We start from the raw sequence: 55,095 nt of genomic DNA, 5'->3' as shown, positions 1-55,095 counted from the left end.
TTAATTATTAAGCTAAGGTTATGTTTGTTTGGGAAAACTAATTACGGAATTAATTTTTCTGAATTCTGTGTTTGTTTCACGTAAAATATTTTTCGAAAATATTTTTCAATGTTTGGTTGGAAAAAAACTGGGTTAATCAATGAAACATTTTCATAGTCGACAGAATTCCTTTGTGTTTTTTGGAAAATGATTTACGATATGATTTTTACGTAGTCATTTTCCGAATTTTTTTCACTTCAAAATAATAAATACTCAAAATATTTATTTTATGATTTATATTATAAAATATTATAATATCATTTTAAATCAAATATTAATTATTAAAATTTAAATATATTTATTAATATTTCTAATAATAATATAATATTTTAAAATTATAATAAATCGTTTTATAATAATATATTATATTTTTTATTTTTAATAATATATAGATTATTAATATTATATTATTTATTATTTCATAGAAATACTATTAATTATATTAATTATCATTTATTAATATTAATCTAATAATCTAATATTTTAATAAATATATTAAAATATACTAATTAATATTTTTAAAATATAATAACACTATTACTTTATAAATAATTAATATAATTTATATATTTTTATTTCAATAAAATATATCAATATTAATATTTTTATTAATAAAATTATAAAAAATTATTTAATAATAAATTATTTTTCTTTTTGAAAATAATATTAAGTTTTATGTAAATAATATTTTTATTGTCAATATTTGTAAAAATATTTTTTTAAACTCATCATAGTGGAAAAAAATTTAAAACGTTTTTTAGAAAATGTTTTTCAGAAAAATATAATTCATTTTACGGAAAACATTTTCCGGAAAACGTTTTTCAGAAATGTAATTCATATTCTAGAATTCAATTTCCAGAAAATTAATAACAGCCAAACAAATAGGCCTTAAGTCTCGGGGATATTTAATATGTTGCCCAATTATGCTTCTACCTGTAGCGTATTTAAAAATTTCAAATTGGAGGTCTAAAAATTTTAATGCTCATTTTTTCAATTAAACGGATGTGCAAAATTTTTAATTTTTTCTTATTTCATTTACATATTTGTTTGGAAATGTTTCTCCAAACGAGTTTTTTAAATACAAAAATATTATTTATTCAACTTCTTAATTTAGGTCAATAATCACTTTTTAAATGTGAATTTTTTTATTAAAAAAATGTGTTTGATATTACTTTTGTGTTTCAAACAGATTTTTAAGCCAAAATAATTTCTATAAATATTCCTTAACGACCCCTTGATCACTTATCGAACTCGTAAGGGACCAAGTGCATCCGCTTCTAGCCATTGTACTTTTACAAATTTAAACTTTAATATTTGTACTTTTAATTTCAGTAACTTAGTTTCCCCTATTTCTTTAATATAAAAAATTAAATTTAATAGATAATGTTGTTCAATGATTTATGATTGTGAGCGTATATTAATATCTAGTTTGATGGTCCAATACATGAAGAGATCAATAAATTAATTAAATAAGCATAGTATGAATATGGACATGCAACATTAAATTCAACCTTTAGAAATAAAATAAATATTATAACGGCATATAAAATCATTTATTATTTTTATATAGAATAAAATAGGCTGATTGAATTAAAAATAATGTAGAGGTGGAAGGAAAAGAAAAAACAAATTGTGCATAATAATTTTTCACTACCAACATGCACATAAGAGACATGACATGATAGATAGGTGCGTATTATTGTAGATCAAAAGTAGTGGCCACCATTTTAATTATGAATCATAAGAAGATCTAACCGCTACATTAAGAATAACGTGTCTTCTTCTTCTTCACTGTGGATTATATACTTTTCTTTTTTTGAATTCTCTCTTTCTTCCACAGTAGGCCATAACCTGTAGCCATTACTTCCCCCTCTTTTCCCATATATAATTATATAAATACGACCCCCATTCTCCCCTTCGTTTTAAAACACCACCATCACTTTCCTTCTTCCTCTTCCTTTTGAAACCGTACATGGCTGCTCTCTGCAGATTTCTCAACTTTCTCTTCTTTCTTCACTTCATCGTTTCTCAAGCAAAACCAACGCAAAAGGAAAACGACACCGTTTCCCTCTCTTTCCCTCTGACTTCCCTCCGTTTCTCTGCTGATGTGAAGTTTCAGTCTTTAGTTTCAGTGTCCAAGCATGCTTCGATGAGAAGGCCGACGTCGTATAATTACAAGACGACGTTCAAGTATTCGATGGTTTTGATCGTGGCTTTGCCGATTGGCACTCCGCCGCAGACTCAGGAGATGGTGTTGGACACCGGAAGCCAACTCTCGTGGATTCAGTGTCACAAGAAGGCTCCCAAAAAGCCGCCACCCGCGGCGTCGTTTGATCCTTCTCTCTCTTCTTCTTTCTCGGTGTTGCCGTGTAATCATCCTCTCTGTAAGCCTCGGGTTCCGGATTTTACCCTCCCGACGTCGTGCGACCAGAACCGTCTGTGCCACTATTCTTACTTCTACGCCGACGGAACACTCGCCGAGGGCAACTTGGTCAGAGAAAAGTTCACCTTTTCACGTTCCCAGAGTACCCCTCCTTTGATCCTCGGTTGCGCCACCGATACCAGTGAGGACAAGGGAATTTTGGGGATGAACCTCGGGAGGTTCTCCTTCGCTTCCCAGACCAAAATCTCAAAATTCTCCTACTGTGTCCCGACTCGTCGGACCCAACCCGGAGTTTCACCGACCGGGTCATTTTATCTGGGCCAAAACCCGAATTCCCACGGGTTTCAGTATATTAACCTTCTGGTTTTTCCTCATAGCCGAACCATGCCGAATATGGATCCTTCGGCTTACACACTCCCAATGCAAGGGATAAGAATCGGAGCCAAGAAGCTAGCAATCCCCGTTCATTTTTTCCGACCCGACACCGGTGGGTCGGGTCAAACCATGATCGACTCAGGCTCCGAGTTCACTTACTTGGTGGACGAGGCCTACAACAATGTGAGAGAAGAAGTGGTACGACTGGTAGGTCCGAGGCTTAAAAAGGGTTACGTGTACGGTGAAGTGGCCGACATGTGTTTCGACGGCAACCCAATCGAGATCGGACGGTTGATAGGCGATATGTCGTTCTTGTTCGAGAAAGGGGTGGAGATCGCGGTGGATAAACATCGGATTCTAGCCGACGTCGGTGGCGGGGTCCACTGCTTGGGGATCGGACGATCGAATGTGCTAGGAGTCGCGAGCAACATAATCGGGAACTTCCATCAACAAAATCTATGGGTGGAATTCGATCTGGCGAACAGGAGAGTGGGATTCGGTAAGGCTGATTGTAGCGGAGCCGTATGAAGAGGAGAGAGGGCCCCATCTGTACGAGATGATCGGGAAAAGGAAATATCTAATCGGACGGTGTAGATGAAAAGGTGAAAAAGAGAAGTGTCATGTGAAGAACATGGGTTTTGTTTGGGAGAATTATCGAACAGCTGTTTGAGTTTATAGCAATCGCATGTACTTCATCTTCCGGTTGCAGTTGGAGCGTTGTCTGATACTGGTAGTGGATGTTTGAATGGGGCACACTGTCGAAAGAGACTTAAGTTATATTTGTATATACGAGGACATAAAATTAATTACGTTATAAAAATATAAATCATGAATATTATTATCGATATCAAGTTATTTAAGTACTTTAATAATTTATTTTTTAATAAATTATACTAAGACTGTACGTATAGATTGATTAATTCAAAACAAGTATTATAAACTTATTATTGGGATAACCTCCTCAATCCAATTATTCCATCTATAACATTTATGATTTGAACTTTATTTAAAAGTCCTAATATTTCATCTCAATTGACCAATTAATGGTTGGTTCTTTAATAATTATATTTGATAAATGATATGTAAGTTTAACTTTAAAATTTATTTATCATTTTATTTGATAAACGAAACGTGAGTCACCTTTAAATTTTAAATTTTATCGATGAAATATATGTTATCATTTATGAGATCAATCTCATATAGAGATAGGCATAAGACTCAGATCTTACATTTTTGAGTTTAATCTAATTTCATAGGATTGAGTTTCTTTTTAATTGATTTAGGATTAAGTTAGCCATTTTTTAAAGAATAAAATCGAACTGAGTCGAAATTCAATTAAATTCCTATATTACTTGATAAAAATGTATGTAATCTAATTGGATTTTAAAACGGAGTAGAATCTCTTTAAATCTGAATCATATCGAGTGATATGATAGTGAAATTCAAACGGATTAAAACCTTAACCCAACCAATACTCTCTAATTGCAAGTTATGATCTTGACCTAGGTAAGAAGTAAGGTGAAAAGATCACAAGGAAAATGATTGATTGAATAAACACAAGAGCGATAACAATACAATACAATATAATACAATTAAATAAGGGTAGATGGATCATAACAAAACAAAGGCTTTGCGTTTGGTTTGGATCGACTGTGTTGATCACGAAATTCAACTACTATCAATTAATTAATTTTCAACTTTTATTTTAGATTACCTAAGAGTTGGGGTCGGGGGTTTAGTTGGATGCATGCCAAGTGGACGACAGCTTAATTAACTCTTTCGTATACTCTCTTATTCCCGACATTCACAGGATTAGTTAATGCTAAACGTATCAATAAACATATTTACCTTAAAGAAATAATATCTTTAAAAGATGGGTCTATATATAAAAAGGAAAAGAAGAAAGGAAGGTGAGACATGATTGAGTGTAGAAGCTAAGAAAGAAGGAATTACGAAGGCAACACAGCTGTGAAAGTGATAAAGTCTCACTTTTTCCCTAATTTTCTCGAGAAACTAACACGCACGCCCACTTTCTATTCAGCCTTCTTAAAAGGAAAATCAGAGGGGAAAATGATTGCTTCGGGGTGAAAATGGAAACAATCACCGTCATTGTTGACGAAAAAGGGCAGCAAGATAAAAACAAAACGACACGTACAGACAAACCAACAATACGCAATTTGCTATTTCATTGCTAATTTAATTATTATTTTTATATTGTTATTTTAGAGAAAATCTCTTGAGATGAAGTTGATACTTGCTATATTTAACAGTAATATAATCATTCCAAGGTCAATGTAGGATCATTTCTCATTCAATGGCCATTACTATTTTCTTTGTTAAATCAAATATATGGATGGGAGTCTTAAAATTTAAAATTATCTTATATTTTAAGTTTTTATGTATTTTTTATTAAAAAATTATTTTTATTCCCTTGTAGAACTTTATAAGTTAAAGATGAAATTTTAAAAATTCAAGTTTGTCACTTAACGTAAATTTCTACATCCATTCTTAATCAAGTAGGTAATTTATTTTAACAGATAAGTTCGTATAAAGTAATTTTATTCATAATTTAATAAGATTATTTATCCATCAACAATATTATACATTTAAATAAAATTTTATAGAAATTTATCGAGTGATTTATATAATAAAAAAGGGTGTTGTTATTTTTTAAAATTTTAAATTCGAACAATTATGTCTACAAAATATATGTACACCAATAAAAAATTCTAAAAAGACATTACTATTTAATTACCCTAATTTGTCCTTTTCTTTTTTGCTCGCATCTTTCTATCTTCATCTCCTTCGTTTTTCTTGTATAAAATTTTCGGCTCTCTTTCTTCGTCGTCCCATCTCCCTTTCTTCGATTCTCAAACATCTCTCCTTTTTAGGTTTTTTATGCTTAATTCAGTGGATGTTGCTTTGATTAAAAAAAAGTAACATTTATAAATAAAAAGAAAAAAAATCAAACCAAATCATATAAGCCTATGTATTTTTTTTATAGAAGCTAATATTCTTTTAAATTGGTGAGAAAGGAAAATGTGAGGTTTAAGCCGCGTTGTACGTATAAAAGGAAAAGGAGGAGGAGAAAACACAAGCACTTGTTTATAAAACAAAGCATCATTGCAATTATAAGCCTTGAGAAATTAAATATAATCGTTTTCTTTATAAAAAAAAGAAGAAAAAGGAAGGCATTAGATTAAGTTGTAGGTCAGGGAAAGCAGCCATTGGGACGGAATATATGATGGCAGAAGGCAGAAGGAACCCACAGAAACTTTGGGGGTTTATCTAATACTAAATTGCTAACTAATCATCACAATGTCTTTTGCTTGACTCACTGCCTTTGCTTTATGCTTATCCTCCTAAGCCATTCATGAGCTAATTAGTGGCTTTGGATGTTTAAGTACGGTTGAAGAACTTGGTGATAGAGTTTGGAGACCAATTTAAAATTTTAAAAACTTTAGAGGTTAAAATTAAATATTTCAAAAGGATTGAATGATTCAATATATATATATATATATATTAAAAATGGGGTCTAACTAAAATTTTTGAAATTTTGAGAGGCTTATTGAGAATTTTTAAAAAATATTGGGGGGATTTAATTAAGAACATTCAAAAATTAAAAGCTTAATCTGAATTCCTAAAATTTTGTAGGGCCAAATTAAATTTTTAAAAAGTTTTAAGAGTCAAAATTATAATTTTTCAAATTTTGAGGGAGCCATGACCCCCACTAGTTTATTCCATATAATATAAGTATATAATTAACTAGAGTGACTACCATGATCTCTTATGGACCAACTTTGTACCATTAATTAATGAACTATGTACCAAAGGAAAATTGGAACAAAGAATGAAATTAATGAAATATGAGTTTTATATTATCTACTCTGTAAAAGGTTTAGGATTTAGGGTTACATATTTTAAAATTTATGATTAAATTTTAAGAGATGATAATTTGAACAATGCTATACGATATGTTATAACGCCTCCATCCAACTTTCGGAATATTTTAGCGTTAGAGTTTCTTTTGGTGCTTGATCAATATTTCGGTTCGAGTTATTTTCGGCCTTTTGTTCGATCCTTGGATTTGGTTGGTTATCTTACTAAAATTTGGGCTTCAAATGTTTTGGGTTTGAGTTTGATATGGGTTAGAGTCCTACACTTTTTTTTTGGGTTTCTTAGGCTATATAATCCATTCCTTCTTTAATGAAAGTTTCAAACTATATAAAGAAAGGGTAAATTATGTGTTAGTACTTAAACTATTAGTTTTGATCTATTTTAATACTTAAATTTTTTAATTTTTCAAAACCATACATAAAGTTTAATTTTTATTTCATTTTAGTACCCCATTAAAATTTTGCTTTAATTTGAAAAAAATGAAACTTTAGGTCTAAAATTGATTAAAACTGGTAGTTTAGGTACTAAACGTGTTACGTTTTTAACGGCAAGGTACTAAAATGAAATAAAAACTAAACGTTAGGTATGGTCTTGAAAAAAATTAGAAGTTTAGGTACTAAAACGGACCAAAACTGATAGTTTAAGTACTAAATACATAGTTTACCCATAAAGAAAAATTACAGCCATTAACTATTAGTAAGATTACATTTTCGTCATTCAATTCTAAAAAAAATATGCTTTCATCACTAGATTAATCATTTTCTATCATTTTACGTAGTGAGTTTGAAAATGAGAAGATTTAGAAGTTATTTTTAGTTTTGAATTTTACTTGGTTTTAAGGAAAATAAGATGAGAAAATTGAAGATTTGATCCAAGGAATTTGTCGATAATGTAAATATTGTGGGCTACATTTCTTACTATTTAAAGGTCATTTTATCCTCCCATTAGAAGTATGAATCAACCATTCGTGTAGACTACCTTTAAAATGTTATTAAGTATAATCATGTTGATTAGTTCGGCCATGGAATTTGTCGTTGAAGTCTATATTCGTCCGTTTAACGGTCTAAGTAAAGATTAATCTCGTTGAATCGGGTATGACTATAAAATGACAAAGTTCTTTGTTCAAGTAATCATAGATAGAAGAGACAAGAACAGAAAGGAAGTTTTGAGTTTCTGATGCCAAAAAGTAAACTTCAATCCGTCTTTATTCGACACTACACGATGAACCCTAGGCGAAGGATTTTCTGGCTACATATATCACGATGTTTAAACAGACAAAACACAGGCAACGACAAAAAGAGAAGTGACAAATGTGACATAAAACGGAACATCCTACGTTGATATTGTACATTGATCATGCATGCATGCACGTAGTCCATCAATCCCATTGGCGTTCACTGTCAATTAGGTTCAAACAGTGATTCATTTGATGGGGTTCCAAGCGTGAGCATGCTGGAAATAGTAGAGCTCATTCTCGGAGATGCAGCTCCAGCATTTCGAGCTCACCGACCGGAAACTCGGCTCTCTCGGAATCGTTAAAGGCCGGTTCGATCTGCATTTCCAAATTATTATTTACTATACATTTCATGCATCATCTTATTATTATGCTTTGCTATTTATACCTCTGAGGGAAGAAGGGCCTGTCGAAAAAAGGCATGAGCTGAGCTTTTGGAACCATCTCCTTCCTTAGCGAACGGATCTCTTCGTCTTCAATCATCTATCACACCACTCGTTAATGTCATTAGTGTATTTAATCAATCAATTAATTTTTCATTATAAATTAATATCACATTTTAAATAAGTAAGAGACATTAAAATCCCATATCAGAAAAAAATAAAACTTTGACATTAAAAAACGATGACGCCCCACATTCTATTACCTTATGCAGTTTCACTACTTGTCTCTTCTGTATCTTCGATAGATAGAATTTGGTGGCCACCTGATTAATTGAACATACGATAAATTATAAACCGTTAATATTAACTCGGGAAAATCCGATCCGAGTCAAATTACATACGGAATAATTGAACATGGCACGCTTAACAGCTCTTTGTCCAGTGTGAAGCTTGAGTTCTTGTGGCCTTGTATTTTCCTTGGCTGGAGGCTTTGGTGTAACCTATTCATACAATTTTACCTTATTTTATTTCTAAACCCCAAGACCAGTGTAACGAAACAAACTATGTACCGACTTAGAATTTAACTTAAACGAAAACGAACGAGAAAGAAGACAAAACGAAATAAGAGAAATCGGGGTATCGAAAGACATGAAACGGTGGGGATGACCTTGAATGCGGATTTGGGGTTTGATCTCTCCATGTTGGCTTTAGCTTCCATGAACCAAATATGCATCCAAGTGAAGAGCAGAAGTGGAATTTAAACTCATGCTGGGAAAGAAGAAGGAATCAATGTTTGGAGATTTGTAACCATCTTTCGGTGCTTTATCTGTTAAAATGACCATCCAGCTCAGTTGGTAGAGCTCTTAACCTTGAGGTCGTGGGATCAAGTCTCATGGAGGGCATTTCATAATTCGGAGGTCTCCTACGGAAACTGTTCTCAACCTAGTGTGGGGACGCAGTCTACTATCTTACCTTCCCCTTACCCCATTACATATGAGAACAAGGGACAACTATAATTTCGGTGCTTTATCTGTTGCAACATCAGCAGCGCGCATTTTCCAATGGGAAATCAAATTCTCTTCCACCAAACTTTCTGATTAAATCTCCCTCTCATCCACACACATTTGATTGCCATTCTCCACTAAACTCCTTTCCCCTTCTCCCTACTAACTGATAAAATCTCTGACTTCAAATCAGATCTTGATTATGTCTTTAATTAAGTCATTAATTTAAGTGCTTAACCCCACTAACTGTCACCTTAAACTATCACTTCAGTTAGTTGCTTGGTGATTTAGAAATGATTACAGCACTTTAATTAGGTCATTAACCCCTACATACTAGCGATTATTTGAGAAATGTGTGTTGTTTACTTTTCTTTTTTGAGAAGAAAAACGAGAGCATATGGTCCAACGTTATCCAGCCATTTGAAAAAAAAAGGGTTCCAAGGTCACATGTGGTCGAGTATAACTTTAGTTTACTAATGAGTAATGCCAATAAGTAATCATAGTTTTCGAGATTCGAATTTCAAACTTTTTGAATATTATCTTTTTTAGAAGATTTTTTTTTACATAAACATGTTCGATACGTAAAAAGTGTGGTCGTCGACTGCCGATAGGAGTTGTGATTTCGATGAAAGTATTCGATATTAGAAGGGTTAAGATTAAATTAAAATTATTGAGATAAAAGAATAACTAAATCAAGAGGTCAAGGCTCTGCCTGTCTGTGGTACTATCGTTAAATGTTTAATTTAATTTCGTGTCTAATACCAATCGAAGAGGATGACAATAGAAGGAACTCAGTGAGTCAAGCAACTCGATCGGCTCTCTAGTTCAGGTATCAATCAGACAATAGTGATGTTTTCTGGTTCTGGTCACGTCCTTACATAACAATAACAAACTGAGTTTTGATATAAAAGGGAAAACAAAAAGGCTAAAAAGGGGCAGATCGAACAGAAGGTTGTTAGGACGACAGTTTTCAAGCATTTGTAATTATATAACCTGCAGTGGCAGTAACATGTACTTAGGTAGGCGGATGGAAGTGGTTGTCCCGTCTAAAAATATAAAATTATCATATATTTATATTATATATATATATTTATTAAAAATTTATTTTCGTCCCTTATAATTTTATAAATTTAAGTTAATCCCTTTAAAATTTTATAAATTTAAATTCACCCTTAACTTAAAATCGTACGTAGGTCATGGTAATACATGAAAAAAAAGCACAAATTAATTAGCATAAGATGGATTCGGTCACATCACAACATCACAAGTTAAAACCAACGTCAAACAGTTTAGTTAGGCGCTGATTCGAAAATTAACCTAACTAAATTGCTTTTCTTTGCATTGAAGTTTCTCTAACACATTTCACTATCATTATTTTATTTAATTTGTCCACAAACATCACCTATTAATTATAGATTTTATCCCTTTGCAAACATAAATATATTGATAAAAAAAAGTAATTGTTCATGTCTCTTCGGTAAATGTTTGAAGTATTTTACTGGCGTTACGAATGAAAAAAAATTAAATTTAAAACATTTTTTTATAAAATTTAATATGAATTAACCGATTAATATATCAAATGCGAAAAATTATTTGCCTGCACAAATCCTTTTTTATTCACAACAATGGTGTTTACAAGTAGCTCCCCGAAGAAACTGCTCAACTTCTGGGAATTAGTTATGTCGGCTGCTTTGGAACCCATCACGAAAAAATGGATTTAATATTTTATTATTTTAATCAAGGGTAAATTACACTATTCTTCATTGTACTATTCTCTCTCTTTTATTTTACTCACCGTACTTTCAATTTTTCTAATTTACTCACTAAACTTTCGAACTGCTCCTGTTTTGATCATTCTGAATTATTTTGTTATTATTTTTTATGACGTGACATTTTATTATTATTATTTAATATAAAATAATTTAAAATATAAAATCAAAATAGAAGGTGGTCCGACACTACCGCCGGTCTCCGTTAACTGCCGTAGATGGTGATCGTTCATTTCCAATTTTCATGGGTGGCTTTGCCTCGACACCGTGAGTCCGAATCCAACATCCATTTTATGGAACTTGCTCCGAAATCCATGAATTGAAGATTTAAAGAGAGGAAGCCTAAACATTTCAGTCAAGATTCATAGCTTTTGGAACATTTTCTTATGAAACAACGACCATATTCAGACTAAGAGGGTTGAGACGAAACGATCCATGAAATTTGAGATCGAACGACCACCTTTTATGGCAATTTATGGTCGTTGGCGATGGCATCCGACCACCTTCTATTTTTATTTTATATTTTCGATTATTTTATGTGAAATAATAAAAAATGTGAGGTCATACCAAAATAATAATAAAATAATTTAGAGTGATCAAAACAAGAGTAATTTGAAAGTTTAGTGAGTAAATTAAAAATATTGAAAGTACAATGAGTAAAATAGGAGAGAAGTATAGTTCAGTGAGGAATCGTGTAATTTACCCTTTAATCAAATATGATACATATAATCTTCAAATTAACGGTTGGGATCGAATATGTTTTGATCTAATGGCTGAAATTCGTTGGAAAAACTAATATAATTCTCCCCTTAGCTGTTCGGTCAACCCCTTTCTTCAAATTCGTTTTCAAGAGGTATAGAAGGGGAGAGAGAGCCAGAGGTTTAGGTTTTCGAGCTCAACGATGGCGGCAGCTCATATTGATTTAGTAGACAGTAGACACAGCAGTAACCGACGAAACGTCGTGGAATTCCCTATTACGAAACACTCGTTGCTGCTTCTGTTCCCCTTGCTTCAGCTCCCGCCGTACTCCCTCCGTCGGCATAGCCTTTTGGCAGCGGATAAGTAGTACGTCGTCCCAGTTCCAGTCCGGTACCGGATTATTGACTCGAAGCGTTTCAGCGTTCCAAAAGGCCCGGGAATGGTCCGAGATCGTCGCCGCTCCCCGGTGGAAGACTTTTATAAGGAGATTCAACCGGAACAAAAGCGGTAGCAGCGGTAGGCACGGACGATTCCGTTACGATCCTTTGAGTTACGCTTTGAATTTCGATAAAGGTCAGATCGGGGATTCGGAAGACGCCAATTACGGGTACGGAGGGTTTCGGGCTTTCTCGGTCCGGTACGCTTCGGTTTCCCCCGGTTCGGTTGGCTTACCGGTCTCAAACCGACTGAATCATTGAGAGCGTGAACCGGACTTTCTCTATTGATGACGTTATTTTCCCGGCATATACGTTAGTTTTATTTATTTATAATAATGTTTTATATGATTGCACTATGAGTTGTGTGGGATTAAGATGAGTACAAGATTTGATTTTGTTTGCATTTTTTTCATCTTGTAAATATAGAAGGCATCATTAATAATAATTATAATAAATCTATTTGTCAAAAAATATGATAGATATATTATAATACATAAATAAATCAACTAATAATATGTAATCTGAATATACTTCAATTAAAATAACCCTAAAACGATCTAAATAAAATAATATTTTGATAAAAAGATTCGACGTTATATTTGCATCATCATTAGACTTGAATATATACTATTTTTGATGGAAGTGTCACGTAGTATAATCTTATTGGTTAAAAGCTTTTCTTTTTCTGAATACAATAGAATCAAAGGACAAATAATACTTTAAACAACACATAATATGGAATATTTGGTTTTAAATATGTTGTATTTATTGGGTATAGTCGTTTTTGTACTCGTCACTTAATACCACGTATTAGGATTTCAGCTGTTCATAATTTATTCTCTCCAAATTTATAAGGATATATACATAAATGTACACAGCAAAACAATTATACGGGTATCCGAACTGAAACCCGAAAGTCTATCCGAACCGAAACCATTCTCAAATATTGAATATCAAAACTTTGCAATTGTAACAAAATATGGCAATCAATTCGTATCATGTGAGACGCTTCATCATAGCATAATGCAGCAACACAAAAACCTTACGAGTCTTTCTTTCGTAGAAATCGAAATGGAAAAAGCACCTATAGTCCTCACATTTGGTTAATTTCCACGACGGCTGATTTGCTCCGTCAAAAGCACCGGCAAAGGGACGAGGGACCCGAATAGGAGATATGCCAACAGTCAATCCTCTGAAACAACATTTTCTACTCTCTCTTTTTCGGGTTATAATCGTTCAACTTGCTTGGAAGTCTAGGAAAAGATGCAATTTCTGCGACAGCAACTCACGAGTTCCGAACGGAGGTTTGCCACTACCGATCCAATCCTTCTCGAGAAGGCCTGCTTTGGCACTTGCCAGCATCTCAGGGTGGAAAGCTGACACGATGCAGTAAATTGAAGTCCTTAAAACATCAGCCATGGCGTATGCTTTTGCATATAGTGGGTCATCTCTCCTTTTTCCAGCTCTAACATCTCTTCTTCCGCCACTGAACACAGCCGATTTTGTCCCGAATGCTCCCATCAAATTATGAGACGGTTGCAAGCTTGTTTTTTTCCCCATCAACGTTTCAACAGCAAGCAAAGAAGCTATGAGCGTTGAGATTACAGCAGCATTGCTACCTGAGAGTTGAGCAACTCCGAATCTGTCTTCTTTTCGTGAGTGTGCAGTCAAGGAAGCAACTGCTCGAGCAGACCATGTGTATATCTGTAAAAAGGCAACACCAAATGATTATTAAATTTGGCTTGTTCGGTTACAATACAAATTAATCGATCTAGATTGCTCAAATCCCCCAGAGAAAAGCTGAAAAAGAACCTCGGATGAGCACAATTAGCCTCAAAAAGCAATGCTCCACAGCCTTCAATGTTCTTGATATGTAATAAAGTTATATATACACTTAGCAAGCAACCACACGAAACAAGAACACCAAGCGAACCCACAACAAAAGCATTTAAGCAAATAAACCTACAAAGCAAAGTCGTGTAGAAAAACATACCTAGTAACCCGGAGATGGAAGTGAGTGTTGGATACGAATATTTGTCCAACTCGAACATGTTAAAACATTTTTAAGTTTTCTATATGATTTGGAAGATCATACTTAGTTTAAATATCCAAATATGTATTGCACATAAGGTGAATGACTTGGAGATCAATTTATTATATCATATCACATAACATTATACAATTAATTTGCCCTTCCCTTTCCTTCTTTTCAGCCATCAAAGCTTTGTGTTACTCCTCTTTATAATCGTAAATGAACAAATTACATAAATAAACAAAACATTATGCAATTAACTTCAAGTTCATGTTTGGACTCTATCATTGCAGTGTAATGGTCCTACATGAAGAACATGTGGAATGAATGCATGCCCGATTCTATAAAATGGTGTCATACCTGGAAGTCGTTCATTAGTTCTGAGCATTTTGAATTCTGGCGGTCAGTTGACGACTGCAATTGGTCAGATATTGAGCATGTTCTATCATCTGAAGAACCTTCAAGACCTTGGACCAACTTTGATGCAAGTTGCTCCAAAGGTCTCAAGCATACAGCTGCAACTCTTTTGTAAGTCTCACCAGTTTCTTCGAAGAAGGCAGCTCGACGCCAGTAGTCAACATTGTTCTCACAAACCATACAAAGATCAAGGTATGCAAGATATTTCAGAAGGGAAGCTGGAGAGGTCTCCTCTAATGCAGCTAGGAGAGGCTCACTTGGATTAGTTTCTGCTGCTGCAGATCCTTTTGGTGGTGCAAATATGAACCTTTTTGTATGTAGCGCCTATAATAGAACATGAATATAAGTGAAAAGAAAAATTATATTAAAAAAAGCAGTAACTGTGAAACATTAACAAAGAAGAAGATATTGGTTTAGCATTTTGAGCACAGACAAGAAAGTGGAAACACCATGCCAAAAGCCCTAGCAGACGAGATTCGGTAAACTACAAATAGTTGAGAGCAAAACAGCTATGGTGATTTAATCCTCTTCCGAATACGACAACTATATCACGATTTCTTCATTCACAAAGAAGCTCTATAGGTCAAAGAGAATATGTCTAGGCATTAGAAAGGTGATTTACTTGGCCTAAAAGTGTAAAAAATAACAGTAATTTGAACTTTAATCACACAATGTGTACGAAATGATAATAATTTTGACTTGTTTCGAACCAACCTGATGCAAATGGTGAGTCAACTCCCAACAAAGAAACATACAAAAGCCGGCAGCATAAGCGACTATATGTAGAGCAAAAAAGTTCCCGAGCTCGAGATCGATGCTAAAATCGTGTGGCAGAAATGCCAACAGCAGAGCTGAAAATAGATAAGCTGCAGCAGAAAGCTTTAATGCTCTAACAATGGCAGAATGGATCCCCATCTTGAAGCTAAAGAAAAGGGGTCGCTGTCGACATAGAGCAAAAAAGAAAAAAACCGAAGTCATAAAGCAGATTTAAATAAACAATTTAGAACAAAAAACACTAGCAACATCAATTCACCTGAATAATGGGGAACTGCAATACCCATCGCCTCTTATAAATATAAAAAACGGCAAAGATCAACCCCAAAGAAAAACCCTTAAACCCCACTCTTCCATTGACCCCACAAAGGGACACTGCCGAGAGAGAACCCGAAACAGCCGCCACGGCCAGCAGCGCCAGCAGAACGCGTCTAAATTTAGGCTGGGGAGATAAGACGGTAGAGAGGGACACAGAGAAGAGCAGCTGGGAGAGATGAAAACTGAAAAAGGAGATGAAGATTGCAGTGAGGGAGCGCCAGTACACGAGCGTCATCGTGAAAGCTAAGTAAATCAAACTACTTAGAATCGACTGCCATAGTAGGAACCCTACTAATCGATTCTTCATCACCGTGTCCGGCTCCGCCGCTGTCCATGAACGCATATTGGTTTTCCCCCTTTACAGGATTCAAACTTTCTCAAACTACTGCCACAAAATAGACGTTTAGGTCAAATTTCAGCTAGAAGAAAAAGCAACCATCAAAGAGAAACAAAGTAACAAAATTTAAAGCAAACGTTTAGTTGCAATACTGAGATGGTAGAATCAAAAGATATTAAGAAATAAAACAATAAAGCCCAAAAGTTCACAAAATAGAAAAGACAGAGAAAATATAAAGAAATCAACAAGAGTCATTACCCACCCAATGTACAGTTGAGCTGCAGAGTGGAAGAGGGCCAGAGCTGGCGACAATGTGAGATTAAGTGAGGAAGAGAGGCGTGGCGCGTAAGGGTATACGGTGTAAGCCACAAGCTGAAGGAGACCAAGAGAAAATACTAGAGGCGGAGGCTCATTTTAGTAATGTGTATAGGGTATGAAAATTTCAATTGAATATATTTTAATTTTTTTATTATATTTATATTTTATGTTTGATTGGATTGAGTTTTATAGGGTACTGTGTATCTTAATATAGGTTTTGGTATGGATACAGACACGGACTTAAGTTCGAAAATTGTTGAGTTTAATTTAATTCGAAAATTTTAAAATGAAGTTTAACTTGATTTAAAAATTTGTAAGTCTAAAATTTTTAAATTCGACTCAAACTCAAAATCATGAATTGAATTTAGTAAAAGCTCGAAATAAAAAAATCTTAAATTTAACTCGATTGAAGCATCAAACTCAAATACAAACTTGAACCATGGAAAACCTTAATCAACACATAAATATAATATTATTAATAATTTATTTTTAAAAAATATAAAATCTTAATATATTATATTTTCGAGTTCCTCACAAATTTTTCGAGTTGAATATCAAATATCTCGTTTCAACTCGTTAAAAACTCAAGTCAAATCTATTTGAGTCGAGTATTTATCAATTTTTAACGATATTGAGTAACTCGCAACTTATCTGTCTCAGTAACAACACTAGACTCAAGTGTTTAAATATAGGAGTTTTTAAAATATATATATATATATATATATATATATATATATATATATATATATTCACTGAAAGTAATATATTGTTATAAAATAATAAGCTAGAAGCTAAATTTGAATTATTTAACTATTCAACCATTAATATAACATCTCTAATAATCCATACCAAATCCCACGACGTTTCTCTCCTGTTAAACGCATCGACATTATCAATAATAAATAGATCTTTAAATGATAAAATCTAAATATACGGTGAAAGTAAATAAATATATAATAAAATTAGTAAATAATGTAAGATAAAAAAAATGAAGTGAACCAAAGTTCTATGGCATCAGACCAATGGTTTTATTTTCCGACATAAAATGGACCCTCCATTGCAAGACCAAACATTCAACCTTTATAAGTCTTCGGGGCCATTGATTTCCTAGCCATAAAAGAAATTACACACGATTAGCAAAATACAAAATCAAATCCCGGTAATGGCAAAATAAGGAAAAGATCGAATCTCATCCATCCTCTTTCCGCTGTGTTTACCTTGTTTGCCAGCACGGCTCCATCCGTAATCTCCAACTTTACTCCCTCTTTTGCAACAATTTTCACTTTCCCCTGTGCAGAGATAGGCGCATGATATGATATAATGTTAGGGAGATGAATTTAAATTATATAAAAATTTGAAATTTTCGAAAGAGACGATCGTTCTGTCCGTTCCCTTCTATCCATCCCTGATTGTACGATGAATGACCAACCGGAGGGTGAAAAAAATACCTTGAGAACAATATTAGCACCAAACCACACATCACCACTCACGCTGAGGCTGTCGAGATCAATGATGCTTGGGATTGACTTGAACCGGCTTAAGAAGTTGCTAACCTGTTGAGCAAATTAAAAAATATCAGCGTGGAAACAGCAGCTTTGATATGGAACTATGGAAGTGCAAGATCAACACGGCTGGTACTTACCTTCTTGAATTCAGGCCCCAATTCGATGGATGGGTTTTCAGGATTTGCTCTAGCACTGTTACGGCTGACGTTGCCATCGGCTAAGGTGTAAAGATCGGACTGCGGAAGAAAATACGAGGATGTGTTAAGGAATCTTGTGATTACTATCCAGATTCCATGGTGCAGTGTTAGAGGAAGAGGAAAATAACCTGGACTAGAAGCAAATCCGATGTCGCCTTCACCGGAAGGAATCTTGATCGAGGTACGTTGATACCAATAGCGTGATCAAAGAACTTGTTTACGCAGGGAAATAACACAATTAGACCATTTTTTTTCAACATTACAATGCATCATAACTGTGAACAGTACAATTTATACCCTGATTGCTGCACCGGCTGCAGTTTCCAGTTGAAGAACTTTGACTCCATCGACCTCCTGCAGCCAATTTTGTTATTCAGAAATGGGAATTCTACCAGAGGCAACATGGTAAAGGTAAAGAAAGATGCAAACCTTTGGGTTTGGAATGATCTCCATCTTGAGTGCATCAGCTTCCACAAGCCTCTTTATTGCTTTCAGGTTCACCCACCTGTAGATAAATAAATCATTTGTGCCAAACCAATAAGCAGTTGACATTATTTTGACGAAGGGCAACTTACAAATTGTTTGTATTAAAAATTTTGAATTTCTCTATGGACTTGAATTCATTGACCTGTTACAAAGAGAATGTATCAGCAATAAACCTGAAAAATATTTATCTTTTGAGTATGTTTTAGTGTATGACAATGGTGCAGAACTAGTAGAAAAAGAAAGATGGAAAACGAATAACTCACATGTGCATCAGGAACTTGTGCAATTTCAAGGAGCTGAATCACACAAATGAATAAAACCATATCAGTTAATGTCTAATTTCAGTCTTTTCTCTTCCTCTCAACCGGGGAAGAGGAAAAAATAGTTATAGTTGGAAACATTCGTTTTCTTTCTCGGTTGGTGATTCACCATTAAGCACTAAAATAGGCTATTATCATGATCACCATTAAGCAGTAAATTCTTCTGGTATAACTGCAATTACTGTTTATGCATTTGTTGCTACAAACAGTAAATAGGTTACTACAATAGGAAAATCTACTAACAAAGTTCTAGTATGAGGTTGTTTATGCATTTGTTTACCAAGCCATTATCATAAAAAATGTGAAACAGTTATTATTCTCCACATTCCTATATTTGGTGCTTAAAAGCAAGATAGGAAGTTTATCTTTAAAACCTCAGATAACTTCTGTTAACAAATGGAGAGAGGAATGAAAGAAAATTTTCTAAAAGCAAATAAGAGCTCATTTCATACCTGAACTTTTCCTTCGTAAGAAATAAGAGTACCACCCTTCACATCAGCTAAGGTTTTGGGTGTCACCTACAAAAACAAAAGTAATATAGCAATAATCACAAAGCTAGGAAAACCAAAATAGCACAGCTTATAGTTCTCTTCCTGTACCTCCATGCAATATTCATTCTTGTTCTGGATCAAATGGTTCAATATTTCTAGAGCACCTGTCAAGGACTGACATTGTCGGGGAAAAAAACGACGATATTCAACTCAATAGTAGCACCCAAGTTGTATTATAAGTAAAAAAGCTAAATTCACTGGAAATCAAGATGAGGATACTCAAGTCAACAAGAGCACCCAAGTTGTCTGAGTTGGCAACAAACACGTACTCCTTGCCCTGTAAGGAACAATGAAAAATAAATAACTTAGCAGAAAGAACTTATTCATCAATTGTTTTGGAAAAAGATCACATTGCATTGCAGTCACAACCTCTGATAAAAAAGTATCAAGCTTGCCACTGTTCTTTAGAGATTGGAACAGGTCACCATGACCGGGAGGATACCTTCATCCAGAAAAATGCTCGAGTAAAGAGATTACCATCAAACAAGCAATTCAAAAAGGAAAAAGAAAAGTCAATTGCTCCAATAATTCACAAAGCTAATCAATGCAATAAGTGAAGATAACTAAAAGAACTGGAATAAGTAAATTTATTCATTATGAACCATCCAAGTGGGTGCAAAGATGGAACATTATAGAAAATATAGATGCAACTTTGAGAAGAAATCCAATAACTTAATCCACCATTACAGCATACAGAATCCAGTGAAAACCTTATCCTTCATTTTCAAAAACTCCGACCCTCTTCAACTGTCTTGTGGATGTGTTAAATTAAGAAACATACATCATTTTAAAAAATATATACATAAATTCATAGGTCATATTTGAAAACAACAAACACAATTAACGCTTTTCTTAGGAATGAGGTCTGGCTCATGAATACTGTAAGAAAATTCCGAAACTCTAAATATTAATGTCACTTGAATTCCCATACTTTCTTGAATTAAAACTAACCACTTTCCCTTTATGATACATCCTTCCCTTTATAAGAACACTTCAAAGCTTCAAAATATAACAGTGGTTTTACAAAACGGGGCAAATAGATTGTAAATTCAGATGAAGCTAAGTAGCTCAAAATAGTATTCACAACTGATAATGAAGGCATATAAAATGACAGCAGTAGATCAAAGAAAAATAGTATTGACATGCATCCTTACCATAATGGACTGACTAGATTAAGCAAAAAAGAAGCAAATAGAACAAAAAGTTTACCATCCATCCTTGCCAGGCTGGCCTTTGCAAGGAAATGGAGTAAAATCTTCCGCAACCAGACGAGGATATTGGCTCTTTGCAAATCCAAGAAATCAGGGGAGAAATCAGAGATAATAGAATATAAGAAATGGTTATCTGTTTTATGTTGTTGAGTCTAAATTGAATCTTGAGAAGGTGAAATTCAATATATCAACCTGATTAAAGATATGAATTTTAAGGTTTACATTGGCGTAATTTTCGACAATCTGCATTGAACAAGAATTATATGAAATTTAGATCGAATGCTGCTGGAAATAAATATAAATCGGCTGAGGTAAAGGAAATAAGTTATATAGATCCAGAAAGAAACCTTCATTGTGTCCTCATGAGTATTGAATGAGTTCATCAGCACCAATGGAACGCTACATCCGTATTTCGTATTAAGATTCTGATCAAACCAAGGAAAAAGACATACTAAATGAGTTGCATCTTATAACGTAAGACAGAAACGAGAATCAACGACTTATAAGGGAAGGAAAATTTATAACCAGAATCTGAGAAACAATTAGATCAAGAAACGTGCATCCACTGCGCACTTGAATGACAGATCTGTTCTCAGAAAAAATCAAACAAAGGAACCATTAGATAATTGTGTTACTAAGCATCACAAAACATAAAAATAATTACTTGTGAATGATTAGGAATAATAAGAGCATACTTAGGACCAGTGCATCCCATAGTTGTCCCCAAGCCACCATTAAGCTTTAGAACAACAAGTTTGTCCAATAGCTTCTTAGTTTCAGCTGGATCTGCATTTAGATTTACTCATTAGATAAAACGAAAGTCGATCTACACTTTCACTTTTTGTTTGAATGGATTAAAATCATATTAGATAATCACCTTCAGGAACCGGAGCCAATGCGTCATAAGGAACAACCACTTTGTCAGTCGGTGTTTGGATCTTGCTCCATTCTACATGCTGCTCTTCTCCACTTTTTTTTAAAACAATTTAATCGCCATTTTCAATATCAGAATTCAAAATCTAACAACGATAAAAGAAAATAGGAAAAAAAAAGGCTTGAATTGAAACGGAGACATTACCTGAGATAGCGGGAGACGAGGTTGATGAATCCATTTTTCTCATTTTCACTGCGAAATCATCAAATAGCAGAATTATCATTACCATTACCATTACCATTACCATTACCAATATCATCGTTAATTAAAAATTCTCCGAGAAAATAAATGAAAACCACAGAAATGAATCAAAGAAACGTACCTGATTTGAGAAAGCGAAGGCGAAGGAAGGTGAGATTTGATGTGATCCAGTTTTTCCATTGGGAAACAACAGTGATGATAATTGATAACAATAACAAAAAAAATACAAAGAAATCGAGAGAGAGTGCGAAGTGTATAGAATGTGGAGCGAAGAGGATGTGTGTGAGCTTTTAAACTAAAATTTCAACCAGCCTCGTGAAATTCGCATCTACAGTTACCAAATTTTCAATATATATAAATTTTAGTAATTAGAATCAGTCGTAGGAAAGAAGCAAGCATGACGGACAGCATGGCACCTCACCCAATCGCAGTGATCGTGATGGCTCCGGTTTGTTATAAAAATGTTACGTTATGCCCTTGAACTTTTTACTTTTTGTAACTTGGTCCCTGATTTTTTCATATTAGTCCTTGACCTTGTCATCTTTCTTAATTTAGTTGTTGAAAATGAATTTTTATACTCGTTCTATGATTATATATGTCACGTGACGTAATCACCTGAAATTTATATAAAAAAAAATTGAGTAATTATTCTATTATTGTCTGTATAAGTCAAAACTCAAATCGAAAAAAATATTAAAAGATTAATATGGATAAAAAGTTATTAAGTTCATCACTTAGATGACAGCTTTGCAGAAGTTTGTATCGGTTACTGACAGTCCACATGTCGGTAAAATTCACCCAATAGGCAAGGTGAGTAAAAAATTTAGCCCATTACGTTATCTTTAAAATTAATTCGAGATCTACGATAAATATTACAGTATAAGATAAACTCGTCAAACTTACATAATGAGTTTATTCAAATAATATTTTTTTTATTCAAATTCATCACATCGAGATGATAAATTTCAAAAATATATATTTTTATTAGAATTTTGTCATATTTGAGTGACAAATTCTAATAAAAAATATATTTTATTGAAAATCATTATACCCACATGATGAATTTTAAATTACTATAGTAAATATCGTAGTTCCTAAAGTAAAATATATGATACCGTATTAAGCTAAAAATTAACCCGCCTATGATATTGAGCCAATTTTGTCCCCAACCCAATGTCACCTCCATCCCTATCTTTATCAGGTGGTTGGGTTCTAATAAATTCGCCCAAAATTGGGTCCATCGTATAAAACTGACCCAACTTGTAAAATTGAGAATCTTGCACCACTGGCTTCAACGTGGGCTAACTGGAGACCATTTGGACCATATTTGGGTGGGGACAGTATTGAATAGGATGCAAAGGGGTGATCGAGAAAGGTGGAGGATCGTAAGTGAAACAGAAGAATCTCTTGCAATAGAGGAGGTCCTTGATGGGAATCCTCGAGAGGGTATGGCATTTGAAAGAATCGGCAGGTTTTGGGTTGGGTTTTCGATTAATCTCAGTCCATCGGAGAAACATATTTTTTTTCTACTAAATTCATTGAATGATCTTAATAGCAAAAAAAAATATTGTTTTCTAAAGAGAATTTGAATTCGAACAAATAAATATATAGTATGAGTATTGAAGACACCAAATTTCATCCCTTTTATTTTTATAATATACTTTTGATTAATATACATTATTGCAAAACTATACTACATATTTACATTTTATTTTTATTTTTATTTATTTTATTTTTTGTGTCAGGCCCAAGATCGGTTTATACGGGGCCCAACAAGATGCCCTAGTCCAACCCAAATCCTAAACATACACACGAGCTAGGGTTTCCAGCTAGCATTCCAAGCGGCGCTGCATCCGTTGCCTCAATGCTCGGCCGAGTCCCTTGGTCAAGCATTCAAACGCCACGACAACAACCCACCGAGTCCACTGCCGGGTTTCTCGCCTCAACATCACCAACACACCAACAAACACAAGATGTCAGTGTTTCATTTGGAATGAAACTCCTAGTTATTTCCATTATAAAAACATGTAACTAGGACACAGAAAAGGGAGAGCACAAGATTTACAGAGAGAGTTTACACGTGAGCCCATACACAGTCATTTTCACACAATTTCACACACACGAGATACACAAGCATTACGAGAGGGTACACAAGAAAACACAGGAAACTAGCAAATCTCTTGTAAATTTCGAAAGAGAAATAAATAAAAGGTATCGCTTTTACCTTTGTTTGTCGATTCGGTTCCCTTGCACTGCTTGCATGCCGCTATTGTTGAGTTTTTGAATCACCAAGAACCATTCGGCCGAGGAACGAAAGGGAGGCCCTTTGTTTTTCAAAAAGAAAAATTTCAGATCTACGTTTTTTCTAGTCGATTTTTGAAAAACAATCTTTGTTTTTAGAAAGGAATTCCAAAAAGCTTTCGAGATTTCAAAAAAAATATATAAAAACGCGAGTTTTGCCGCCGATGAACGACGGCCGGCGCCGTTTAACGGTGACGGCGAGGCGGCGTACGGTGGCCGTGTTCTGGGTTCATCGAGACCCACGGCTGTGTTCTTCATCCTCGATGAACTGAGGAGAGGATGGAGAGAGGGGAAGAAGGGACATTTCGGCGAGAGAGAGGAGGATGAAATGAATTTCAAAGCGTTTGGTTGAGTTAAATGCTGCGTGTTTCTGTTATATTAAGGGTAAACTATGCCTTGTGACCCTCTGATTCCTAAAACTTCCATTTTACCCCCCAAATCCGATTTTTAAACCCCATTCTCTTTTGAATTCGACCTTCAATCAAGGTTTTCTTCAATTTAGTCATGTTACTTCGTTTTTATTTTTTATTTTATAATAATTATTATTATTATTTTTAATATTATTACTATATATATATATATATACGCATTTCATATTTATTTTTATATTAATACTTTTTGTTACGTTTTACAAATTAGTATATATGTATATATTATTTTTAATTTAACTATTACTATTATCTTCTTTTTACTAATTTATATATATATATATATTTGCGTTATTATTACTATATATGTATACTTTTTTTTCTTCATTGATTATTTTTGCTTAATATTATTTAATATATATATATATATATATATATATGTATATACTTATAATAGTTTATTTATATATCTATTATTATTATGTGTACATTTCAAACGTTTTTATTCGATTACCTTTTTTCTTTACTTTGTTTTTATTTCTTTGATGATCACCTTTTTATTCATTGTATTTGTTTATTCGTTGGTTGTATGTAGATTATTAATATTTCATTTATTTAGTTTACTCTGCTTATTAACCCTTTTTTTTCTCTATTTTATCTTCATTCTTGTTTCCTTTATTTTTTTTTTTTTTCTATTTTCGTTCTTTAACGTCTTTATTGTTAAGGGAATTTCAATCAGTCAAGGGTAAGTAGTTCAGATCGATGTTTTACCTTTTAATTTAACTTTCAATTCTCTTAATTAAAGACAACTGGAAATTACATAGTACCGAAAGGGCAGTTCAAGGGTGCTAATCCTTCCTTGGCTGTAATCGACTCCCGAGCCCGACATATTTCCGGTAAGACGCAGATCAGGTAAGAAATAGGGTATCCGATCAACCCATTTATTTTTAAATAAATGATCGGTGGCGACTCCAATCCACATTTTTCAAGTCGAAGCCCAATTCCGGGGCACAACCGAAAGACGGTTTCGACAGCTTGGCGACTCCGCTGGGGACACAGGTAAGTGAGTCAGGCTAAGGTAATTACCAGTTGTCTTTTTAACGAAAAGGGTAAGTTTAAATTTTAAGGTAATATTTCGATCCTTATTACTTATTTTTGATTATATTTTTCGAGTAAATAGTTGGACTGACCGTTTTCTAATGATTTCAGCTTTCCAAACATTTTCATCTATGGCTCTAAACCCGAGCTCCGAACCCGTTTTAAGTGGGGGTGAAAGCGACGCCTTCGTGTGAATTTATTCACCGTATGGGCCTAGCAAGTAGCCTTCGGGATTCATATACCTTATGCCTTCGTGTGAATTTATTCTCCGTATGGGCATAAGGGAATGTGTCCTCTCGAGTTTAACTTAGTCCACACAAGCCTGTGATGGGTTTCGGACTAAGGGTCTGGTAAGCCTAAGGAGGCACCAGCAAGGAGAACTCGAGTACCGTTTTTAGAACCCAAGCCGGGAGACTTTGAATAAATAGAGCCTACCCCAAAACCACATTCCAAAACCGAGGACATTTCTTTCCTAACCTTTTTTTTATATGTTTTTTTTTCATTTACCATTTATTTTTATTTATTTTTATCTATTTCTATTTTACTAACGTTTTTTCCTTTGTGTTTGTTTTCTAGCATTTGCATCATTACAAGAGGCTATTGATCCCTAAAAAACGTTTGTTATACACAAAATAATTCGAGTTAATGGATAAAGGTGTTGTAATACAAGAGATTGAAAACGCTGAGGCACGACTATGGTCCGAGAAGGCTCAGAAAGAGAAGGGAGACAGTCTTCAGGGAAACTATGTGTCAGAACTGGTTAGTTATGCCGCTGTCAGTCTGAAACAGAATAATGTCCAGGAGCTGCGAAACATTTGGGACAGTTGGAAGAATGACAGAAAGCAGAAGTTCAGCCAACGATATGGTGATATCGCCCTCTTGCTCCATGTCAAGACCGATGAGCCCTTACTCCGAGCATTAATTCAATTCTGGAACCCGGGATATAGTTGCTTCACTTTTAACCAAGAGGACATGGTGCCTACCATCGAAGAATACACTACACTGCTGCATTGTGAAAGCATCAAGCTTGAACGAGCCTACATTAAACACATCAAAAGCCAGCCCTTCAAGAATGCACTGGCCAAAGTTGCAGGAGTAGATGAGAAATGGGTAATCGATCGGACTCAGCGTAGAGGCAGTGGAGAAGGAATTGAATGGATCCACATAAAGCAACTAATGAAAAACCACCCTGATGAGTGGAAGACCATAGACCTTTTTGCACTGGGTCTGTACGGTTTGATTATCTTTCCGAAAGCTTTGGGGTGCATTGACGCTGCCGTGGTGGAACTATTTGAGCAACTTTCTAAACGAGTTAACCCAACACCGGCCATCTTGGCCGAGACCTTTCGATCGCTCAACCATTGCCGAAGAACTGGCGGAGGAAGATTTACCGGGTGTATTCAGCTCCTTCAGGTCTGGATTCACAGCCACTTCTGGAAGACTAACGGAGTTGCCTACCGCCGTTTCAGCACCACCTATTCACCTCTAGGTGAATTTATTACCTTAAAATGGCATGAAGGCGCCTCGAAAGAAAAATGGATGAAGGTCTTTACGCATCTTCAAGACCGAGATATTGTCTGGAGAGCCCCTTGGTTATTCCTCAGTGATGTTATTTTTCGGTGTGGTGACTCCGACACTGTGACCTTACTTGGACTTTGGGGAGCAGTCGGGTATGCTCCGCTATTAGCACTTAGACAGTACGGAGCACGTCAGTTTGTCCCAGCAACATGCGGGTTGGCTAAGTCAGAGTTTGAGTATCACGGCGACAGCTATAAGAAGATGATCAAAGAAGCAGTCGATTCGTGGAGGAAAGTATTCCGGATGGATGTTGTAGCTGCCAGAAGCATGCTCACTCCGGATTATATGGAGTGGCGAAGATTGAGAAAGAATGACAATATCCCGGTGCCAGACTGTGATGACACCCGGACCATGGAAGAGCACCTCATGCATGTCCCTTCTGAACTCGAGATAGCCAAGACCGAGTTTGAAGCCGTGAATAATGAGCTGAAGCAAAGAATAAAGGAACTTGAAGCTGAACGTTATCAGTGGAAGCTCGATGCTGACTCTCAGAAAGATCGGGCAGAAAAACTGGAAAAAGAACAAAAAAGAGTCCGTTTTGAGCTCGAAGACTTGAGAAAAGGGTATCAGGATAAGGTCAAGGATAATTCCAAGTTGAAGGTAACCTCTGAATACTGGAAAGACGAAGCTCATAGCCTGAAAAGGAAGTTTGAGGGGCCTGATGAGAAAGCTTGGAAGGAACAGATGAAGACTGCCCAAAGACGCTTGGCAGATAGTCAATATCAGAACCAGCGCTTGAGAATTCGGGTAGCTGACTTAGAAAAACAACATGAGAAAGATGGCAAGACAATAGCTGAGTTAGAAGCTATTGTAGATGGGTTCAAGAGGGAAGCAAACGAGCTTCAGATAGTGCCTTTCGACGGAGGATTACAATGGCGTTTCCGTTGGGAACAAGCACAACGAAGGGTGAGGGCCCGAGACGCAACCATACGAGATTTCCTGGAACAAGTGCAAAAAGCAGCCCGTCATCTTCACGGTCTAGCAAGGGAAGCTGGTGTGGTTCGACAAGGCATTCAACCAGTGACAGATGAAGGCAGAAGACTTGTCAACCTACTGGAAGCTGTTCGGGGTCTAGAGGATTTAGTCCGAATGTACCTTTAATTTGTTTTTATGTCTCTAAAAAGATAAAACATTTTTGTCTGAATAAGGATTATTTATAATAATGAACACTTTTATGGATCAATGCCTCCAATTGCATACATCATGCATTGCATTTCTTGCATTTTATATTTCATGTCTGTTTATTTTATATATATATTTTTTTCTTTTTTTCCATGTTTTTACATTCGTATTAACCAACAGAATATGTCTCAGACACCGAGCTTACCACCACAAGCATCAGATACACATCACCCGCACAATACTCGAGCAAAAAAGAGACAAATGGAAGCCAGAATGGAGAAGATCGAAGAACACATGGCAAGACTTCAAAATGAACTAGAAGACAAGATGGCTCAGAACAGTGAAAGTACTCTTGAGTCCATCAAGAAAAATCAGGAGTCCTTGGTCGACCAAATCGTAGCCAAGTTGTCAGGTCTACAGCAAGCTAGTGCATCAGGGGGCATCTCTTCCGAGGGGGTGGCCATACCACCAACCCCGCAAGTGGTTCTCTCACCCGGAATATTACCCGGGGACGCATCTGCTACTAAAGGGAAAGCAGCACTACCCGGGGACTCATTCGCTACCAAAGCGAAAGTTGCACCTGCTGTGAAGATACAAACTTCTACAATCATCCCTGATGATCATCCGGATGATTATAATGTCCCAGACTTTGACGAGGAAGATAAAGCCAAAAAGATGGAAGAAAAGATAAAAATATTAGAAGATCAAATAAAGATGGTCCAGGGAGACCATGATTATTATGGAGTGGACGCAATGGAGCTAAGCCTAGTTCCAGACTTGGTGCTTCCACCAAAGTTTAAAGTTCCTGAGTTTGAGAAGTTCGACGGGAACAGTTGCCCTTCGGCCCATATTACTATGTTCTGTCGAAAGATGACAGGATATGGCGGGAATGACCAACTCCTGATCCATTGTTTTCAAGAGAGCCTGTCCGGTTCAGCTATTCGGTGGTACAACCAGCTTAGCCGAACCCATATCAAGACGTGGAAAGACTTAGCCAAGTCTTTCTTGGAGCAGTATAAGCATATCAACGATATGAGACCAGACCGGGTCATGCTACAAAGCCTAGAGAAGAAACATAATGAGAGTTTCCGACAGTACGCACAGAGATGGAGGGATTTATCTGTGCAAGTTCATCCACCCTTGGATGAAAAGGAAACAAGAAAGCTATTTGTACAGACCTTGAAGGCACCTTACTTCGGGCATTTGGTAGCAATCACGTCAGGGAGTTTTTCAGATTTAGTCATGGCCGGTGAAATGATCGAGTTGGCCATTAAACAAGGAAGATTGAGGGAGGAGACTCCAGTAAAAGCCTCCCATGAAAAACAAGGAGCGAGAGATCAACAATGTGAACACCTACAACGTCAGCAAAGGGGTTACGATCTCAAGCTCAAATTCCACAGCAGCTGTACCATCCGGTACTTCTAGACAGAACCAGAGAGAACCAAGAAGAGAAAGGGAAAGGGAACAGTTTGACCCCATTCCCATGACGTATAAAGAATTATACCAACAGCTCTTCGACACTCATGCAGTGTCGCCTTATCCTATGAATCCAATAAATCCCCCTTACCCGAAATGGTATGACGAAAGCGCCCACTGCGAATACCATGGCGGTGTGCAGGGGCATTCGATTGAAAGTTGTCTCGCATTCAAGAGACTTGTGCAACGAATGCGTAACAAGAATTGGATCACTTTTAACTCCGGAGCACCAAACGTCGCCCAGAATCCCTTGCCCAATCATCAGGAGACAGGAATCAATGCCGTTACCACCGAGGGGGGCAAGAAGGTTAAATCAAGTGTTTCAGAGATCAAGTCTCCTTTGGCTTGGGTATGGAGCCAAATGGTGAAGGCAGGGCTTCTTGCACCATATCCAGATACGACAGAAAATGAAGATGGTAACCATTGTTGTTACCACAACAAAGAAGGGCATAAAGTGCAAGATTGTCCAGAGCTCAAATTGTTAGTCCAGCTCATGATGGATCGAAAGGAGTTGGAATTTTACGAAGAAATTCAAGATTCTTGGGAAGCAGATGTTTGTGCCACCGGAGAATCATCAGATAGAAAATTTGGTAGGGGTAATCCTTTGATAATTACCCCTAAGGCAAGCATGACAGTGAGAACACCAGCCAAGGTGGTAATCTCCGCACCGCGGCCTTTTCAATATAAGGACAATCGGCAAGTGCCATGGAAGTACGAGTGTCAGGTGAGCACTTCCGGAGGAGGTAATAGTAAAGTGGGGCAAAGACCACTGGAGCCATTCAAAGAAGATGTGCTAGTCGTCAATGAACCTATAAAGGAGGAAGAAGCTAAAGAGTTCCTCAAGATCTTGAAGCACAGCGAGTACAACATTGTAGAACAGCTCCACAACTTACCTACACGTACTTCAATGCTAGCACTATTTTTAAGCTCGAAAGCACACCGAGAAGCGTTGTTGAATGTCCTTAATCAAACGTTCGTGCCACAAGACATACCAGTCAGCAAGATGGATCGACTGGTGAACAATATTCAAGCTGATAATCTCATCTCGTTTTCAGATGATGAGATTCCATCCGGAGGAAGAGGCCGAACAAAGGCGTTACATATTACTACCTACTGTAAGGGGCACGCTTTACCAAGTGTCTTAATCGATAATGGTTCAGCCCTGAACGTGATGCCTTCGATTACATTGAAGAGGCTACCAGTAGATACCTCTCATATGAGGACTTGTCAGAATGTGGTCCGAGCATTTGATGGGACCAAAAGAGAGGTAATTGGAAAGATTGAGGTACCATTGACCATCGGACCAGCCACCTATGATGTTGAGTTCCTTGTGATGGATATCATGCCGTCCTATAGCTGTCTTTTGGGAAGGCCGTGGATTCATCAAGCAGGTGCAGTACCCTCACGTTGCACCAGAAAGTTAAATTTGTCATTGATGGGGCCTTAGTAATTGTCAACGCTGAGGAAGATATCGTAGCAAGCGTGACCACAGAGGCTCCATACATCGAAGTAGGCGAGGAAGCGGTAGAATGTTCGTTCCGTTCCCTGGAATTTGTGAATGCCACATTCGTGGCAGAAGGAAAAAGAATCCCAAGACCTCGACTCTCCAAATGCACAAGGATGGAGATCAAGCAAACCCTAGGCCAAGGCGCAAGAACCGGGAGAGGTTTTGGAAAATGTTTGCAAGGAATGATCAACCCTGTACGTCCTATCCCAAAATTAGACCAATTTGGGCTCGGTTTTCAGCCCTGTTATCATGAAAAGAGAAAGGAGATCCAGAAGAACCGGGAGAGAAGGATAGCCAGATTGACTGGAAACGAACTCCAATGGAAGCCTATGACATTCCCGCCGCTCTTCAGAACATTTAAGTCAGGTGGTTATGTGTTTGAGACCACCATGTCCGAGTTACAAACGGCTCTGGAAGATCTGAGCGTTAATACCGTGACCACAGAAGATGTTGACAACGGAGATAGATCCGGGATATGCCTTCTGCCACATGGGTTCGTGCCTAGCAGTTGGTCGGTGGAAGAACTACCTGTGGTTTACAAGAATCTTTCAGAGTAATATTCGAACTATCCCTATTTGCCTATACCCGGGGCAATAGGTGATCTTTTGTAAGGGTGAATAAATGTTTTGTTTAAGTTTAATAAAGGATGCATTTTTCTTTTCCATGGCAAACAAATTTTTCTTTTATTTATTATCTATCTCCCTCATTCCAGTACTTCATTTCCAGTTACTCTCAAAGTTAGTTCTTGACCATTCCGTGTGGGATATTATCCTCTCACACATACACATCTTCCTCCTTTCAGGTTCCCAGATAACAATAATGTGGGCACTAATGACCCTGATCCGGAGGTGGATTTTGAATCAACCATTTGTCTTGGGGAATTTGAAGAATGCGATAATGAAGAAGGGTACAACTTGCCTACCGAATTGTTGAGAATGATAGAAAAAGAAGAAAAGCAAATACTGCCACATGAGGAGGCGATCGAAATCTTAAATTTGGGCACTGAGGAAGATCGAAAGGAGGTTAAAATCGGCACAACTCTTTCGACTGAAGCAAGAAAAAACCTGATAGCCTTACTTCAGGAGTACGAAGATGTGTTTGCTTGGTCGTATCAAGACATGCCGGGACTAGACACAGATATGGTAGTTCACAAACTACCAATCAAACCAGAATTCAAACCAGTGCAGCAAAAACTGAGAAGAATGCGACCAGAAATGCTTCTTAAGATCAAGGAAGAAGTCAAGAAGCAATTTGATGCCGGTTTTCTCCAAGTGGCCAAATACCCTGAGTGGGTGGCCAACATAGTGCCTGTGCCGAAAAAGGACGGGAAAGTACGCATGTGTGTCGATTACCGGGACCTTAATAAGGCCAGTCCCAAGGACAATTTTCCTCTGCCACACATAGACACTCTGGTGGACAATACGGCCGGGAACGCCTACTTTTCATTCATGGATGGATTTTCGGGGTACAATCAGATCAAGATGCATCCCGAAGACATGGAGAAGACCACTTTCGTCACAATGTGGGGAACTTTCTGTTACAAAGTGATGCCTTTCGGATTAAAGAATGCTGGGGCAACATATCAGAGAGCTATGGTGACCCTGTTCCATGACATGATGCACAAAGAAATCGAGGTTTATGTCGACGACATGATTGTCAAGGCAGAGACCGAGAGTGAACATGTCAAGAATCTGAGGAAGCTCTTCCAGAGATTGAGAAAGTTCCAGCTGAGACTAAACCCTAGCAAGTGTACCTTCGGGGTAACATCTGGAAAACTACTAGGCTTTATAGTCAGCAGGAGAGGCATACAGGTCGATCCTGATAAGGTTAAGGCTATCCAGAATCTACCTCCACCACGAACCCAAAAAGAAGTCCGAGGTTTTCTGGGCAGACTAAACTACATAGCTCGGTTCATCTCTCAGTTAACCGACAAATGTGACCCCATCTTTCGTCTCCTCCGAAAGAATAGCCCTGGAGCATGGGATAAAAACTGTCAGATTGCATTTGAGAAGGTAAAAGAATACTTGTCTCACACTCCTGTCCTGATGTCCCCTATCCCAGGAAAACCTCTGTTTTTGTATCTCTCCATATTCGAGAACTCCATGGGGTGTGTTCTGGGCCAACACGATGAGTCTGGGAAGAAGGAAAGAGCCATCTACTACTTAAGCAAGAAGTTCACCGATGGCGAGGTCCGATATCCTCCTATTGAGAAGGTTTGTTGTGCCCTGATATGGGCTACAAAAAGACTTCGACAATACATGTTGTATCACACCACTTGGCTGATTTCCAAGTTAGACCCACTAAAATACATGATGGGTGTACCTGCTCTATCCGGAAGGTTAGCCCGATGGCAGATGCTTTTGTCTGAATTTGACATCGAATACGTTAGCCAAAAAGCGGTAAAAGGCAGCGCCATATCCGATTTTTTGGCAAGCAGAACTGATGAGAGCTATGAGCCGCTGGACTTTGATTTCCCAGATGAGGACTTAATGGCCATATCTTTAGAGGAAGCAAGCATTTCAACGGACGGTTCCTGGAGAATGCACTTCGATGGGGCATCAAACGCACTAGGACATGGCATCGGAGCAATTTTAATCTCCCCAGAAGGGAGTCACTACCCATTTACCAGCAGACTGAACTTTGATTGCACCAATAACATGGCAGAATATGAAGCATGTGTCTTGGGAATTCGGGCTGCACTGGGGCAAAATATAAAGACTTTACGGGTGTATGGAGACTCAGCCTTAGTAATCTATCAGCTCCGAGAAGAGTGGGAAACCAAGGATATAAAGCTGTTAGAGTACCGAAAACTAGTGTTGGATCTGCTCGAAGAGTTCGACGAAGTCACCTTCCACTACGTGCCTAGAGAAGAAAATCAAATGGCTGACGCTTTAGCTACCTTGGCAGCCACATTCAAGGCTGGCGGGGAGTCTGAAATGATGCCAATTAACATGCAGTCGTATGAGTACCCAGCTCATTGTTACCAAATTGAAGAAGTGAAAGACACTAAGCCTTGGTACTACGACATTCTGCAGTATATCAAGCATCGGAGTTATCCAGAAAAAACCACTGAAATCGAGAAGAGAACCCTTAGAAGGTTGGCAGCTGGATATGTCCTTGACAGAGAGGTTTTATACAAGAAAAGCCATAACCAAGTTCTGTTAAGGTGCGTCGATGCTGAAGAGGCAAAAATGATAGTGGAAGAAGTACATGATGGGGTTTGTGGAGCACATACAAATGGGCATATGATGTCAAGACAAATAATGAGATGCGGATATTTTTGGTCCACACTGGAAAATGATTGCATCAACTATGCTAGGAGATGTCATAAATGTCAGATTTATGGAGACAAGATAAATGTTCCACCCCATCTGCTTCATGTAATGACGTCACCATGGCCTTTCTCTGTGTGGGGCATGGACGTTATCGGGCAAATCCATCCGAAGGCTTCGAATGGTCACCGTTTCATTCTCGTAGCAATTGATTATTTCACGAAATGGGTAGAGGCTGCATCATACGCCAGTGTCACTCAATCCACTATTTGCAAGTTTCTGAAGAGAGAAATTATATGTCGGTATGGTCTACCCGAAAGGATCATCACCGATAACGCAACAAACTTGAACAACAAGATGATGAGTGCTGCTTGCGAACAGTTCAACATAAAACATCACAATTCCACTACTTACAGACCAAAGATGAACGGAGCAGTAGAAGCAGCAAACAAAAATATTAAGAAGATAGTGGAGAAAACAACTGAAACCTACAAAGACTGGCATGAGAAGTTGCCTTTTGCTTTGTTCGCTTATCGAACCTCGGTACGTACATCGACTGGGGCAACTCCATTTTCACTAGCCTATGGAATGGAAGCAGTGCTACCCATTGAAGTCGAGATTCCGTCTCTCAGGGTCTTGTCTGAAGTCAAACTAGATGATGCAGAGTGGGCACAATCCAGATATGATCAACTTAATCTGATAGATGAAAAAAGACTGAAAGCCATTCATCATGGTCAAATCTATCAGAAACGAATGATCCGAGCACACGACAAAAAGGTGCGCCCGAGAATATTCCGTGAAGGGGATCTAGTGCTAAAAAGAATTTGGCCAGTCCAGAAAGATTTCCGAGGAAAATGGACGCCAAATTGGGAAGGTCCTTATGTCGTGAAAAAGGCTTTCTCCGGAGGAGCCCTTATCCTGGCTGAAATGGACGGACCTGAGCTGCCACATCCCATTAACTCGGACGCAGTCAAGAAATACTTCGCTTAGAATGAAAACCCGAGAGGGCATCCTAAGTTGAAAAAAAAAAAAAAAAAAAAACGTTTAGGGTGAAAACCCGAAAGGGCGCCCTAAATAAAAAAGAAAAAGAGGAAAAAGAAGAGAAAATAAGGTGGGTTCAAGATGAAAACCCGCAAAGGGCGTCTTGCAACTAAGGATGGGTCCAAGTTGAAAACCCGGAAAGGGCAATTTGGATATCAACGGTGGAAACATCCCGGCACATGAATCTTCTACGAACCCAACAAATCGGAGAAATGTTGCACCCTCCCAAACGTTGCCGCATTTTCAAAGATCCTTTGGCAAAGGCTGCATTCAAAGTCACCAAACGGCTTTTTAACTCAGAAGTGCCCACGTTATCGAGATCTAAGACATTCATTTACACATCATTGTGTATTCGTTTTCTAGAATGTTTGCCATGTATTATTTGTTCTTCTCCTCCCTTATGAATAAAGACCATCTTTCCTCCAATACCTTTTGAGCATCTTGAATTAGATTTAAACCTAACGGTTTATTTATTTTTATGAAAGATAATCGCATATTGTTGTACAAAGATTCATTGAAAAGTACAGGTACCCAGAAGCCGATCAAGGCTCATGCACATGCTTGAGATGGTTGAGGAGCATCTTCAAAAAAAAAAAAAAAAAAATCATCAAACATTTGAAGAATTTAAGATCAGAGATCGGAACTTCAAGCTCAAGAGTCAACAACAACAGGCCACTGGAGATCGAGATTACTCTCCAGAGCTCAGAATAACATATGTTGCATATGCATTTTAGACATACCTAAGAGCATGACATCCATAACATCACATATATGCATATCTTTGCAGGTTTTACCCAGAGCCAATTTCAACTTCACAACGAAGGATATTGGACTCCAGACAACGTAAGTTCAACTTCACGACGAAGGGACCGCTGGTTGTCAACAAACATTTCTCAATTTCAGGGCCAATTTCAACTTCACAACGAAGGATATTGGACTCCAGACAACGTAAGTTCAACTTCACGACGAAGGGACCGCTGGTTGTCAACGAACATTTCTCAATTTCAGAGCCAATTTCAACTTCACAACGAAGGATATTGGACTCTAGACAACGTAAGTTCAACTTCACGACGAAGGGACCGCTGGTTGTCAACGAACATTTCTCAATTTCAGAGCCAATTTCAACTTCACAACGAAGGATATTGGACTCCAGACAACGTAAGTTCAACTTCACGACGAAGGGACCGCTGGTTGTCAACGAACATTTCTCAATTTCAGAGCCAATTTCAACTTCACAACGAAGGATATTGGACTTCAGACAACGCAAGTTCAACTTCACGACGAAGGGACCGCTGCTTGTCAACAACAACTTCCCAATCTCAGAGCCAAACTTCACAACGAAGAATATTGGACTTCAGACAACGCAAGTTCAACTTCACGACGAAGGGACCGCTGCTTGTCAACAACAACTTCCCAATCTCAGAGCCAAACTTCACAACGAAGAATATTGGACTCTAGACAACGCAAGTCCAACTTCACGACGATGGATATCCAATTCTCAGGCTCAACTTCACAACGAAGGGGCTATATACGTATACAACTTCACAGCGAAGGGTATCATACCCTAACAGGTTGACCCAACTTCACGACGAAGGAGTCATCTGTAACACCAAAAGTCTTCCGGTCAAGTTTCACCTTCGATACGAAGTATCTTGAGTCAGAAGACGATCCAGGAACTGCTGGTCAAAGCTTTGGGTTCGATTTCAACTCCACGACGAAGGATCTCGTACTCAGAACTCTCCAGTTTCGACTCAACCTCACGACGGGAGAGTCATTTCCTGATTTAAATTGACAAACCAGTCATGATATCGGATTTCAACTCTACGATATAGGGCATTCGATATGGACGAAATTCGTGTCTTTTAATCTTTGCTCTATTTTCGTTACACGACAATGAGCAAAGAGGGGCAGCTGAAGACACCAAATTTCATCCCTTTTATTTTTATAATATACTTTTGATTAATATACATTATTGCAAAACTATACTACATATTTACATTTTATTTTTATTTTTATTTATTTTATTTTTTGTGTCAGGCCCAAGATCGGTTTATACGGGGCCCAACAAGATGCCCTAGTCCAACCCAAATCCTAAACATACACACGAGCTAGGGTTTCCAGCTAGCATTCCAAGCGGCGCTGCATCCGTTGCCTCAATGCTCGGCCGAGTCCCTTGGTCAAGCATTCAAACGCCACGACAACAACCCACCGAGTCCACTGCCGGGTTTCTCGCCTCAACATCACCAACACACCAACAACACAAGATGTCAGTGTTCATTTGGAATGAAACTCCTAGTTATTTCCATTATAAAAACATGTAACTAGGACACAGAAAAGGGAGAGCACAAGATTTACAGAGAGAGTTTACACGTGAGCCCATACACAGTCATTTTCACACAATTTCACACACACGAGATACACAAGCATTACGAGAGGGTACACAAGAAAACACAGGAAACTAGCAAATCTCTTGTAAATTTCGAAAGAGAAATAAATAAAAGGTATCGCTTTTACCTTTGTTTGTCGATTCGGTTCCCTTGCACTGCTTGCATGCCGCTATTGTTGAGTTTTTGAATCACCAAGAACCATTCGGCCGAGGAACGAAAGGGAGGCCCTTTGTTTTTCAAAAAGAAAAATTTCAGATCTACGTTTTTTCTAGTCGATTTTTGAAAAACAATCTTTGTTTTTAGAAAGGAATTCCAAAAAGCTTTCGAGATTTCAAAAAAAATATATAAAAACGCGAGTTTTGCCGCCGATGAACGACGGCCGGCGCCGTTTAACGGTGACGGCGAGGCGGCGTACGGTGGCCGTGTTCTGGGTTCATCGAGACCCACGGCTGTGTTCTTCATCCTCGATGAACTGAGGAGAGGATGGAGAGAGGGGAAGAAGGGACATTTCAGCGAGAGAGAGGAGGATGAAATGAATTTCAAAGCGTTTGGTTGAGTTAAATGCTGCGTGTTTCTGTTATATTAAGGGTAAACTATGCCTTGTGACCCTCTGATTCCTAAAACTTCCATTTTACCCCCCAAATCCGATTTTTAAACCCCATTCTCTTTTGAATTCGACCTTCAATCAAGGTTTTCTTTCAATTTAGTCATGTTACTTCGTTTTTATTTTTTATTTTATAATAATTATTATTATTATTTTTAATATTATTACTATATATATATATATATACGCATTTCATATTTTATTTTTATATTAATACTTTTTGTTACGTTTTACAAATTAGTATATATGTATATATTATTTTTAGTTTAACTATTACTATTATCTTCTTTTTACTAATTTATATATATATATATATTTGCGTTATTATTACTATATATGTATACTTTTTTTTCTTCATTGATTATTTTTGCTTAATATTATATTTTAATATATATATATATATATATATATATATATATATATATATATATGTATATACTTATAATAGTTTATTTATATATCTATTATTATTATGTGTACATTTCAAACGTTTTTATTCGATTACCTTTTTTCTTTACTTTGTTTTTATTTCTTTGATGATCACCTTTTTATTCATTGTATTTGTTTATTCGTTGGTTGTATGTAGATTATTAATATTTCATTTATTTAGTTTACTCTGCTTATTAACCCTTTTTTTTCTCTATTTTTATCTTCATTCTTGTTTCCTTTATTTTTCATTTTTTTTTTCTATTTTCGTTCTTTAACGTCTTTATTGTTAAGGGAATTTCAATCAGTCAAGGGTAAGTAGTTCAGATCGATGTTTTACCTTTTAATTTAACTTTCAATTCTCTTAATTAAAGACAACTGGAAATTACATAGTACCGAAAGGGCAGTTCAAGGGTGCTAATCCTTCCTTGGCTGTAATCGACTCCCGAGCCCGACATATTTCCGGTAAGACGCAGATCAGGTAAGAAATAGGGTATCCGATCAACCCATTTATTTTTAAATAAATGATCGGTGGCGACTCCAATCCACATTTTTCAAGTCGAAGCCCAATTCCGGGGCACAACCGAAAGACGGTTTCGACAAGTATATTATCGAAAAGTTAAAAAAAATTGAATAAATATTACCACAGGGCATAGGTTGAGGAGTGTCAAATAATACCCTAAAATTCCTAAAAGGAAAATAATTCTTATGTAAATTATATATATATATATATATATATAACATAAATAAAAATAAATAACACCATTTTCAGAAATTTGACACACTTAAAAAAAGAAATTCACGTTATATATTTATATAATTTTATCTATATATTATAATTTAAAGTTATGACGTCGTAATTTAAATTTTCTATCTCTAGTCATGTCCCATAATATTAAAAAGAATTGATCTCGACCTGAATTTAGGAAGGTCTCGTCCAACTAGAAATTTAACCCAAAATTTAAGATAAAAATATGCTATGATCCGACCGACTTAACATAAATATAAAAAGTCTTATTTTTAATCTATAAAATATGGACCTAATTGAAAACAAATATAGAGAGATATAGCAATTATCTTTAAATATATAGAAGAAATTTATATTACTATATGCAATCGAGTAAAGTTAAACATGAACTTGATCTCATCCTTTATAACACTAATCTCATCTGCAGGGACGGAGCCAGAATTAAATATTGGCAGAGGCTGAAATATTAGACTATTTAAGAAAAATATAAAGATTTATTAGGTATTTAAACTCGAAATTCAGCATGAACTAAGCGACCTTAGAGATTAAGGGATTGTTGTTATCATTGAGGTCCTGAGTTCAAGCACATATGTAGGGGTATGAGCGTTCATTGTCAAATAGTTAAAATTTTTGTATAGATAATAACTTGTATTAATCCTAAATTTTTTATAAAAAAAAACTCAAAACTCAAAATAGAACTTATAATTTGTCTAATATTTAAACTTACAATTACTTAAATTGTAATTAGACCAAAAGTTTGAGAACACAGACTTATCATTCTTTAGTTTGACCCCTACTTGACTAAATATTTAATATTTTTTTATATTTTTATATTTCTAAAATTTAAATATTTATTTTTAGATGAACCAAAATATTATTAAATTAAAATTATATCGAATATATAAATTTTAATAGGAGCCGAGGCCCCTTAGGCCATAAGGGAGCTCCGTCCCTGCGATCCGAATCTATTTGCCAAAAAAATGAATTTAATAATAAAATTTATAAATTCCTATAAACACTTAAATTGCCATACTCAAATAATAGATAAATTGAACAAAGTTTGAGGTTCAAGTAAGCTCCAAGAACTATCTAATATGAACGGTGAAGAAGGTGGCGGGCAAACATAGACTTGAAAGGAAAGCGAAACCGGTGAAGCAAGGCGTCGCCAAAGGCCCAAGATATTTGGTGTTTAAAATGGTCAAAAAAGGGGGTATCGCCACGTGGATAGTACGTAGCCTAGATTCGTAGAAAGCACACTGCATGAAGCATGGGATAATCGTAAACGAAAGCAAACCCACCACCAAAAAAGCTTCACACCAACGACTTGTTTGCAGAGGAAAAAGGAATCATTTGATTATATCAAATCAAAAGCTACAAAAAGCCATCCAAACGGGGCGGTGTGGCGGTCTCCTTCTCCTTCTTTTTGTCTTCATATTCAAACCCTTCTCTTTCTCTCTCTCTCTCTCTCTCTGTATGGTCTTCTTTGAAGACCTGGTCTTCTTCCGTCTTTAACAGAAGTCTCAAGGCCGGAGATAATCTTTCCGATAAACCCAGTTGGCTTTCCGAATTCGAAACGATGAGTGCTGTTTCTTTACCCCCTGGCTTTAGGTTCCATCCAACAGACGAGGAGCTTATTGTTTATTATCTGAAGAACAAGATCAACGGCCGCAAAATTGAATTGGAGATCATCCCTGAAGTCGATCTCTACAAGTGCGAGCCTTGGGAGTTACCAGGTATTCATTTTCCCCCTTTTTTTTAACCAATTACTAATTAATGTAACGGAACGAATGATCAGATAAGATTAAAAAATTAAAATCTTAATATTATTGATGAAATTAATTAGGTTGTGACGGTTATAACTATCTACTCTTTTGATTTAAATGAAGTGTCGATCGATAAAAAATCGATCGTCGGTTGACGTCAACATTGTCTATTTCAATGAAGTGTCGATCGATAAAAAATCGATCGATCGTCGCATCTCCTCTCTCGGATATACTCGAAAAATTTTATATTGATTCTCAATGTATTTGTTAGTCATAGAATCATAATTGCTATCCGTAAATTAGTAGGCTAAATGAATATGTTCAAGTGGAGGTAGATATAACTCTGGTTGGTCAGTAAGTTTGTCGTAAGTCATGTCAATTAGTCGTGATTTTCCGATATATGTTACAAATTCATGGTTCATCTTTCACAGATGTTCTCTCATGTCTTTGGAAAATTTGTTGGTGTCGGAGAATGAAAATACTTTAGGACTCTTTGGTAACTGTGAGACGTGAGAATAATGTGCACAGTGATCAATAGATTGGATATATGATGAAAGATTAAATTTGCAGGAAGATCCTTGTTACCTAGCAAAGATATGGAATGGTACTTTTTCAGCCCTCGAGATCGTAAGTACCCCAATGGATCAAGGACTAATCGAGCAACAAAATCCGGGTACTGGAAAGCCACTGGGAAAGACAGGAAAGTGAACTCCCAAACACGTGCCGTGGGGATGAAGAAAACCCTGGTTTACTACCGAGGCCGAGCACCCCACGGCACTCGATCAAATTGGGTCATGCACGGGTATCGTCTCGACGAAAGAGAATGTGAATCAGCATCGCTAGGCTTGCAGGTAACCTCATCGTTTCCACAACTCTTGACGCTTTGTTTTGGTCATACATGCAATCGCATGAGATCACTCTATTGGTTTCCTCCTGCAGGATGCTTATGCCCTTTGCCGTGTGTTCAAGAAAACTGCAATTGCCCCCAAGATTGCCTGGGAGCATTACCAACATGTTTCGACCTCGAATTCGATTGCCTGCGAATATTCATCGAGCCTCGAATTGTATTCCAAGGGCAGGTGTGAAGAGATCTCCGAGTTCCCGATACCGGTTGATACATGTTCGTCTAGTGTTCTCGGTCGACCATCTATCGACATCCGCGATGCCAACGATTTTAAATGGATGCAATCCTTGTCCCAAGATGCATTTGGATTTCCTAACCACGAGACCTTACCCTATCATCCATCTAAGGTAAACAATATAGTTTTGAAATCAATGAAATTAAACCATGTTCACAAACTTTTTAAATTTAATCACTGTCAATTTTAAAGTCATGTAATTTGACCCGATAATTTTATATAATTCTTATGCAGGTAGATGTGGCACTAGAATGTGCAAGGCTACAACACCGGATGGCATTGCCTCCATTGGAGGTGGAAGATTACCCTCATGGTGGACTGATCACCAACTATAAGCTGATGACTACGGGTCCAACGCATGAAAGCCAACACGAAACCGATATCTTGGAGGAGATTCTTTCGGTTGCACATGTTTCTCACGAACTAATAAATCCGACCTCCGGCCTCGGAGATGCTTGGGGAGCTAATTCTAGCAATGATGCCAAGGATTTCACTTTCATGACTTCCAATGGCATGTACATGAGGCATCTACCATACATGCATAAACCTTTGGAAGAATCCATCACAAGGTCGATGGACATAAGTGAGGAGAGAATGGCTGAGAATTTGAGATGGGTGGGAATGTCGAGCAAAGATCTTGAGCAGGTAACTCTTCCTAAAAGAGTTTATAATTGGTTTAATTATAGTTTTGGTCCCTCTACTGTGCTCAACTTTTAGATTTAGTCCTTATACTAAAATCAAAAGTTAACCTTTCTAATTTGACGCACAATTCTTGTTTATTCATTTCATTTGATCGGAATCACAGTATTGTTTTATGGAAGAAAACAAGGTTATCCCAATTGAAAATATTTGAGTTCTGCAAGGAATGAAGACAATGGCATTCAAGGTACGTATACCACAAATTCAGTCATATGTGCCTAGTCTTTTGTGTTCCTTTCTCATAGTTATAAGTTCTATTTCTTTTTACATGGAGGAAGTGGACATGATTATAAAAGTACTGAATTCGATGACACCGGGATCAACAATGCAGAAATCGAAGATTTCACACGAGGATTCATCGACGACGATGAGCCGAGCGATCACTTTCTGGATGAAGGCGCAATGGATGACCTCACGAGCTCACCGAGCTTCGAGGTCGTCGAAGACATAAAAGTTAACCAAGGGATGTTCATTTCCACTCGTCAAGTTGCCAACACATTGTTCCACCACACGGTGCCATCAAACAGTCAAAGTTCACAAAAATGAAATGACAGCAACCAGCTTGCTTTTCGCTGTGGTAACAACACACCAAAATGCATTTGCCCAAGGGAAGTGCAAGGGAATCATGGCCATCACAAAGCGATGCAAGAAAGCTTTAAGTGCCTTCCTTTGCATGCTTGTGCTTCTCTTTTATATCGAGGTGGAAGAAGAAGAAGATGCCGTGAATGAGAATTTGGGGGATGGATTCAATACTTCAAAGGACAGTCAGAGACAAAAGTGTTTGTTGATCAAGGCCAAGGCTAGTAGTTGGAATGAATTTGGGTTGCTTTGGAAAAAAATGGGAATCTTTTTCTCTGTTTCCTTGGTTTTATGTACATTGTTGTGCTGATGGATCTGCTGACCCCAATTTGTGTAATTTAACTTATAGTCGTCAACTGGAAAAGGTTGAAAGCTTAAGAAAGGAAGCTGATGCCTTCTCCATAGTTGAACACAAGTTTATCTTGATTTTAATTGTAATGTTTTAATTTTATAGATGTGTTTGGTTCGAACAATCTTATATTATCCTCAATAATGATAGGTTTTAGATTCGCATTATTTCGTTTGGTTTCTCAACATTAATTACCGACTTTGGGAATATTGAGTAGGCTCTATAGTCTATACACCGACTCGCACATATATTCCAACATTAGTGGCTTGGACTGTAAGCAAATATAATAATTTGAGTTTCAAAGGCGTGACAATGCCAGAACCTGCTCGTGCTGTGGAACCCCTGGTATTCTGGAATTTCCTTATTCACTGGCGTAGACTTCTTTTCTGTAAGTTGGAAACTTTTGGCCATAGATCTCAGCTGAAATTTCTGTACTTTCCCCGTCGAAGTCTTGGGCAGCTGCGACAGAAACTTCACCTACTTCGGCACCATGAAATGCGGCAGGTTTCTCCGGCAGTAAGCTATGGTATCTGCTTCCCTCACATCCTCCGTTTCTCCACTCTCGTTCTCTCGCGCCGATATTAAAGCGCAAGGGCTCTCCCCCCACCGATGGTGCGGCATTGCCACCACTGCGGCCTCTAGAACCCTGGGGTGTTTGTACAGAGCCGATTCGAGCTCCACGCTGCTGATGTTTTCGCCGCTGGAGTTGGTGGTCCTTTATTTCGAGGTATCCGTCCGGGTGTATGACTCCTACATCGCCGGTGAAGAACCATCCGTTTCTGAAGGCTTTAGAGGTCGCATCTTGGTCTTTGAGATACCCTTTCCTTATGCTGCTTCCACGCAACAAGATTTCGCCTATGGTTTTTCCATCGTGCGGGACGCTTTCCATGTCTTTCACGTCCACATCTTCCAAAGTCAGTACGCTGATCCCTTGTCGTGCTTTCAGTTTCGCTTTACGTTCGCTGGACAAATGGTTCCACTTGGCTTGCCACTCGCAAACTAAAGCCGGGCCGGTGGCTTCCGTCATACCGTAAGCGTGCGTTATGTGGAATCCGAGGTGTTCAATTTTCTCGAGCAATAACGCCGGAGGGGGCGCACCACCGCTGAGGACTTGGACGGTAGAAGAAATCTCACGGCGCTCGTCCGGTTTGGCCTCGAGGAGGATATTGAACACGATGGGCGCGCAGTACATGTGGGTCACTTTGTGAGTTGCTATACTTCGATACATATCGTATGCAGAGGGGTTGCGTATGCATACGTTAGTCCCACCTCGGGGCGCAACGCCCCATGAGAAGGTCCAACCGTTTCAATGGAACATGGGGAGCGACCATAGATAGACCGTCTCATTCCTCATTTCCCACCCTAAAATCAAGCTTAAAGTGCTCAGATACGCCCCTCTGTGGCTGTAGACCACCCCTTTCGGTTCCGTTGTGGTTCCGGACGTGTAATTGAGTGCGATAGGATCCCACTCGTCATGGACTTCAACGGGGACGAATCCCGGATTCCCATTGTGGATCAACTCCTCGTACTCCAACTCCCCTAGCCGAACACTCGTGGGAGAGTCCAAGTCATCTATGACAATCACAAGCGGCATGTTCGAGGACTGGCCTTGTTCAACCATCAACATCCGAAAAGCCTCGCTAGCCAACTGCACGTATTTGAGATTTCGTGAAAGTAATGGTTAAAAGATAGAAGAAAGAAAAGGAAAAAGCAAGATGAAAAATGAAATAAAGCACAACAAGAAACATGCACAGAGCACATGAATATAGAAGTGTTGAGAGAAAAAATGTTGGAGAAGAAGATTAGAAAGGCAGGCGGCAGGGAAAAAAGTGGAAATGAAAATGGAAATGGGAAAAAAGCTGAAACTCTAATATATTATATATAGTGTGGAAATTTTATAAATATATTAAATAATATATATATATATATATATATATATTATTTAATATATACATTTTAATGTATAATCTGAACTCAACCTGCAATTGATGACCCCTCTCTTAAAATCCGATCTAACTCGACCCGAACCCGATGACCTCTGTCTTAAAACTTGATCCAAATATGTTTTTTTTAAAATAAAAAATCAACCCTATAAAATCAAGCATGTCAAAACCCGTCAGATCCGAATTTTATGCTCATCCCTAGATTTAAGGGTTGAGTCATACCATTATCCATGACAAAATTGACCCAATATTATAGGCGAGTTAATTATTTAGCCCAAAATAACACAAAGCAAGTTATTTAGGGATCTATTACATTTATTACGTTGACTTGGAATTTGTCATATCGAATTGATGGATTTTAATAAAATATATTTTTATTATAACTTATGATGTCGACATGATGAGTTTACTATGTATTGTAGCATTTGTCGTAAATTACGAAATAAATTCTGAACTAATCTATTGGACCAATTAATTTTTCTGCATGGCCTAATGGCCCAAAAAAAACCCATTTTCATTCCTTAAAACATCCCAAACCCCCTCAAATGCTATAATACTTGTAATTATGAATTGCTTAATACCAAAATAAGTATTTAACCTATACCGCTTTTTCTAAATAGGTATCTAAACTATATTTTAACTCATCTAAGTGCTTAACTTTACAAATGTTACCCATTTAGGTGCCCGGATCATCAACGGCGTTAATTTTTCCGTTAAGTGACGTGTTACACTCAAGTAAATTTATTTAAAATTAAAATTATATATATTTTAAAAAGAAAACATAAATTTTGAAAATAAACTCAAAACTTTGAAAACATTCATTTCAACCCCTAAACCTATGTCGACTGCCTCCTTTTGCCGTCGGTGAAGCTCCACCCGACCTCCTCTCCTCCCGCCAACCAAAATCCCTATGAAATTGTGATCGTTCGATGTTCGATCGACGACGGATTGACATTTTATATTATTTGGAACCTAGGTTGGAAATTATGACACACGCTATTTTGACGACCAATCGGTGACAACTACGATGGTGTATGACTAGGAGGATTGTAGGGGCTATGTCGGCAGTGGTTGTTGTGGCCAAAAAAGGCAGTGAGAGTTAAGGTTAGGATTTAGGGAATTTAGGGATTTTGGGGTTATTTTATAATTTAAGAGAAATTAGGTTTTTTTTATAAATATAATGCTTTTTTAATTTTTTTAAAAAAAAATCAAAAAAATCAATTTATGACACGTGTCACTTAAAGGCAGAAATTAACGCTGTTGATGGCCCAAGCATCTAAATGTGTAACATTTATAACATTAAACATTTGGAAGAGTCAAAAAATAATTTAAACACCTATTTGAGAAAAACGATATAATTTATATACTTACTTTAGTATTTAAGCCGTGTGCATTATGTAAATCCAATATTCTTAAAGATCCTTCGATTTTTCTTGTTCCTTAAATGCACCGTTTACTTGGGTGGCTTTTTTGTCTTCAGAATTTCTGCGTGTGTCTCTACTTGCATATGATTAAGTAAGAGCAGCAGTCGGTTTTGACCATCTTGGAGATGCCGTGCATGAACCGGATACGAAGCTGGTCGGCAGCTTCGAGCTGATCCCACGTAATCAGCAACAACACTACGGCTCCGGACAAGATCCAGTGCGGTCCCCTCTTGATAACACCACTTTTCGAATATTCCGGATTCTCCTTCAAACACCTTCCTCTGTTTTATCAATAATTTACATTCGTCGGATAATTTTTAATCATTTATATGGTTTAATTAGAACAAATAAAATAACATGTTTCTTATTTTGATTATATATTAGTTTTTATCTGAGTTTTTACTCATATTCCTAACTTGGAATTTAGTTTAATAGAGATTTTCCTTTATATTAAATAAAATTATTTTATAATCAATGATGAATTTAGAAATATTTTTTAAGATAAACATACATATTAATAATACAAATTTTTATATAAATATACATAAATAAAATTTTAAGACAGATACAATAACTCAAATACATCATTAAACACATGCACACACTGAATTTGTTGTGGATCCACAGCTGTTTACAACTAATATATATTAAACGTTTTTCTTATACTGCTATTTATATACCAAAGGTGACATTAATGTTTAAAATTCAATATTTTTTTCTTAATGTTGGATTTTTTTTAAACGCAAGTCTAGAATTTTGAAAAATTTTAATTTGATAATTACGATGTAATTTTTATACGATAATATGACATTCTACAACTATGTCATGTCGTCTCATAAAAAAATTAAGATATAAAATAGAAGTATATATTTGGAAATATTAATCTCAGAGTTCCATGTCATCACATTTTAACAAAATTTAACTTCATGGATCAAAGTAAAAAAAAAAAGAAGGATTGTGGGAATAAAAGTTAGAGACTAATTTCATAAATTTATTAAATTGAGGGACTATACATAGATTTATCCCAAAGGGGGTATGGGTCGGAGAGATTGATCTGAGGCTGCCATTATGATGTGCTTATGTGTCAGCCCCACTTGTCTAAAAGTGCAATATCGCACCTTTATTTTATCTGTGATATTTTTATCTAAAAAATAATTTAATAAAATTTTGGACAAATCCGCCGAATATTATCAAACGTTCCAGTCTTCGTTCTAGGGATTTGAGATTAGGACTCTTTTAAATATCATTAATTAAAAAAAGTTAAACACACCAAATTATAATTATCTTAGATTATTTAAAAATAAATAAATAAAATTTAAAATTATAATTTATGTCCTATATTATTTATGTACATAACTTTAGAAGGTAAGAATTATTCGTAAAAAGTGATAGATGAATTTGATTAATTTATTTTAATAAATGTAAAAGAAATGAGATATATAAGGGTAAAAAAGAAATATAAGTATTGTTGTTTGTTAAATTTTCTAATATGATATTTAAATGGGATAATTTTAAAAATTGAAGGAGTAATAAGACATAGGAAGTACATCAACAGGTTGATTCAAGTGGTAAACAACTTAATATCGCTTAAATAGTACTAAAGTTTGAGTCTTTATGTATGTAAAAAAATCATTATTAAAAGACTTGTCTACTAAAATCAAATATATAACGTAAATTAATTTAAATTAATTAAGATAAAATCCTGAAATCGGGAGTGCGACATAAAAAAATAAGACATAGGAAGTGCTGATTAATTAAATTAAAAAAAAAGACTTTAAGGGGGAAATTGGATATTCGAACTTTAAAAGATGACTTTATTAGAAGGAAACAATAAATATCTTACGTCAAAAGTAGTAAAAATGTCGGCAGGGTGACATAAAATACAACGATAAAAACATCCTCCTGCTTTGGCCCATCCAGCAGCAACCGTCCGTGCATGTGAAAGGGCTTAATAGTCCCGACCGACCTGCCTGTCTGGTTTAGGGTAGTAAATGAGACGAGATAAATTATGAGTTATTCGAGATCAATTTAATCAAGGCTTGATAAATAATCGAATCGAATGGACTTAACTCGAGCTCGAGCTCGACTCGAGTTCTTAATGAGCTGAAACGAGTTATTCGATATTCGACTCGAAAAGCTCGTGAGCAACTCGAAAATATAATATATTAAGATTTTATTTAAAAAACTAAATTAATAATATTAATATTTATGTATTGATTTTTTTAAAAATACAGTAAGATTCATGTATTTAAGGTTCATGTCCGAGTTTGAGTTTGAGGCTTCAATCGAGTTAAGTTTAAGAATTTTTTTTCATTTCGAGCTGCTCACGAGCTTCAGTCCAGGATTTCGAGTTCGAGTCGAACTTGAAAATTTTAAGCTCGCGAGTTTTCGAGTCGAATTGAGCTCAATTTCATAGATTCTGCTTGGATTATGTAATTTAAGTCTCGTTATTAATTAATCTAAATCAAATTTATAAACGTTGATGAGAGATCTTGTATTTGAATCTCATGTATTAAAATAATTAGTTGTTGATAAGATTTTAAAATAAAAATTTATGTTTTAGTTAAAATATTATATGTTGGGACTGACATAGGTGGGATTCGGGTCGGGTTTCGGTTGAATCGATCCGAACATCCATATCATCCATCCCAACATACCGATCCAAAATTAAAGTTGACTTTATTCGACTAGAAATCGACCCAACTTTTTGATAAAAAATCTGAATTCGATCCGACTCGAGCCGACCTGATACATACATACATACATACATACATATATATATATACATACGTACATACATTGTTTTTATTCAATAAAAATAGGGATCTAATTGAAATATATATATATATAAAGGGTTATTTCATAATATCCCTAAATATATAAGTTAAATTTAAATTATTTTTTAGGTCGGATATTTTTCACCCTAAAATCGAACTCAACCCGATCCGAATATATCGTCTGAAAAAACTTGACCCAAAGTCGATTTAAAAAAAATCGACCCAATCAGATGAGATTCAGATCCCGTATCCATCCCTAATTGTACGTGTATTATTTTTTTTAACTTTTATTTTAATTAAAATTCATTTTTATGTGTTTCATTTTAATATAATAAACTATATAAGGTTTTGCATCCTACAAATTATTAACATTAAATATATATATATAAACAAACCTTAAAATAAAATTACAACACGAAATACTAGTAAAAGTATAATATCAACATGTGATGTCGCTAAATGAGTATCACGAGGGCTGAATGTTATCTTATGTATTATCAATAAGTTGTCTGATATCTACAAAAAAAAAATAAAAAAGGAAAATAAACCTTCTAACTCATAATAATAATAAATTATTATAGTTAAATAAAATATTATGAAAAATATAAAATGTATTAATAATTATTCGATAAGTATACAATTGTATTATAAAGACTGAGATTACGAGTTTAAGTATTTAAATTAAAATCTTTACCTATGAGTTTTTCTAAATTTATTTTGATTTGAATTTAAATATATTTAATTATTCGTTCGTTGATTGTGCATTTTAATAATTTATATTAGTTGTAATGACAGTAGGACGAGATTTAATTCTAAAGTGTAAAATATTCGAGTTGTCTCAAATTTCATTTAGTTTATAAGTTCGATTTAAAGTTTAAAATATTTTCCTTGACTCGAGGATTTATTATACAGTTTTTTTTATAAAATTAAATCAAATTATTAATAATATTATGAAAACTATAATAAACATATATAAATCAGAATATATGTCACTGAATATATAAGTTCAATAAATTATAATTTAAAAATATAAAATAGTTACCAAAGTACAATAGAAAATTTTTAGTAAGTATATAAAATAGATAAATATTATATTGACTGGACTTAGTTTTTTAAATAATTTACCTTTATAGAATTAAATGGGATGAGAAATACTTTAACAGCTCAAGTTTCTTTACAAAACTACCCTCAATAATCTCATCCCTTGACTTATTTATTTATTGTTAGTAACTTGCCGTGAGGTCCTCAAATTTGTATTTATTGCAAAACAACCCTTCAATGATCATCACGGGGACTACTTGTACTATATATCGTTTTATGGTCTAGCTGTGGGGTATTTGTGCGAGGAAGAGATAAATTTGCTTTAGTCTTCGTGGAAGGAAGATAAAGGAGAAATCCGCCGTCTCCGTCGCCGTTTCCGTCGCCATTGGCTTCCCTATTCCACCAGCTTCGCCCTCTGTCTGTTACTGTATAATAATATAACCATAATCTATGCCAGTCCCAACCTCTGGGTACCCTTCCACTTCCTTATGAACGCCTTGAACAAGCCGTGTTGCTCCTCTTCCTCCTCCAATCTCAGCCGCTTCATTGCCGGCATCTTAATCTCCCTTCTTTCCATTCTTTCACGTTGATTTCTAATTTCCTCACTCCTATACACCCTTAAATATTCTTTTCTAATCCATGGATCTGCTTCGTTATCAAGGTTATTAATCGGTTTCTGATCATCCACAGCTTATTTGATTTTGATTTACGAGTTCTACGCTCAATTCTTTATATATGTTTGTATATATATATATATATATCAGGTATTGATAGGCAGAGGAGCCCGCTGTTCCTTCTGTAATTGTGATCGGAGGTGGTATTTCTGGCCTTGCTGCTGCACGTGCTCTCAATGATGCGTCTTTCAAAGTATAATTCTATATTATCGTTGTTGCTTTAATGTTATCGTTGTTATTTTCTGTTTAATTGATGATATTTTCCATCAGGTAATCCTGCTGGAATCGCGACAAAGACTTGGTGGCCGCATCCATACCGATTACACTTTTGGTTGCCCTGTGGATATGGGAGCTCATGGTAAGCCATCTCTTCTTCAACAGCTTTAGATCTTGATGTTTCTCCATAATTCTAATTGAATGAAACCTGGGAAACGTTAGATTTCATCTTCTGTCTAGATGCGAGGTTTTTGGTTTAAATTGTTCGCAAATTGCTTGAGATGATCTGAAATTGGCCACTAATGTGAACCATGGAAGGATTAAATTGACTAAATAGTGTTATCGAGTATTCTTTACTAGCATCAAATCATATTTCTCGATGTCGGTTATATTTTATTTGCCAAGATCCAAGTTTGAAGAAGCTAATATGAAATAACGAATCTATGGATTATCTGTAATTATCATTTAATATTTCAGGCTACACGGGGTGTGCAATGAGAATCCCTTAGCTCCTTAATTGCTCTCTGGGTCTTAAACTGTACCGTACTAGTGATGACAACTCTGTGTTATGACCATGATTTGGAAGGTAATCTCTCATGACGTTCTACTTGTATGTTTCCAAATGCTTTCGATATCACGCGTGGTTCTTTCTGATAAACGACAATATCGGTTATACCAATACTGTGCCCTTCTTTTGATTTTTTTTCTTCTCATGTTGCCCATGGCCTTCATCGATTGGTAGTGGTGTTGGTTCCTAATTCATCTCTCTTTTCTTTTATTCCCTTTAAACAGTAGGCCATTGTAATCTCTTATTTAGTCTCAATTTATACTTTGTATCACATATTAGTACTTTCTGAATGTATTAATTAGTTACTAGTAACCAAAGATGATAGTTTTAACATGTAATAGTTCTTTCATGGATTACATCTCTATGTACAGCATGAAAACCAACATGTTAAAACAGTTGGTCATTCTAATTTCTTATTAGTCTCAAATTTATGCTTTTGTATCACGTGTTAGTATTTCTGAATGTGTTGGTTACTAGTAACCAAAGGTGATAGTTTAACATGTAATCATGGGTTACTCTCTATGTACAGCATGAAAACCAACATGCAGCCATAGCTTCCATCGTTATAGCTAGAACTATCTTGATCTTTTTTGTAATGATCTAAATTTACTTTTATCAGTTATACACTTTTTGATATGGATGGCCGTAAAGTTCCTCAAGAGATGGTTGTTGCAGCTGGAGATGTATTCAAGAGAATACTCAAAAAGGTATTGTATTAAATACATGACCAGAGTTTATCTTTGCTATTAGTGAGTATTCTAATGTCATGAGAGAATCCTTTCTTTTTATTCCTCTAGACCGAGAAAGTAAGGGATGAACACTCCAAAGACATGTCAGTCCATCAAGCAATATCAATTGTGTTAGATAGGCACCCTGAGTTAAGGTATTTGTATTTGGCATCCCTATCTCACCGCCTTATTTATAAACCAGGCTTTACTTTGTGTCATTAACAATTTGACATATCATATTTTTATAGACAAGAAGGACTTGCCTATGAGTGATGCCGTGGTACATATGTCGAATGGAAGCTGGTTTGCTGCAGATGCAGATACGATATCCTTGAAATGCTGGGATCAGGCAAGTATTTGTACTGTAACCGCCATACTCTACTATTTTGCTGTTCTTGATGAAAACTTGATATTATTGTTATAGATGTAGTAACTATTACTTATAAACATGATAAGTTAACAATCTTCAACTTTGCTTGTAAGCTAGTTGTTAAGTTATTCCGAGTTGCAAAAACAACTAATTATTTGTGGAGAGTTTGCCTTATAATTGCATATTATTTTTTTTATAAGAAAGGGAGGCCTCGTAAAAACCCCCTTCATAATCGTCAAAGTACTGAGGTATCTCAACACGTTGGAAGGAGGAAAAGAGTGCGTCAAAATTTTATTACCAACCAAGAAAAAAACACAAAATGTTCAGTACAACACCACCTTACAGAAAAAAAAAACCTAGAAAACCAAAAACACAAGCTCATCCAATTCCTATCTTTAGCTAATTCATCGCCTCACAATTAACAACTCTTTTGACATGCCTTACAATAACATTCTTATCTACTACCAAAGACCCAATTTCCTTCCTAACAAAATAAATAAAGCATGACAAGAACCCAGAGTCTTGATCCAATCTAAGGCTTTGCTGCAATTACTCTCCAAAATAAGTCTTCCTCTTCAGCTCCAATCTGAATTCATGAAGAACTATAAACCGACTTTGATAGCCAACAATTTTGCCAAAATTGGAGGGCCCGAACCAACACTTTCAGAAAAGGTCCAACCGTGCCATGTTCATCCTTAGTAAACCACCTATTCCCCCTGTAGTCTAAAGCTTATCCACAATCCCATTAACATTCATCTTGAAGAAACACTTAGGAGGAGGGCACCAAGACAACGAGCTAGCGAGGGGTTTATTACAACACCCAAGGATCAGCTAAAGCAGGATTACCCACAAGATGGTCGAAAGGAATTGGAAGCAGGAAATTTCGCCGAGAACCAAGAAACCAGACTGTACCTTGATAAGAAAAACAACAGTGTGTTGTCTAACTTGTTTCCTTCAAAATAAACTCGTTTTTATACTTCCAGACCGCCATAAGATCACCCTTGGAATAAACAGCTAAATTTCAAGGTAGGCACCAACAACATCAAATTGAAACTAGAGTAGCCGGACTTTCTAGA

At 36.3% G+C, this 55,095-nt stretch overlaps 4 protein-coding genes and 3 pseudogenes across 5 annotated transcripts; 3 read left to right on the top strand and 4 right to left on the bottom strand.

The window, feature by feature from the left end:
- Positions 1 to 1,986: 1,986 nt before the first annotated feature.
- On the top strand, positions 1,987 to 3,472 carry LOC120209048 (aspartic proteinase PCS1-like). The gene has a single exon (XM_039208133.1). It carries the CDS (start codon positions 2,012 to 2,014, stop codon positions 3,323 to 3,325), a length of 1,314 nt encoding a protein of 437 aa, XP_039064064.1. The 5' UTR covers positions 1,987 to 2,011; the 3' UTR covers positions 3,326 to 3,472.
- Positions 3,473 to 7,967: 4,495 nt separating this feature from the next.
- On the bottom strand, positions 7,968 to 8,810 carry LOC120209045 (protein TPX2-like). Its single transcript, XM_039208129.1, has 4 exons — positions 8,713 to 8,810; positions 8,575 to 8,634; positions 8,317 to 8,411; positions 7,968 to 8,246 (listed from the first exon to the last, which is right to left on the bottom strand). The coding sequence occupies exons 1-4, from the start codon at positions 8,725 to 8,727 to the stop codon at positions 8,117 to 8,119; spliced, it is 300 nt and encodes a 99-aa protein (XP_039064060.1). The 5' UTR covers positions 8,728 to 8,810; the 3' UTR covers positions 7,968 to 8,116.
- A 4,385-nt stretch (positions 8,811 to 13,195) lies between these two features.
- On the bottom strand, positions 13,196 to 16,463 carry LOC120209047. 2 transcript variants are annotated; one of them, XM_039208131.1, is made up of 5 exons: positions 16,361 to 16,463; positions 15,703 to 16,143; positions 15,384 to 15,608; positions 14,613 to 14,993; positions 13,196 to 13,924 (listed from the first exon to the last, which is right to left on the bottom strand). In XM_039208131.1, the coding sequence occupies exons 2-5, from the start codon at positions 16,102 to 16,104 to the stop codon at positions 13,457 to 13,459; spliced, it is 1,476 nt and encodes a 491-aa protein (XP_039064062.1). In that variant the 5' UTR covers positions 16,105 to 16,143; positions 16,361 to 16,463; the 3' UTR covers positions 13,196 to 13,456. The 2 variants fall into 2 exon arrangements, with proteins under 2 accessions (XP_039064062.1, XP_039064063.1); XM_039208132.1 differs by having other exon boundaries at positions 15,703 to 16,146; positions 16,361 to 16,454.
- A 984-nt stretch (positions 16,464 to 17,447) lies between these two features.
- Positions 17,448 to 22,016, bottom strand: LOC120209046 (UTP--glucose-1-phosphate uridylyltransferase-like). Its single transcript, XM_039208130.1, has 21 exons — positions 21,943 to 22,016; positions 21,765 to 21,812; positions 21,564 to 21,655; positions 21,382 to 21,472; positions 21,212 to 21,272; positions 21,034 to 21,111; positions 20,879 to 20,929; positions 20,685 to 20,758; positions 19,845 to 19,917; positions 19,695 to 19,752; positions 19,524 to 19,570; positions 19,377 to 19,442; positions 18,868 to 18,900; positions 18,694 to 18,746; positions 18,548 to 18,623; positions 18,416 to 18,472; positions 18,247 to 18,330; positions 18,059 to 18,157; positions 17,865 to 17,969; positions 17,634 to 17,705; positions 17,448 to 17,523 (listed from the first exon to the last, which is right to left on the bottom strand). The coding sequence occupies exons 1-21, from the start codon at positions 21,999 to 22,001 to the stop codon at positions 17,497 to 17,499; spliced, it is 1,404 nt and encodes a 467-aa protein (XP_039064061.1). The 5' UTR covers positions 22,002 to 22,016; the 3' UTR covers positions 17,448 to 17,496.
- A 19,197-nt stretch (positions 22,017 to 41,213) lies between these two features.
- LOC120209050 lies at positions 41,214 to 44,239 on the top strand (annotated as a pseudogene).
- Positions 44,240 to 44,576: 337 nt separating this feature from the next.
- Positions 44,577 to 45,944, bottom strand: LOC120209049 (annotated as a pseudogene).
- A 6,788-nt stretch (positions 45,945 to 52,732) lies between these two features.
- On the top strand, positions 52,733 to 53,998 carry LOC120209044 (annotated as a pseudogene).
- The last annotated feature ends 1,097 nt before the right edge of the window (positions 53,999 to 55,095 follow it).

This window comes from Hibiscus syriacus, unplaced genomic scaffold, assembly GCF_006381635.1.
Source record: "Hibiscus syriacus cultivar Baekdansim isolate YM2019G1 unplaced genomic scaffold, ASM638163v2 tig00018070_pilon, whole genome shotgun sequence".
In the NCBI taxonomy this organism is placed as follows: domain Eukaryota; kingdom Viridiplantae; phylum Streptophyta; class Magnoliopsida; order Malvales; family Malvaceae; genus Hibiscus; species Hibiscus syriacus.
This window is presented reverse-complemented; position numbering and strand designations above follow the sequence as displayed.

Coding starts and splice junctions, on each gene's coding strand:
- LOC120209046 (XM_039208130.1), bottom strand. CDS start 22,001: ATGGAAAAACTGGATCACATCAAATCTCACCTTCCTTCGCCTTCGCTT. Junction 21,112..21,211: donor TAATTGTTTCTCAGATTCTG/GTTATAAATTTT, acceptor TGGTTTGATCAG/AATCTTAATACGAAATACGG. Junction 20,930..21,033: donor CTCATGAGGACACAATGAAG/GTTTCTTTCTGG, acceptor TGTTCAATGCAG/ATTGTCGAAAATTACGCCAA.
- LOC120209048 (XM_039208133.1), top strand. CDS start 2,012: ATGGCTGCTCTCTGCAGATTTCTCAACTTTCTCTTCTTTCTTCACTTC.
- LOC120209045 (XM_039208129.1), bottom strand. Junction 8,412..8,574: donor AAGTAGTGAAACTGCATAAG/GTAATAGAATGT, acceptor GTGGTGTGATAG/ATGATTGAAGACGAAGAGAT. Junction 8,247..8,316: donor AGGCCCTTCTTCCCTCAGAG/GTATAAATAGCA, acceptor TTGGAAATGCAG/ATCGAACCGGCCTTTAACGA.
- LOC120209047 (XM_039208131.1), bottom strand. CDS start 16,104: ATGCGTTCATGGACAGCGGCGGAGCCGGACACGGTGATGAAGAATCGA. Junction 15,609..15,702: donor TGCAGTTCCCCATTATTCAG/GTGAATTGATGT, acceptor CTATGTCGACAG/CGACCCCTTTTCTTTAGCTT. Junction 14,994..15,383: donor TGACTCACCATTTGCATCAG/GTTGGTTCGAAA, acceptor GTTCTATTATAG/GCGCTACATACAAAAAGGTT.